A 72,089-nucleotide genomic window follows, 5' to 3' on the forward strand; every position below is an offset into this window, starting at 1 on the left:
GAGTGCGGTGGGTAAGAGTGGATACTCATTCAATCGCCATTTTATAGCCAATTTCCTTAAACGCCCCTTTTAGACCAGCTTCGTGAATGAGGCCTACTAAAGGTAAGACTGACTGTTTACTCATACATATATATATATATATATATATATATATATATATATATATATATATATGTATATATATATATATATATATATATATATATATATATATATATATATATTAGACTTTTAATCTTATATATAGTATAGGGTGTATTTTACACTTTTAAAATACTAGGTGGTTTAACTTAGTCAATTATACTTTTAGTTAAATGTAAACCAAAACTTTATAGATTTATTAAATCACTTTTAATTATACACTTTAATTAATTAATAAAACCATAAGGGTGTGATTTGAACTTTTTCAAATTTTAGGGTTTCAGAATTTAACATTTCAAAATTAAACTTTTAATCAAATTTTAAATTCCAAAACTTGAGGGAAAGTTTTGAAACATTTCAAAACATTAGGGTTTAGAATTTAAATGTTTCAAAATTAAACCTTTTAATCAAAATTTAAATTCCAAAACTTGAGAGCAAATTTTGAACCTTTTCAAAACATAAGGGATCAAATAACAAATAACATGAATTAAACAATTAATTTGGTGATTATCTATATTTGACCTAATCTCTTTTTATTATTAAGATAATTACCAAATAATTTAAATAATCCATATTTATCATATAAGGAACCAATATTTAAAAGATTTAAAATTATCTATAGTTTTGGCAACGATAATCACTAATTTAAGATAAAAATCGGATTTTAACTTCAAAAAACGAATTAGGCATTAAATCCAAGTCAAAACAGCAGTTAAATCCCGAAATACCCTCTGTCTGACGCTCGAACTCGCCGAGTACGGGCCAACTCGCTGAGTCCAGATACTGACTCGCCGAGTTGAGTCGGGCAGAGGCCAAAAACTCGATTTTTTAGCAAACAAAACAGTTAAGTATCGCATACAACTGAAACCAATCAAGTCTCTGATACCACTGATGGGTTTTATGCATAAGAACAATCCTATGTGCTCATACAAACCCTAATGCTTGGATCTAGGTTTCTCTATTGTACATGCAATGAATCCAAGACTAATAAACTTAGATCTAACATATTATAAACTGAATTAGGGTTTAGAGAATTACCTTTTATTATTATATAGCAATAACAATCAATTCCTTGCTTGGATTGGCTTCAAAAGCTTAGTGCCTCAAGTGCTGCACCTCTAATGGAGTCACAAACACCATATACAACTTGGATGAAGAGGAGAAGAAAGGAGGCTGCCCAAAAACGGCTAGAAACCCTAGAGAATAAGATTTCCACGTTTTTGGGGCCTAAGGGGTCCTTTATATACTTTTGTGGGCTGCCAGGGTTTCAGTCAAAACCCTAATGGACAACTTAAACTCTAAGCAGCCCATGGAACCTTCTGGATAAGTCCATGGACGAAAATATGATGGGCTCCCATCATAATTTCATTCACCCCTTGTTCCTTTATCATTCCTTAGCCCAATAATTCAATTATCCAATAATTGCAGTCCAACCCCCCAAATTTATTTAATCTCTTTTAGCCACAAAATTAATTCTTAATTAATTCTTGACTAATATTAATTAAACAATATGATTTCTCCTTTAATATATTATTCTCATAATATATTAATAAATCATATTTAAACCTTTCTCTCTTTAATTCATCCTACATATTGCTATGGTGAAGGCAGCCCAAAAGGACCATGCTCATAATCGGGTCAAGTACATACCATAATAGTTATGGACTTAGACACTAATCCAACACCAACGTCCAACGGCTCATTTTTATGAATCCTCTCCACTAGAAACACTTAAAGGCACATATATTAGGATCTGAAGTTCAACAACTCATAAAGCTTCAAGCTTTGGGACAAAAAACCCTAAAATGGACCCAAAACAAAAACTAGCACAACAATAAGCAAGTTTCAAACTTGATACCTCTGGAAGATGCACCAACAAGAGAAGAACATAGATCCAAAAGCTAGATGCTCAAGCTATTCTCTTTCAAAGCTCCTTCTTCTTCAAAAGCCAAACATAACAAGTCATCACCCTACTAGATCCACATGAGAAAGCCACCAGGATTCAAACTTTATGCTTTCTGGAGCTAGATCAACCTGATTAGGGCTTGGATCCACAAGCTCCAAGCCAAGCAATGTTTCCTCAAGGAACTCCTTCTTCTACAATATGCACCAAAAACTCACTAAATCACCAAAATGCTCAAGAATCACTCAAATGGAGGCTTAGGGTCGATTTATAGGGTTTAGAGGGATGGAGGATGAAGATATTAGGGTTAGGTTATGAGATAAGGAGCTTAAATAGGGTCCAAGACCCTAAAATAGGGTTTAGGTCTGATCAGCGTAAGCCCAACGTACATATGGTACGCCCAACATACTCCGAAGAACATTCGCGACCACCCCTGGTCAGTACGGCCAGTGTACTCCAAATTATGCCCATCGTACTTCCTTCTTCACTAGTACGCCCAACGTACACTTTGTGTACGCCCAGCGTACTCGACTAAGCCTGAAACCACAAAACTTCTGAAGGCCATAACTTCTTCGTTATAAATCCATTTCCGATGATCCTTATATCCACGAAAAGGTAACGAGAAGCCCTACATTTCTATCATCTTTATTCTTCCTAAAGCGCCCTCAAACTTAAGTCCAAAATTCATGAAAAGCCTGAACTAACGCCTTTAGCAATACATTTGGGCTCAAAAGCACAAACCGAACTCTTTTATTACACAACCTACCTTACCCACATCCTAAAAGGGCCTAAACCTTTCTCTTTCAAAGCCTCAAAACCTTCTCATATTCGGATTAAGGACCACTGGCCTTAAATCACAAAACTATCTAGAACATGATGTTACAGTTGAGTCAACTAACTTGAATTTCTCCCATTTTGTAGATGTCAAAATCTAAAACTATGGTCTTCCCGAATCCTTTGGAAAAAGCTTTCCACATGAAGATAATGTTCCGCGATTGGATCGTGGAAATGGAAATCATGCTTCAATTCCTCCACCTCCTCCAATAGTTCTCCCTGACCCACGTGTTCAAAGACTTGAAAAGTTTAAGGTCACTCAAGCCCTATTGGCAAGAAAACATGAAAAAGGAAAGTCTATATGTGCTCATGTCTTAGATATGAAGGTGCATATTGACAAGTTGGGGATGTTGGGTGTCGATGTCCCAAGGAAGTTGGTTGTTAACTTGGTTCTTCAATCACTTCATGAATCATATAGTGAGCTCATTAAAGATTACTATATGATGGACCACGACGTGACCCTCATTGATCTTACCTATTTGCTTATTGCTGCTGAATCAACAATGATTTGGCACACTGGTAAAGCAAATTTGACTGGTAGATCAACCTCACAAACTTCCATGGACATTGAAAATGGAAACATTGAAAGTCTAGAAAACTCTTCTCTTCCCAATGGAAAGGGTTTGGCCATGGTCGAACCGTTTGACCAAATAGTAAAGAGAAAGGTTGAATATGAGATTATCCCATGTGTTGTTCCAAAAGAGTCCAATTGTTGTTACTGCCAAGAGAAGGGGCATTGGATGTGAAGCTGTTGTATCTACCTGAAGGATCGTGAAGATGGGAGAGTCAAGATGTATGAATCTGCTTTAGGTAAATCCACTATCTAACTCTATTAAGTTCCTATTTGCAGATTCTTAATTCATGATGTGATAAGATTACATTTTGATGTTTTGTAGGATCGAAGAAAAGAAAGGAAGCTTAAAGGAAAGGTATGATGAGTCTGATCGTGAAGAGATGGATTTCGATTGCATGGTTCAATGATCAGAATTGTGAGATGCTATTTAAGAGTTATGATAGATTGCTTAGGAACATTCTAGTAACATAGTTTTCATTTGTAATTGTGTTTGTAAGGACAAGTTTTTTTCGCGTTTTTATAAATAAAATAAATTTTGATTTTTGTCTTTTATATATATATATATATATATATATATATATATATATATATATATATATATATATATATATGTGTGTGTGTGTGTGTGTGTGTGTGTGTATATATATATATCCTTGCAATGACTTTTGGTGAAAATTGATGTTTGTATGTTTCTATTGTTAGAAATGATGAAAATGGATGTGATTCTTAGTTATGTTATTTATGGTAGTGTCGAAAATATACCAATTAGGGAATGATTCTCATCACCCAAGTTTCAGTCGGACAGAAACTTGGAATCGTGCGACTTGTGCTGTGTGATGAATGAGAACCTTCGTAATTGGGAAATTGAGACTAATTCCTTGTTCACACAAGTATGTGAGTCAAGTGAAGGACTAGGGGATCTAGTATACATTGTTGTGCACTAGGTCAAGTCCGCCACAAAGAACGATAAGAATATTCTTCATGATTTGCTAAAGGTTTAGTAAATATGGTTATGCTTACTAGAATAAGTGTAATTCTGAATCATTGAAAAGGTCTCAATGTAAAGCAGAATGAAAATGAAAAATCAATTAGGCAGAAAGATAAAAGTTTCTCCAATCTGAAAACAAGGGAGAGTACTTAATTATCGTGTTTTATGATTAACCTAGTGATTATGAAACCGTGTCACAATTGATCCTCTAAGGACACCTTAGTGCATTTATATGGCTAAGAAGAGGAATCGACAATTGTTAAATCAATTAAGGAGAATCATACTTCGTTCCAAAATCAAGTCTTAGAGTCGTACTCCAAGATTGCGTATTGAGTGACATGTCGTAAGTAGATTTATACACATCATCAAATGTTGAGCAAAATTTTTTCTTACTCCTGCACGTTTGAAATTGGTAAGTTGTGATGTCTTGGATAAGACAAAGACCAACTAAGACCAATCGTGTGTTGTGAATTTGTCTTGATAGGAACCCGCACTAAATCTTGAATATTTGTTTGTCAAAGAATGTCTATTGACAAGAGAATCTTATATGTCAAGAGGTCAGTAGGAGTCTTAATGATCTTGAAAAGTTTCAAGAACAAATCAAGAATAAACCTAGTTGTTCATTACTAGCACACGACTTGAGGTTTATAACGTATCGTGTTAACATATTCTTGTTTCTATGTCATTCCAGTATAGTTGACTATGCATGTGAGTTTTAAGAGTTCTCAATTGATTGCATAAAGCAAAGCACCTTGATTGGTGAAAGTTCATTGATCTGTATGGGTGAGCAACTTGACTACTTGGAAGACATGGTAGGCCCTTGTGCTGCCAGGTGGCAAGAAATAAAGATTGAACAAGTTCAGCCCATATGAGTTTGGATTTGTCACAAACCTTGTATTATGATTATGGTTATGAAAAATTCATGTGGATAGGAACACATACACCATAAAATCTAAGTGTGATAAGGTTTCTCTCCTTCATGAAAATTATTGTTAGGAAACGCTTTCCCTAGGAAGATTTTAAGGATATAGTGATTGTGAAAATTGCATTCTCAAATCCGGTCATGATTATGGCATCCCTCTTCATGGTTTGAATTGTGAGATTTAGCAATTAGTCGGAACATTTGGAACTTATTGATATAAGTTCTGAAATAGTTTAGACACACATATGAGCTTTCTAATAAAATGTGTATGAGCTTAGATAAAGTCTTATCGAAGCATCACGTATCAGAAATTTGAACTTTGGTAAGAAAGTCAATAAGTATTGATTTCTAGAAGTCCAATTGTTTTTTGAATACATGTCAAAGCTAGTGAGAGCATAAGTGTTATGCAGGTAAAGATATAACTATCATGTTAGTAGGAGCATGATTATTATGTTGCAAGTTAGCAATATTAATTATAGAAAACAAAAGTTTCAATTTGCAAAGTTGGGGAATTTGAAAAGTCATTTTGCTATAATTAAAGGAGAGGAACTTATACTTCATTTCAAATCTAAAAGCTTAGATCGAGAAATTTTAATCAAATTTACTCAAAGGACATATATGAATGTTATGTTGAAAATATTCAACATAAGGGAATTCTATATATAGCAATATTGCAGCAGGAGACTGGTAAAGTATCATGTCTTTATGTAAGACGTTATGTATGGTATCCCATACGCTTCGGGTATAGGATTGATTGCATATGCTATAACATTCGACCGTTCTGCCTATTCCAAATGCCTAGGGCATTAAGAGGGAAAAGGGAATCGGAACCGGATATGACTAAAGTAAGTTAACAACTGTCAGTGACGATCTACGGTTCGCCAAAGATTGGTCACTTATGGGCAGTTGGAAGTATAGTATTAGATGGACCATATTGACATTATTATGAATAAAAATGATTCGATTTAGAATGTGTTGACATATGCCAAATATGGAAATGTTTCCATAATGGGAGTTACATATTAAAAATTTATGTAGATTAGAAACTTTTATGCAAGAAGGACGTTCAAAGGAATGTACTTTGAATGTGAGACTTCATATATGTGGAGTTGTCTTGAAACAACCTCCAATAAAGCACTTTGTAATTTCATTGGCAAAGTCTTTGTGACTTTGGTGCTATGTCATTATAAAAGGATCATTGCATAAAATGTTAGAATCTAACACATAGCAAGAATTTGGTATTCTTACACTTGTGATAAGGATTGAGAATTGTGAAATAAGCATCATTGGAAATGTGTTCAATTGATCTATTTCACAAAGTAAGGACCATAGGTAAACATAGTGTGCATGCTTGGAGCATAGGATGACTATTGTTTCAATTCAAGTATTAATTTGATTACACGAAACATTATACAATGAATAATGTGTAATCAATATGGTGATTAAATAAAAGGTTTTTATTTATACTTACAAGTTTTGAGGCCATATTGGATTCGATTATTCGTGTGTTTCACTTCGCATGTTTTGACTTCTAGAATAACTAGGTTATTCAAACATCTACAATCAATCATACTTTGGAAGTAGGTAATAAGGTAAGAGTGTCATGAATCCAACTGTAGATTTTCTAAAGCGTTTAGACATAGCAAAAGTTTGTTGCAGTGTTCATGAGTGCTCCTGAAATAAGATTTGAGTATTGGATTAAACCCACGCTCACATGAATCACTTCATGGATTTTATCACGAGTGATTGTGAGATGATAATTTCTTATATTCTTGAAATGGATACATATAGTTGTAGTTTACAAGTCGGTTTTACATTGATGATATGTAAACGCACCAGTAACTTGGTGTTATAAAACGTATCGTTGTGTGTGATTTGATGAGTAAATAGAGAAAGCATATGATTCAAAGTATATCCGTTCCTTTTACCCAATGTGGGATAAAAGCGATATATGTAGGCCCCTTGATGATTTAGTGATGACACCCTAAGCGCTTGGCCAAGCCTGGACTAAGTTGATGTGTACAACTGAAGTCTATTGTCAGTCGTCTTAAATCGGAAATCAGAAAACAACTATTGGACAGAGATTGATAATAATCCATGTGTCATGTCCATACGATATCTATTGTCAGTCATCTTAAATTGGAAATTAGGAAACAACTATTGGACAGAGATTGATAATAATCCATGTCTCATGTTTATATGATATCTTGTAGAATGGAGGAATATTTGATCACTTATCTAAGGACACATCACTGACTAGGTTAGAGTTCGACAACGGCTTTTGGTAGCTAAAATCTTCTAGTCAATTTTTGAATTTATACTTGCAAATATAGTTATTAGACCTATCCAAGTGGGAGACTGTTGGATTAGGTGTCTAAGCCCATAACTATAATTGGTATGTACTTGAATTGATAGTAGCAATGTCCTTTTGGGTTGCCTTCAAACCTCGCAATTGAATAGGAAAACCGTTGGAGAGAGAAGAATGATTTATTAATTTATTACTTGGTTAATAAATTAATTTGAAATCAAGATAAATAATTTATTAATGTATTATGGATATAATATATTAATTAGAAATCATCTTGTTTAATTAATATTTAATCAGAAATTAATTTGGAATTAATTTTAGGATTAAAGGATCTAACTGAAACTGCAGGGACTAAAGGTGACAATGTTCAAAAGTTGAGCATTGGGAATTCTAGAACCTCCATTAGAGGTGGGGAACGAAATCAGAGTGTCCTAGGGTTTCTTGGGCTCTAAGGGTGCCTTGGAATCCTTAGGGAGGAAGTTAAGGGATTAGGGTTATCTAAGATACACGTACCTTATCCTAAACCTTCCTTATCACCTATATAGAAACCACTATTGGGTTGGATTTCGTCCCATGTACTCCAAGAAAGGCTTAGAGCTGAATTTTCACTTTTTTTCTCTCTCTCCATATTAATCCTTTGTTGCTAGGTGTAACGCCCGGGTTTCAGGACTAAGCATTTTAGATGATGTAATAGTCTAAGTCAACTATTTTAACTCTTTTTGAACTAATAAAGATGAAATATTTGAATACTATGAGAATTATGTGTATTTGTGTGCTTATAACTTTAATTATAAAGGTATAATTAAGAAAGAATAAAAATAAGCGTCAAAATTAAAGTGTCAGATAAGCCTGATATCTTTAGATAAAGTTTTAGTGGTCGAAACAAGGATTTCGGGGAAATAAATAACGCCGAAATCCGAGTTATAACGAAGAAGTTATGACTCGTTGAAGTTTCGCGACGGAACCGACACGAAACCGGGAAGCGTAAATAGTGAATTTACGGTAGAGCGATTTTTAGCATTCGCGATCTAAATGAAAGTCGTAGAATACGTTAAACCGAGAGTGTCCATAAAAAAAGAACGCCCAAATCTGACTTCGTATGAGGAAGTTATGATTTTTCGAAGTTTCGGCTTAGTGGTGTACAGCCCGAAGTTCGAATATTAGATCGAGTGGTTTTTAGTCGACACAACCTAAATAAGAATCGAAGATCTCGTTAATAGTAGCGTAACGATAAAAAGACAGATGAAAACAGACGTTGAATGAAGAAATTATGAGATTTTAACGGACCAATCATGTCCCGGTCTGTTAATAATATAACTTTTAAAATAAACTCAAAATTAGCCGACGGAGTCTAAATGAAAGTTGTAGAGTATGTTCCCGCCTACGTGTGGATATAAAGAACATAAAAAATGGAGCTCGTATGAGGAAGATACGAATTTTTCAAGTTAGAACTCGGGTTTGCGAAACTGTGATGACGTGGCAACATCTGGACCATCCATCGCTAATCAGGCCTCGCTTCGGATCACGCCACGTAGCCTCACAATTACGCCCCGCGTACGCGGCCGAGTACGCCCAGTGTACTTCGGTTCTTATCCATCCGATGTGCGAGCCAGCTGGTGTGAAGCTGGCAACCTTATCCGAAGGAACGCCCAGCGTAGGGCTCGGTACGCCCAACGTATGTCCAAACTTCGCCCCTATAAATACCATGTGAAGTTGCTCGGACTTCTCACACATTTTCACAACTCTTTCTCTCTCTCTCTCTACTTTCTCTCACTACCCCTCTAACCCCCCTAAAGCCTAGGTGAACCCCTGGCACCCGAAGGAAGCCCCGAGGCTCCCGGAGTCCCGAGAAAAAGGGTCTTTCGGTTTAGAAACGCTGCTCTGAGCAAAGTCCCGTTTTCTATAAAACCCGCTGTAAGTGAGCTACGCCTACGCTATTTTTAATATAGCTTCTAATTAATTATAGTAACGTTATTAGGAACTTATAATAAGTACTTGGGATATTATTATGGGTTATATAAGTATTGTTTAACGCTTATATAATAGTAATAATAGCTATACTATTAATTAGTCTCGGTGAATGATAGACTAAACCCTAGTGGTAATGATACTAGGTTTTGACGAAGGAAATTGTTTCAAGAGTAACGAAGCGATGTCTAAGTTCGGAATCACCACCTTGACAGGTGAGTGCATAGTTACTTTCATCTTACATATAGATAGGAATTATTATATATAAATTACATGCTAAGTGTGCATATTATCTGAATACTTGCTGTCTATGCTGAATGAATGATTTTATACATGTTTTAAATGATTTAAATTGTATATGTATTTTATATCTACAAAAATGTTGGGCATACCCTAGGCTAAGGCATCACGACTCAGGCAACTCTAGCCCTAATTTCTGAAGTACCTAGCCTATCTCTAGCATGAAGCTCTAATATCTCATAAGTATCTCATAATATGAACAAGTAATGGTATTTGGGGAAATGACCGTTCGGGCTCTGGCTGATTGTACACACTGCTCCGTCTCGTTTTCTCGTTAAAACTCTTACTCGTTTTAGAAAAATCATTTATTTTTAAATTTTTTTCTCAAATCCTCAGTTTGAGTCCGGACATACCCAAGAATACATCCGAATTCCTCAAACCAAGGCTCTGATACCAACTTGTAACGCTGTAAATTTCCGAACAAAATTTTCGTTTTTTAATCACATAAAACTCATAATCATATTTTCTCAAAAACCACAATATATCAAATATCAAAAACATTGATCAACAAAACAACTGATAATATCCCAAAATCCTCAACATAGTCTCGAACAAGTGTGTACAATTAAGTCGGTGCCTTCCCGCGATCCTGAGAAGTACATGAAACACATATCACACAACATGGTAAGCACGAAGCTTAGTGAGTTCCCCAAAGTACCACACACTATAATTAGCCTCTCATGGCTATATCTCGATAAGGACCCTCCGGTCATGTGTCTCGGTGAAGACCTCCAGTCTCACAACTCGGGTTGGACCCTCTGGTCCTAACCAATAAAGCACATGATAATATACAACATAAATCGTAGAGGCAAATGCATGATATCACATACTCAATATAAGCACATAAGACCCTTCGGTCGCACAGTATTACCACTCAAGTAAGTATAGTGAGAAGGCTCACCTCGTAAGTAAAGCAAGTATGTATCGTACTCGAACCACCGCTCTACCCTCCGCCTAACATACATCGTAATTAACTCTAATTAATAAAAGACCCCCAAAGATGTTATGCTAAACCCACTACTAATTCTCAAAAGGATAAAAGACTGTTTTACCCTTCCATGGCCTCTAAAGTCCACAGTTTAACCAAACCCTAAAAGTAAACAAAAGCCCACAACAAACGCATACATTAGGCGTACTACTTTACCATGCATGCATCGGGAAACTTTGTCGCTACGTTGCGCGTATCTAGGAGTACGCTTAGCATACGTCCCAGACTCACTTTTCCTACTCTCTTGGTCTTAATACGTTAAGACCATTGCTATAATCTCAGATATGGACTCTCTAAAGGCTAATACTCAATAAAGTTTGTGACTTTAAGCCTTTGCATGGCTGAGAAAGTATAAACCCCATAAACTCTCACTCCTTACTCACAAAAGTTCTCATATATCATGCATGGGGAGATCTTGACGTCCAAGATCCTATTTTTATGATTCCACTCCACTAGAGACACTTAAAGGGACAAGTATTAGGCCCTGGAGTTCAACAAACTCATAAAGCTTCAAGCTTTGGGACATAAACCCTAAAATGAACCACAATATGCACAATTCAAAACAATAAGAAAGCTTTGAGCTTGATAGCTCCAAATGATGCAGCAACTACAGGGAAACTCAGATCCAAAGCTTGGACTCCAACTCTATTCTCTTCAAAGCTCCTTCTTCACTTAAAGAATCCCACAAAGAACACTCAAAAGCTTCAAATGGCCACTCAAACTAAGAAAATCAAAATTAGGGTTTTGAGGGGAGTTGATGATTCTAAATGGTGGCCAAAAATGAGGCCATCATGTTCCTTAAATAGGGATACACCCCACATTTAGGGTTTTCACTATGAGCCTAATACGCCCAGCATACTAGGTGGCTTTCATTGCCAAAACACACACATGAGTACGCTGAGCGTACACATGCGTACGCCCCACGTACTCAGGTACCACCTTTTCTCAAATAAAGGGCCAAACTAGACAACTACAATAAATTAAGGGCTATTGAGATATACCTGGTCTCGGGATGTTACATTTATTTTTATATCCATTGACTTATAGTCCCCCAAAATCGAGATATCCAAGTTGAAATTTTTTAGTTTTTCGGTTTTTTTCATTATGTCAAAACAGGCATATCTTATTCGTTTAAAGTCAGATTGACATAATGTTTTTCCAACTTGTTGTTTACAGTTTGTATATGATTTTAGACTATAACATCGTTATTTTTGGTTTAATATCCTATGCATTATAGTCCCCCAAACTAGGGATATCAAAGCTGAAAATTTTCAACTTTTCAGTTATTTGTTTTTATACTTTGTATTCTATAAAAATGTTAAAACATGAATATCTCATTTGTTTAAAGTCGGATTAACATATAATTTTTTCCATAGTTTAGTTTAGAGTTTATACATAATTTTAGACTATAATTTTGTCAATTTTAAGTTTATATTCAATGACTTACAGTTCTCTAAAGTCGAGATATCAAAGCTGAACGTTTTTAGTTTTCTAGCTTTTTTGTATTCTTTGAAAAATTTTAAACATGCATATCTAATTCATTTGAAGTCGGATTGACATGCAGTTTTTCTCAAATTGTAGTTTAGAGTTTGTACATGAGTTCAGATTATAATTTTGTCATTTTTGGTTTAATATTCAATGAATTACAGTCCCTCGAAGTCGGGATATCAAAGTTGAAAATTTTCAACTTTTAAACTATTTGTTTTTCTACTTTGTATTCTGTGAAAATGTTAAAACATACATATCTCGTTCATTTAAAGTCAGATTGACATACGGGTTTTTCCATTGTGTAGTATAGAGTTTTTACATGATTTTAGACTATAATTTTGTCAATTTGGGTTCATATTCAACGACTTACAGTCCCCCGAAGTCGAAACATAAATATCAAAATTTTTAAAGTTCAACCCATCAAGTATGTATCACTTTAAATTTCAAACCAAAATTTTCATTTTTAAATTACCCAGAATATTATTCATAAACCAAGTCATCAGAAAAACATAAGTGTCAAATACAAATCATCATCACAAAATATCAGCGTTCCACACAAATACCCGGTAACAAATCTCCCAACGTGTGTGTACAATCAGACATTCGCCTTCCCACGATCCTCAGAAGTACCCGAAACACATATAATCAACAATTGTAAGAACGGAGCTTAGTGAGTTCCCCAATATATCGCATACATCACAACATAAATAAACAACTATGAGTTATCAGCAACCCTAGGGACTATCAACAGTCCCAATGGCCAAACAACACGCCTTGTGGGTTATCAGCAACCCTAGAGACCATTTGTAGTCTCAGTCACACATAAATAACATAAGACAGTAATCACATTTAGACCCGGTTGGTCATCACAAATACAACTATTCTACCATACAGGTAATAATAAGTGAGGAGACTCACCTGATACTTACAACAGATAAATCTCACACCCAAACTACCGGAACTAGACTCCTCCTAATAACACAACAATTAACCCTAATTAATAATTAAGGTCCATAACGCAACTCACAAGTCTAAATCCCACAACTAATCCCCTTGGGGGGGAAATACCATTTTTCCCCTTTCATGGTCCAAAACCCTAAATCTTAACTAAAAGTCAAAAGTTAGTAAAAGTCAACTACCCAACATGTATATTGGGCATACACTCCTCCTACACGCGGCGTACTCGAAGAACCAGGCGTGTCGACGTTAGGCCGGGCTACGCTGGGCGTAGCCATAAGTACGTTGGGCGTACGTCGTCTGATCCCAAAAACCACTCCAAAATGTCTTAATTGTTAAGACATGCCATCCAAACATAGATCTGACCTCCATAAAGCTTCATAATCCTTAAAGTCCATAAATTTAAGCCTTTGCATGGCTAAAAAGAGCTTAAACCTTAAAATCCTAACTTAATCCATATTCAACACCACCAAACTCTTGCTTGGCTGAAAAGGGACCATCAAGCAACCATTTTTATGAATCTAAGCACTCTAATACATCTAAAAGGACATCCAAAATACTCTGGAGTAACCCATACTCACAAAGGTCCAAGCTTTGGGACAAAAAGCTCATAAAAACTCATCTATGGAGATCTAAAAAGAAGCACATCAAGATATAAACTTTATACCTTCAAAAGATGCACAAAGTGAGGTAGTTTCTAGAACCATAGGCTTCTAAGCAACACTACCTTCTTCAATGGTCTTCTTCTTCTTCAATGAGAGAGCACCAAAATCACTAACAATCTTCGAAATCTTCTCACACAAGGCTTAGGTTTGACATTAGGGTTTTGAAGGAGTGGTGGCTGATTATGGGAGGTCCAAGGGTGAGTTAATGTCTTTAAATAGGGGGTGAAACCCAAAAATTTAGGGTTTAGAGATTGAGCTAGTTCGCCCCGCGTACCACATGTACGCCCAACATACTGGCGTGGCTTCCGCGTTCCATGTCTCTCATAGGTACGTTGCGCGTACCTCACATGTACGCCTAGCGTACGAGTTGAAGTGCAAGTGTTTTAACAACAAGGGACCAATAATACAAACTTTAAGTGCTAAAATGGAAATACCTGAAAATCGGATGTTACAAAGTAGCAAGTAATTACAAAAAAATTCCGGTTTTTTCGAGTTTTCCGTTTCTAAACCCACTTTACCTAGTTCCACTCTACCCACTTTGATGTTTCCGGGTTTTTCGGTTTTAGACTCATTTTACCCAGTACCGTACCCGGAACCAAACCAGAACTGGTTCCTATATATCGGTCCGATTTCCGGTCCTACAAAATCTCATTAATCGGTTCCAGGTTTTTCAAGTCCGAGTCCACCCGGGCCGGGTTTGGATCCACTTTCATCCATATGTTGAACCATTTTCTTAAGAGTGAATTTGGTAGTATTTTGTGAAAATGTTGAGTAAAATAAAAAAAAAATGGTTTTTATACCCTCCCAACCGTACCGGCCTTTGGCCCATGATATTTTGGCAGCTCATGACATTTTTTCATAGTCAAGGCTAGGTTTTTGCAGTCACACAAAGCAAAATGACGTTGTTTTGCCACAAAAAGAAAATCTCAGTAAGTCAGATTTTTACAGATAGTTGACTGTAAAAATAATGATTATTTAGATCGTTTTTCATTGTTATAGCTATTTTATAATAATTTATAAAAATAATATATACTATTACTATCATTTACAAAAATAAAATAAATAACGATCATATTTACTAGGCCGCCCTTGCGCATGTGACTATCTCCAACTTGTTATCCATTCCTAGTCAATCAAATATAAACCCCACCAATTACCAAATACCACTATTTCCAATTCTTCATATCTTCCTTTTGTCTTAAAAATATGGTTGGGAGAAAAACGAGACAAAAGGATGGGCCCATAAAACTTAACCAATGCAAACCCACCTCACTTATGACAAAAAAAAACAAGGTCTTTTGTTAGTTTTGTACATGTTCACACCTCATTGAATCCCATGACCAACATGACTGCACTTTCGAACAAAATCTAAAGTGTTTATAAATAATGGGTATGGATTCCAAGGTCACATCACATTCTTGTGAACATAAAGAACTGAATTTCAAACTTATTTATGACAGCTGTGTTAACTTTACAAGTTTACTAGCTAATTTGGAAGATACAAGTGTGTGTTGTTATGACCAATACATCTATCAATGGACAATGGTCCCACTTTAGTCTCAAAGCAATCCTAGTCAAGATTTGAAATCTCTCTCTCTCTCTCTCTCTCTCTCTCTCTCTCTCTCTCTCTCTCTCTCTCTCTCTCTCTCTCTCTCTCTCTCTCTCTCCCAAATATTATATATATAGACACACATAACAACCCTTTTAGCTACAATAAGATTGTTCATTTCTCAAAATCTTGAAGTAGAAAATGGAGGGTAAAGGGAAGAGTGGAGAGAAGAAAGAGAAAAACATGATTCCACCAAGAAGGGGTCAAATTAAAGAGAAGATTTTTGAAGAATTGGGAGAGAAGATTCTCAACATGACATTTGGTGGGGGAGGAGATGCAAAAAAGAATCAAGTCTTTCCATCTTCAAAAGATTATATTTTTGACCCTCCAACAAAGAGATGAAGGTAAGTAATTAACATTATATATATGTTTGTTATTTTGATTATGTAACAAGAAACGAAACTTCATTGAAAGTTGAGATGATACGCATAAACATGGAATGAGAAGATGAATGATTATTTTCCTGTTTTATCTTTTTTATTTCATAAGGATTTTCAACTGATATATTCATGCTTATTTGTATTTTTGTAGCATGGATCGATGGTGGAATCATTGAACAAGCTCTTGCAAATAATGGCTTTGGAGAGAGATGGATGTAATCTAATTGATGTATGTGTTGCATTGAGAAGTTTAAGATAAGATAGAAGTTCATATGTATTGATTATAATGTTAAAATAATTAATTTAATTTTGTTAATGGTTTGGATTTTTTTTTTCCATTTTAGAAAATACCATTTGCATTTGATATTTTCGGTTTCCTTGCGCCAGAAGCTGTGGAGCTACTCAATAGAGTCAAACGGGTCATGCATTGTAATGTTATGACTCCAAGATCTATAAATGTTGTTTTTAAAAAAATTAGTTTTGTCATCCAAAAAAAAGATTGCGTCACAGCTTGTTGCTCGTTTACCCATTACGTCTATGTAATTTTCAAGTAAAATAGTACATGTTGAAAAATTTATATTACAAGGTTATAGTCCGATCACAAGGTCCTTTCATCATGATAAAATTATATAAAAGGATTTTCAAAAGCTCCGTTTGCACTTTACATCATTTTCTTTATTTATAGACATGGGGATTGGGGAAGTTGAATGTGGGGACCTTGAGGGCAAATGTGTCATTAGGTTCAAATAACCAAATTCTTTATCATTGTTGGAATGGTGACCATTGACATCCTAAAAATATAATTATTCTCATCGATGACTAGATTGGTCATAATCAAGAGTGAACCTCTTTATAAGTTCTTTCTTTTTAACTGGATAATCTAATTAGAGCTGGAAAGATTAATTAAATCCGAACCCAACTCAAAATTAGTAGGTTGGATTGAGATTTTGAACTCATTTTGGATAAATGGGTCAATATGTCTAACCTATTTAATTAAATAGGTTGGGTTGGGTAAATATTGTCAACCCGTTTTCGACTCACCAATCCATTTAATTTTAATATATATTTACTTTAATAATTATTTAAATATACTACGTATTAATTTAAGTATTAATTTATAAATTACAATTTTGTATTATTATTAATGTTTTAAAAATGTAATCCTAAAACTTTATTTATTTTATTTGTTTATTTTTTTTTTTGCATCGACAACACTATTCATTCTTCAAATTAATTTCAAAATTACACATCTTTAATGTTATTTGAACAATTTCTTTGTTTCTATGAATCGGGATTATGTTTTTATTATACTTTCAACTTTAGTTAATTTATCTATTTTTTTAGAGTAAATTACACGAATGGTCCCTATGGTTTAGGGTAATTTGCGCTTTTGGTCCCTAACTTATTTTTTTAACTCGGAAGGTCCCTACTATTTGTTTTTGTTATGCGTTTGGTCCTTGTCTTACCTAAAACGACTATTTTTCCCTTGATTTTTTTAATTTATTTAAATAAACACACCTCCAACCCCACCCCCTCACCTTATCTTACATACCTCACCATTTTCTCTATTTAAATAATAGTATTTTTAGGTAAGACAGTGACCAAGCATGTAACAAAAATAAATAGTAGGGACCAAGCGCGTAACAAAAACAAACAGTAGAGACATTCCGAGTTAAAAAAATAAATTAGGGACCAAACGCATAAATTACCCTAAACCATAGGGACCATTCGTGTAATTTACTTTTTTATTTTATTTTAAATAAGTTAACCCATGTTCAACTCATTTATTTAATAGGTTGGATTGAGACTTACATAAACGGGCTTACCTGGTGACAACCTATTTATCTGAAATGTTGGGTTGGATTGAAAATATCTACCTATTTAAGTAAAAAGGTTGGGTTGGGTTGAAATCTTCAACCCAATTAATAAATGAGTTGAACCCGAACCCAACCCAGGCCGACCCATTGCCAGCTCTAAATTTAATTTATTCATAAATATACACATATTTTCATTTATATCCACGACAGAACTTGAACCTTCGACCTTAAAAAGGAAAAGCAACACCTAATACTGATAGAATAAAATCTCTTTGGTCTTTTTCACCACTAATTGATGTCAATATTCTTTCAAATACGTATGGATTCATAATAATACATATTTTCACACATAATTATAAATATATACTTATAACCATAAGGGTCTGGATCCGGTATGAATCTTAAAAAACGGTATTAATAGTACAATTCTCAACTACCCATTTTGTTAAGGGTAAGAACGTCAAACGTTGTCTTTGTATGTGATGCAATCACGTGCAACGCATGTCCGTTAAACGTAATATGATATCGAGAATATAATCACGTGCGACGAATGTTCATGAAACGTTATTTAAGTGAGCCTTTTATTATTTTTTTTTTCATTTTTTAGATAAAACTAAACTTGAATTTTAGCTTTTTATGTTTTTTTAATTATTTTTTTTTATTTTTTGATTAATATTGATTTTTTAAATGTTTTTAATACATCTTTTAAGTTTTTTTTTGTATTTTTTTTTTAACTTTTGATTTTTTATTGAACTTTAGGTTGATTCAAGTTTTTGAAGTTTAACGATCATAAAGGTTTTGAATCATAAGAAGTTAAGCATTATAATATTTTTGGATCATAGCATTTTAATCTTATCATTTTGGATCATATCATTTTTTAATCATATGACTTTGGATCAAAATATATTTAACAAAATGAAATTTTTGCCAATAACAAATTTTGGATTATCATATTTTTTAAATCATTTAATTTTGAATCATAAAAGCCACGATTACATACCACAACATATTTGGATCATAGTAATTTTATATTATAGCAAATTAAGGATCACAAAACATGTTAAATTATAACTTTTTTGAATAATAAATATTTTACATCATCATATTTTTCATAATATCATTTTCAATATTATTTTTAGCAACGTATAATCTTTTCACGTAAAACTTGACAAATTTTCATGGATGGTCCTTAAGTGTTTCCATTTGTCCATAAAATAGTCTCTAAGAAACGTTGTTTGCATTAATGGTCCCTACAGAGTAAATCTTGCACACAAATGGTTATTACCGTGGATATCCGCTAGATGGATCCATTAAATTGATTTTTTTATGGAAGGACCATTTTTGCCATTTTATAAAACTTAGATAAGGACTATTTGTGAAATTTTACATAATGGTCATTTACGAAATTTTAAATAAATCTATTAAATCTTGTATTAATTACCATAAATCAAATAAAAGAGTAAAACAATAAAACATAGCAATATAATATTTATATAAATAAAAAATTTTAACTTATAAATTTTAATCATCATGCAAATATATTTTATTAATATATAAATAATTTTTGTTATCTAGACCTTATATGTAGCATTCAAACTAAAATACTTCATTAAATATTGTCGTTTTCTATTTGTTATCTAAAAAAATTGAAATATAAAAACAACATTTTATTACTTTTTAATTTTTACATGATGTAACTTTTAAGATTTATCTTTATTTATTTTATACAAATATATTTATTTTTATAAAAAAATATGATGTGTTATTATAAAAAAATGTTATTAAATATGTTATTATAGAAATAATAGCATGTTGCTTTTTTATTTAAAAAAGATATGTAAACAGTTTTGAGATATAGATAAAAATATATTTCGATTGTGATTTCATAATATAAGTACGGTAAATTTTATATTGGTTCGATATACAATTTTGGTATTTAATTTTAAAAAAATATCAAGTTTTGAATATATTCCTTAATAAGACATATACTTTTCAACGCAAAATTAAAAAACATCCGTTAGTTAATAATTAGCTACGCTGTTGCAAATGCTAAGATAGTTAACCATATGAATAATACGACATTAATTATGTGTAATTTTTTATTGATATAAATATTACATTTTCTATGTTTTTTTGTCTTTTTATTTTATTGATGGTGGTTAATACAAGATTTAATAGATGTATGTAAAACTGCACAAATCATCATTGTGTAAAATTTCACAAATGGTCATTTAAAAAGTTTCACAAAATGACAGAAATTGACCTTATCCAGAATTATTTCTACTTAACGGCTTAATCTAACGGATATCCATGGTTAGGATCATTTGTATGCAAAGTATGCTACGTGTGGACCATCCATGCAAAAAAAAGGTTTTATTGGGATTATTTTATGGACAAATGATAACCTGAAGGATCAACTGTGAAATTTTGTCTGAAAACTTGGATTCCTTTATACGTAGGTACCCTTAACAACAACAACAACAACAATATATATATATATATATATATATATATATATATATATATATATATATATATATATATATATATATATATATATAATCGCGAGTAATTATCAATACTAATTTTAGAAAACAAATAGTTTTGTTTTTAGATAACGAATCTGTTTGTAACGAATTTTAATACTTGCTCTTATGAACCGTCTAGCATCATGAATATGATTATTATTTAAAATTGTATCTTGATTAGTAGGTTTATAAGAATCTTTAAGATTTTGCTCAGAGTTATTTATAGATTCTTGGATTTGCTGTATTTTTAAAAGAATATTTCTATTAGCAATACAATTCATCAAGATTTTGTTAGACATAATTAAATGATTTAAGCATGAATTTGATTAATTTGATTATTAAAAACGAGCACTATTTTAACAAAAATTTCAAATCTTGTAGAATTAATAGTTAGAATAACTCGAAATGAAATTATCATAAAGAAATAAAAACAATACAACGATAAAATATTTTAAATAGTACCTTCTTGAATTAACTTGAATTACAATCAGTACATACTTCTGGAGAAAGAATTATTTGAAAATCTAAAGACTTTGAACATCTACTAGTAGAAAGAGAGACTCTTGGAGATTTTTTAGACATGGGATGAACATTTTTTAGAGAATGAATTTTTTCTTGTGTCTTCAACTAAAGGATAGTCTCTATTTATAATCATCTTGGAGTCTTCAAAGTCTTGAAATCATCTAGTGATATTTTTGCCGTAAGAACCCATGGCCAATCAATAGAAATAATTACTTGTAAGTGGTTGTTCTTGAAAGTGGTTGTCATTCATCTTTTGAAACAATTGTCGTTTGTAATCAATGACCATCTTCTTTTGATAAAGCAAGCCATTATAGAGCATCTTCTAAAGTTTTTTGTCTTCACATCATCATTGATTATAGATTTGATAATAATTTTGATAATAATTGTTTATACATAAATACATGAATACATACATAGTATATATGCATTTGTATTTGAAAAACGAAATTTTGATAATAGAAGAAACGAAATATCCTACATTTAAGGTATTACATCAAATTTATGGATAATGATTTCTTATTCTTCATAAGGATCATCAAAAGGGTCTTGAGCGTCTTCAAATAAATCATTATTTATAGATTTTGGAGAATCGTCAGAAACTGATGGAGTTTGGCGAATTTCTTGAAGTAATTTTTGAAGTTCTTCAAGGGAAGAGGTAGCAGCATCTTTAATTCTTGCAATTAGATCCACATCACTTTTGGGAAGACTGTTGATAAAAGTGGCTTCAACTTCTGGTTTTTAAATATATATTTCTTGATAATGTTTAATTACTTCTTGTTCACTGGCTTGAGAAATCTTCATTTTATCTCACCATTTTGAGCGAAATTGGCAATTAAGCCAGGGAGGAGAGGAATCCTTTGCTTCTTGATAATGAAAAGTCCAAGACATTATCCATGGAACTTTAAATATCATGGTGAATTGTAACATGTATTCAAATTTTGGAATTTGTTGAATAAACAAATCTTTAAATTTGAGATATCCAGCGTAAATTTCTTTTGGTAAACAATTTGGAAGAATTCTCATATATTTGTACCAATTGATAAACCATCTTGGATATTCACAATTGAAGTTCAAATCAAAGAAGATAAACCATGAGTGTGAATAATTCCGAATAAAGAATGTCTTAGTCCAGGCGTCTTGATAATCATAGTAAGAAAATCTGGGATAAGCAGGATAACTTATAAGAGGTTTTTCAGAGTGAAGGTTTGGAACCCAACTTTCTGGAGAAATGATTTTGATAATATGAGCTTTGCTAAAATCAATGTTTCCCTCTTTTGAATTAGAACGATGAACAAAATTGACTGAACCAGATTCTTGCAGAATAGCTTGATAATATTCTCGGGTTTTATATGAATCAACATAAAAGGTTTTCCCTTCTCCAAAGAGATGATTTGTGAGAATATGAAAACCTTGGTGTAACTTATGGATTTGAAAATCTTCAAGAATTTGAACTCTTAGGAAATTTGGATTAAGAACATAAGGAGTTTTTGTAGAAGGGCTAGGAGTAACAGATTTTTGAGTTTGAGGAGTGATTGGTCTTGCAAAAGGGCTTATTGTGTCGGTTGAAGTAACTTTTGGAGTAACAAGTTTTGACTGAAGGATATTAGAATAAAGTTGTGAATTCTTAGAAGTAGGAGTTAAAGGAGAAAAACGATTTTGATTTTGAAATGGAACTAGCTTTTGAGAGACTGGAACAAGATTTTGAGAGACTGGCTTCTTGTCATCATGTTTGGAAGAGGACGACGAACTCATTTTCCGTGCAAAAATTCTTGAGAAAGAAAGTCAGGAAGCGAATTATTTTCTCCCTTTATAAATTCTATTTCGAAATCAAAGTTACCTAAGAGGGCTTGCCAACGAGCAAAAATTTGCTTGAAAATAATATTTTTTATATCTTTTTCTAAAATAGTTTTTGCAGATTGACAATCTATTCTTAATAAAAAAACTTTTCATAAATAAATCATCTTCAAATTTCTTAATACATAAAACAATGCTTAAAAATTCCTTTTTGACAGTTGAATAATTTTTTTGTGTATCATTCCATGCACCAGAGTAATATCGAACCAATTGCTCTTCAGTTGAGTTAACAAAATTTTGTTTTAAAATTCCTCCGAATCCAATATCACTAGCATCGGTTTCAACTATGATTTTGGCATCGGGATGAGGTAAAACATGGCAAAGTAGAGACCTTTTGTTTTATATATTTAATTATATCTGTATGTTCTTGAGTCCATCGTTCAGGATTGTCTTTTAATCGATTATAAAGTGGTTTACATATGATCCCTAAATCTTTGAAAAAATCATGGATATAATTTAAGCATCCTAAAAATCTTTGAAGTTGCTTTTTATCTTTAATTTCATCAGAAAATTTAGTAGAAAATTGCAAGCTTCTTGTAATAGGTCTAATAGTGTTTTTGACAATATCATGTCCTAAAAAACGATTTTCATTTTTAAATAAATGCATTTTTGCTGCAGAGACAGCTAAACCATTTTGATAAATTAAATCATGAAATTGATTTAAATGTTTAAAATGTTGATCAATTGATTTTGAAAAAATTAGGACCTCGTCAATATAAGCAATAGCAAAACTACTTATAGGAGTTATGATATCATTCATAATATTTTGGAATTCAGAAGGAGCATTTTTTAATCCAAAAGGTATTACATTCCATTCAAAATGCCCAAAGGGAACATTAAAACCAATTTTTTATTTATCTTCCTCATGAAGTTGTATTTGCCAAAATCCTGATTTCATATCAAACTTTGAAAATATTTTTGAATCATAAAGATTTTTTAGCAAATTTCGTTTATTAGGAATAGGATAACGAATCCATTCTAAAATTTTGTTTAAAGGTTTATAATTGATAACTAATCTTGGTGATCCTCTTTCTAATTCTGCGGCATTCATGACATAAAATGCTGAACAAGACCACGGTGATTTAGAAGGTCGTATGAGTTTTTTATTTATTAAATCCTGAATTTCATTTTTACAATGACTTTCTAATTCATTATTCATGTGAATAGCTCTAGATTTTGAAGGAATATCATTTTCATTAAAAATTTTATATATGGTAGTTTTACAATATGTTGCTTTCTATTCCAAAAGGCATTCGGAATATTAAAACAAACATTTTTTTTTCAAATTTTAATTTTAAACCTGTTATTTTATTTTGAATATTATTATCATTTAATTGATTATTTATTCGAACATTATTTATTTCGTTAATAAGATATTTGGCTTGTTGCGTTTTATAGTTAAGGACATTAATCGTTGAATATAGAGATTCACAAAATTTAAATATAATTTCCTTTCCAAAAACATTGGTTCTTATACCATCGTCATGAACCATAAAAGGATATAGTTTTGTAATGAAAGGTGTTCCTAGAATTAAAGGAGAAGAGAGATCTTTTACTAAAATTAGGTGAGTTTTATAACAGTAATCTTGGTCATTACAAATATGAACATCGGAAACTTTATAATTTACAATTAATTTTGTACCTCCGGCACTAGTAAGTCTAGATGTAGTTTTTTCATAAAATTGTGTAGGAAAAATTCATTCTTGAATACAATTCATATCAGCACCACTATCAATTAAAGCAGTTAGGTTGATTTTAAAATTATCCTTGACTAAAGTAATTTGAGTGTTCTATTTTTGAGAAATTGATTATTTATAAGTTTACCAATAGTTACATTTTTAATTTTATTTTCTTCTTTGTTATTAATTTCTATATTTTTGTTTTTAAAAGTAGAAGGTTTTTCCTTTTCTAAAATTAAAATTTTATTTTTTATTTCTTGTTTTACTATTTTTAATTCTTCTTGAAGTTCTTGCATAGAAATTGGTTTTGCTTCAGTAAATCTTTCGTATATATTTTTTAAATTAAAATTTTCATTATTAGCAGGAGTTATGTTATTAGTTTTATTAAGCATCTGTTTTATTAGCAATTCTTGCATATTTTTATCTTTTATAGAATCAAGAGAGTTTAAAAGATCTTTATCATCTTGTGAAAGAGCATTAATAGAACTACTAGTAATTACATTGATTAAATTATTACAGTGACATTTACCAATACACTCGCAAATATCAGAATCTTCTGAACTTGAAGTAGTATTTTTGAGAATATTTAAATCATTAGTTTGAAAATCAGAAATACTTTCATCGGAATCTGAATCAGTATTTAAAATAATTTTTCTTATTTGTTCTTTCAAATCTTCAGAGACATTTAACTCATTTATTTTTGTCTTAGCATAACAATTACTAGTTGTATGACCATTACGCCCATATTTATGACAAATAATAATATCTTTTGATTTTCTTTTAGATTTTTTATAATTTAGTCTATAAGGTTTTTTAGATTTCGAAGCGTAATCTTTGCCCTTTTTATAATTTTCTGGAAGATTATATTTCTTTTTCCTGAAATATTTTGAAGATCTTTTCTTAAATACTTTAGATTTTGATGTAGACGGGACCATTCAAGGGCTGATAACCATATTGTTGGCAAAAAATTCTCAATTCATTTTTACTGTTAATTCTATCTTTTTTGAGTTTTTCTTTAAACCTAAGATCAGCACAAACTGCTAATCCCTCTTTATTAATATAGTTTATTAAATCTCCATAAGTTAAATTTTGATAAGGGATGGTATTATTAAAATTTTCTCTTAATTTTTGTCTAACTCTTTCTGCAAAGAGTTTTGGAAGGCCAGCAATAAAACGTTCTTTCCAATAAGACTCTTTACAATCAGGTCTTGAAAAAACTTTAACAAGATAATTATCTTTATACCATCTAAAATCAGTAAGTTTTCTGCAATGTAAATTCATTAAAATTTCTGAAGTTTTTTTCTTGAAAAGTAGTAGGATCTCCTATAAAGTTTTTGATAATAGCAAAAATTAAAGTGTTAACCATATCATCTTCAAACGTTTGTATTTGATGATTATTTTCGTGTTTTATAATAGTTTTCTTAGCAGATAAAATATAATCTTTTTCTTCTTGTGAAATATAGAAATCTCACCAGCCTTTAAGACTGCCAGTAAAACCAGAAGTAATAATATTAACAATTTGGAGTTGAGTATTATTATGAGCTTTATAAGCATTAACAGCCATAGTCATTTCTTGTACAATATTCATAATTTGATGTTCAGAATGGCCATCAATATTCCATTCATAAACAGAATTACCATCATATTGAGAACGATCAAATTGAAAATTTCGTTCTTTAAGTTGAACATCTGGAAGAGAGGGTCTATTCCAATAATTTCTTATGGCTGGTTTTGGATTTTTTTTCGAAAGTGCTTTGCTTTGATTGATGAATTTTATTAAGATTTGAAAAGTTATTAGTGAGTTGATTAATATCATCATTTGTATCAAATTGTTGAGCAAGAGTTTCAAAATTTGTTTCACTATTTTCAGATTCTTCATTCGTAAGAGTATTAATATTATTAGTGTTTGAGATATGAAGTTTTGAAAGTCTTTTTTCTAATTCGTTAATTAAATATGTACTTCCTAGATTAAAATTATCATCGATTTGGCAAGGAACAAAACTTAAATTACTAGTGTTTGCCATATCTTGCTTGTTAACGTTTTTATCTTTGAAAATTTTCTCTTCAATTTTAACTAAATGCTCGGTAATACTAGATAAGGTTTCATTTACATAATTATTTTGGTAAATAATTTTTTGAAGACCCTTTTCAGTAGTTAATTGATTTGGGGCTTGAACTAAAGGAGTTGCAATAAACATATCGTTAATAATAATTTCTCCTTTCGGTGGAAAATTAGCAATAATTTATTTATTAGAAATAATATCTTTATATTTTTTCTATAAAATGGGAGTGATAGAATCATTTTTAAATGGGTAATTTATTTTATTTTTAGGGGCATAAATTAATTCAAACCATTGAAAAAAAGGAGAATGAATTTTATTTGATAAAACATAATATTCCCAAAGGCCTAAATGGAGAAATCTTAAGCAGTATGAAAAATTTTCTTCGTGCCAAACTCTTTTTTATTGTTATAATCTTTATAATACTCAATATCTTTTAAGTAATCAAAATCAACTTGATATTCTAAATTCGAGAAATTCATTTTAACAGGTTGTTTTTGTTAGGATTGAAGAAATATGCTTTATCGATTCTAAATTATGACTTCTTGATTTTTCGTATTTTTTTTCCTATCTTTAGCCTAGAAATTTTTTCTATTTGTTTATTATATTTATTAGTATACGGAGGTATTTTGTATAAATTATAATTTTCATGAGTTCTAGTTTCTTCTAAATGTTGAATGGTTTTGCATATATTAGAATTTATCTTCCAATGCCTTTTTAACATATTAGCCCAAAGCTTATTATTTTGTGAACAATTAATTTGTATTTTAGAACTCAGAATTGTTGTTTAAAATTTTGAAGTTCATCAATAAAATCTGATTTAGTAGGACTCAGAAGACTATTTTCACTAGTTTGGGAATAGAATTAGTATAGTCAACAGTTTTTGGTTTTAAAGATCTCGACTTTAATAACGAAGATTTTGAAGAGCCTGTTTCTGGGATAAAAGAAGTTGATAATCTGGATGATGAAATATTTAAGGAAGAAAATTTTATATCTACAGAACCATCATTATATTCAATAATATTTGAGATTTGTTTTGAAGAGTCTAATGGTTTTGGATCAATAACATTTTGTAAGTTCCAATTACATGATTGAGTTATATCAGACAATTTTAATCTTTTTGGTGTGTGAACTTTGGTATGGTTAGTATTTGCTTCAAAAATAATTGTTTCATTTCTAGGACTTGATAAACGTGTTTTTGGTTCAAGTGTAGTTGTCATAGTTTTGTAACAAACACGATAAATTATTGCTAAAGGCTTTGTATCATCTTTAAATTCTAAATTTTTTGTTTCTATAGTTAAAACCAAAGTATCTAAAATATTTTTATCAAATAATCCTACTGAGAAATTTAGATAACAATTGAAATAAATAGGTATGTTAGCAATATTTGTTTCAGCCATAGCTAAAATAGAATTTTGAAAATCTTTATGTCTCTTGTCTCTTAAAATAAGGAGAACAGGGGCATCTATTCCAATTCTAAATAGAGGCTTGATAGCAATTTGGACTAAACCGACATGTAAAAATTTATATTTCGTTCTATGCTCTAGAATAGATCGTGATGATAACAAATGTAAATTTTGTTGGTTTTGACCAATAGACAAAGTTTGTTCTGTCATTTTAATAGAATAATCTTGAAAATAATCAAAAGTTCCTATTCTATATAATGTATTAATATTAGTTTTAGGTATTGTCCAATTATTCAAACTTTGTTCTATGTTATTAACGATTTCTTCAATAGAATTTATTTGATTATCATCATTATCTTGTTCATTGTTGATATTTTTACCAGGAATATATTTTTTGGATAGTATGCCTGAAAATTTACTCATATTTAATTAATTTTGCTTTAAAATTCTATAAGAAAACTTACTTGTTTTAATAATGGTGAGCAGATGGAAATCGTCCCGACGATGATTGTGGTCCGGCACTGCGACTTACGTCCTTATCTGCGCGTTTTACGCTAATCCAACCAATCACTAGTCTTGTCTCTGAATCATGCTTATTAAAACTTATAAATTTCTTATAGGATACTAAACCAAAATTAAATAAATTTGAAATAAATATATCATGCATAACCACCTCAAAAACTTTTCTTGGCTCTGATACCATTAATCGCGAGTAATTATCAATAGTAATTTTAGAAAACAAATACTTTTGTTTTTAGATAACGTATCTGTTTGTAACGAATTTTAATACTTGCTCTTATGAACTGTCTAGCATCATGAATATGATTATTGTTTAAAATTGTACCTTGATTAGTAGGTTTATAAGAATCTTTAAGATTTTGCTCAGAGTTATTTATAGATTCTTGGATTTGCTGTATTTTTAAAAGAATATTTCTATTAGGAATACAATTCATCAAGATTTTGTTAGACATAATTAAATGATTTAAGCATGAATTTGATTAATTTGATTATTAAAAACGAGCACTATTTTATATATATATATATATATATATATATATATATATATATATATATATATATATATATATATATATATATATATATATATATATATTTGTGTTTGTTTTTACAAACTCACTAAAATAGTAAAATAAACAACTTATTCATTTGATTTTTGAATTTGAAGCAAAGAAACTTTGAGTTATAGTTTATAAAAACTAATATTTTCTTAAAATCAAAATATGAACACTTAAAAAACTTATTTTTAAATTTTTTTTTCTTATAAACTTACTTGTATAGTGAGTAGAAACATCCTTTAAATTTTTATGATTTGCTAAGAACTTGGTTTTTATAAAAATTAAAAATAAAAAAATATTTTTTTTCAAATGTTGATGACTATACTTATTTTGTAGAATTGAATTTTAAATTTTGTTTTTTCAAGTTTTTTTACAAAGAAATAAAAATCACAGCCAAAAAACTAACTGAATTCGCTAGTCTATTGGCGGGTGACAATTGATGCATAGAGAATGCGCCACATGTCGTCGCGAGAGTTCTCTTTTACCATCTTGACCCTCCACCTTTACATACTACACCCTCAAATTTTTTACTTTTATATTATAAGATAAATGTAGATAAATCTTAAAACTTACATCATGTAAAAATTAAAAATTAATAAAATGATGTTCTTATACTTCAAATTTTTTAGATAAAAATAGAAAGCGAAAATATTTAAGGATATATTGTAGTTTGAATATTTTAGATAAAATTTAGACAACAAAATATATTTCCGCGATGAGAGTTCTCTTTTACCATCTTACTTTTATAATTTAAAATGATATGATTCAAACATGATATGATTATAAAAAAATTTATTATATAACAAGGATTTTACAAATTTCAAGTAATGAAACTATCATGATCAAAAATTATATGATATGATTTAAAATATTAGAATACAAAAATAATATAATTCAAAATATTATGATTAAAAATTTAATTATAAATTTTAAGTAACGATTATAAATCAATAAAATAGTTATTACAACCGAAAATTTGAAAATATGAAAATATATCTTTTATGATGACAAATGTTCTCTCTCTATCTCATGAAACTAAGCTCCTCTGTACAACGAGTCGCGAGTTAGACAATGAGTCACACCTAATTCACAATCATATTACGAGTCGCCTCTTTTAAGGTTCAAAATGACTCAATTGGTACGAGTTGATAAATAACTCGCACGAGTTTGACAACTATGCAAATAATCCGAGGTGTTTCCGAGCTTATACACCTTTTATTATTGTTTATTAAAAGTTAATACAAATTTAAAATATCAAAAAACTTTAAAATGTGAACTTAATTGTCTATTAATCATATGATTAACAATCAGTGTGTAATACTATGGCTTATACCGCTACCTGATGATTTATTGGTATTCCTGTGTTATCGATTATGACCTTTTCTGAAAGAGTAAATTGCTGAAATCGTCCCTATGGTTTGGTCAAAATTGCACGTTTGGTTCCAAACTTTTTTTTGCACTCGGATCGTCCCTATGGTTTGATTTTATTGCGTTTTTCGTCCCTATAGTTTAGTCAAAATTGCACGTTTCGTCCCTAACTTTATGTATGTAAGAGACGAAAAACGCAACAAAATCAAACCACATGGACGATCCGAGTGCAAAAAAAATTAGGGACCAAACGTGTAATTTTGACCAAACCATAAGGACCATTTCAGTAATTTACTCTTTCTGAAATGATGTATATAGTCAATGTGAGTTCATTATATAAATGAAATCAATGTTTTACTTAAGGTCCATTTAATAAATCCAATTATGTTAACCTGAAAAGTTAATTTCATTATCCTACATAACATTTACCAAATGTTGTGAGACTCATAAATTTGATGGTATTGAATTGTTGTTTTCTTCTCATCATCGACAGATCCCATAATGGGATTAAAAAGATACAAAGTTCCTAAACTATAGGAAAAGAAAACGGATAAAGCTAATCTAATCTATCTAGCTCAACATGATAAAAGTTATCAAGAAACTTAAATTTTAAACATAAATTAAATATTATCTAATACTCCCCCTCAAGATGGAGCATGTAAATTAATGATGCCCATCTTGCCAAGTAGGTAGAGAAGATGTTGAGCTCCAAGTCCTTTAGTTAAAATGTCGGCCACTTGTTGTCTGCTGTCGATCTTCATAGGGATGATTTCTTTTGAAAGAACTCTTTCTCGAACAAAAAAACAATCCATCTCCACGTGTTTGGTGCGTTCATGAAACACTGGATTATTTGCTATATGCCTAGCCGCCTGGTTATCACAAAACAAAGGAGTCGAGTCTTGTATGTTGACTTGAAGATCTTGAAGTAACCAACGAAGCCAAAGAATTTCACTCACAGTAGATGCCATGGCACGATATTCAGCCTCAGCCGATGAGCGAGAAACAACAGATTGCTTCTTAGTCTTCCACGAAACCGGTGCACCTCCAAACATTATGAAGTACCCAGTCCTCGAACGCCTAGTATAAGGACATCCCAACCAATCTGAATCACAAAAGGCTGTTAGACTGAGATCCCGCTTTTAGGCAAGAGGACACCTTGCCCCGCTGTTCCCTTTAAGTAACGCAAGACCCTTGTTAAAGCATCCAAGTGGTTTTGCCTTGGATCTGAAACAAACTGACTGAGGACATTAACTGAATAGGTAACATCTGGACGAGTAGCCTGAAGATATAGTAATCTTCCAACAAGACGTCTATACTGAGTAGCATCCACTGGGTTTTCCTTTTCTCCTTTATCAAGCTTCAAATTTTGCTCAATGGGGAAAGAGCTTGGCTTGCATCCTAATATCCCACTGTCTTTAAGAATATCTAAGACATACTTTCTTTGACTTAAAACTAACCCATCTTTCATTCGTGCCACTTCAATTCCAAGAAAGTATTTCAACTCTCCTAGATCTTTTATAGTAAAAGCGTCATGCAACAAGTCTTTTGTTCGTTGAATTTGTTGTAGATCATTCCCCACAAGGATAACATCATCAACATACACCAACAGAGCTAAATAAACACCATTTTTATTCCATAAGAACAAGGAGTGATCCGCTTTGGATTGCATAAAGTCAAGGCTAAGAAGAAACTTGGTAAGCTTATGGTACCAATTTCTTGAAGCCTGTTTGAGCCCATAAATAGACTTTTTAAGGCGACAGACCCGATCATCACCTTTAACTGAAAATCCCTCAGGAATCTTCATGTACACTTCTTCCTCCAAATCGCCGTGCAAAAAGGCATTGTTGACATCTAACTGGTGAATGAACCAGTTCTTCTTGACTGTCACTGCTAAAAGTGTACGAACGGTGACAAGCTTCGCCACTGGAGCAAACGTATCATGATAGTCAACACCCTCCATTTGAGTAAAACCTTTCTCCACAAGTCTAGCTTTATACCTTTCCACAGTGCCATCAGGTTTGAATTTTATTTTATAGATCCATTTCGAATCTATGGCTCGTTTTCCTTCTGGCAACATCGTTATCTCCCATGTGTCATTTTGTTCAAGAGCCGTTACTTCATTTTTCATTGCAACACGCCATTTCTCATCCTTTGAAGCCTGACTAAAAGATGTTGGCTCACTATGTGAAGTAATGGCCACTAAAAAAGCTTTGTGATTGTGAGTAAAATTATTATAAGACACGAAATTGGAAATAAGGTGTACCGTAGAAGTTTCTTGATTGGAATCGGGTGCATCGTGACTGACGGAAGGGGGTAGCTTTACTTGAAAATCTTTAAATTTGGCAAGCTGAAATTTTGTGCGAGTGCTCCGAGTTCGATTTCCTGAATTTTGTGGTTCAACGAGGTCATCAAAATAAGGTTGATGGATTGGCTGTTCAGTCGGACTCGTGACAGGCTGAAACATTGGGCCATCATTATTCACTGGACCATAATCATTGTCCACATCGGTTTGAGATCGACTCCCAAAAACGGCGCTTGGGCTCTCGGTATTAATTGAATCACTAGCGGAAGTCTGATCACTTTGGGCTAAAAATTCAGTGGGCTCATTAATTGTTTCAGCGGACCCACCATCAAATATTTGGGTTTCATGATCGTGGGTCATGTCATCAAAAACCTTAGATGGAATTTCATCCAACTCGTCATTTTCTACAATTATTTCTTTAAATGGGAATATATTTTCACAAAATATAACATCTCGGCTAATGACTATTTTCTTTTCTTCTATATCAAAAATTTTGTAACCTTTTGTTCCCGAGGGGTAGCCTAAGAAAATACCCGGTTTCCCTCTTTCTTCAAATTTATCACCTTTAGTGTTCATGTTTTTGTGATAAGTCAAACATCCAAAAAATTTCATGTGATCATATTTTGGTTTCTCGTTCCAAATTAATTCATAGGGAGTTTTGTTGTCTATTACCTTTGATGGGAGCCGACTGATTATGTAGGCTGCTGTCAAAATGCATTCTCCACAAAATCTTTTTGGTATGCTTGCTTGAAAACGGATAGCTCTAGCTGTTTCAAGCAGATGACGATGTTTTCTCTCAACAACGCCATTTTGTTGAAGCGTGTGAGGGCATGAGGTCTCCAATAAAATCCCTTCTTTACTATAAAAATCGCGCATTAAATTTGAAGTAAATTCTCCGCCATTATCGCATCTAATTTTCTTAATGTTTTTCTCAAATTGATTCTTAACCATTTTATGAAAATCAATAAGACATTTACTTGCTTCGTTTTTGTGTTTTATGAGAAAAACCCATACTGCTCTACTATGATCATCAACAATTGTGAGAAAATAATTTGCCTTTGTGTAAGACGGTACACGATAACCACCCCATATGTCACAGTGTATAAGATCAAATGCAAATTTACTTTTATTATTACTAACGGGAAATGGGTTTCTAATAAGTTTGGCTCTGGCACACGAATCACAAGTCTTATTGCAAAATTCAATTGAACTACTTTTAAGAAAATCAACATTTGAAAGCTTTCCCTTCGAGGCATGGCCTAACCTTTTGTGCCAAGTTCTTGTAGTTGTCGACATAGCTCGTCTATCTTTATTTGACCTCATCCGGTAAAGCCCCCCTTCCCGTCTACCCGCTCCAATCAAGTTCTTCTTGTAGAGGGCCTGCATGACACAAAAGTCGGGAAAAAGGTTATAGCACACTGTAGGTCTTTTGTCATGCGACTTACCGAAAGTAAGTTGCATTTGAAATCCGGTACACAAAGAACTCCATCTAATTTTACTCCCCCTGGGAGTATACTTTCACCTTTGCCTTTGAGAGGAATAGAATCACCATTGGGTATGACCACTGGTGATTCAAAAGGAGTGTTGGTTTTATTTTTAAGAAGACTAGGAATATAAGCTATATGCTCAGTACAACCTGAATCGATGACCCAGTCCTCTTCATTACTTGATTTACCTGCCATGTTCGGACTTCGTACCGGAGTTTCTTTTTCGTCGTTTGCAAAATGGCGCACAAACATTTGATATTGGTCTTTTGTTAAATCTGGGATTGGGTTAGAGTCTGTATCTGCAAATGCAACCGTGGACTTCCCTTTTTCAGTCTTCTTGTTGGGCCACCAGTCTGGGTGGCCCACCAGTTTAAAACAACCATCGCGTTTATGCCCTGAGCGATTACAATGAGTACAGTAATCGTTCTCCTTCTTCTCTTTCTGGATCTTCCAATTGTTCTTCTGATTGAAAGTCGGATTTTTCCCTTGACTGGTCTTGAATGCTGCAGCCTCCGGCGCCGATCTGCTTTCACCGGAAATAAATCTCTGTCTCGCGTCCTCTGCAACCAGGTGGTACACCGCTCCCAAGGATGGAATCGGTTTGGTCGCTAGAATCTGGGTTCTAATTACGTTGAAATCAGAGTCGAGCCCCATTAGAAATTGATAAAGGCGCTCCTTTTCTTGGTACTCTAGCATCCTTTTCCCGTTTTCGCAGGTACAATTCTTGCAGGTGCACACCGGAAGTGGCAAGATCGACGACGCCTCATCCCATAAGGACCTCAGATTGGTGTAGTAAGTTGAGACAGTCGTTCCGTTTTGTCGAGCAACGGATATTTTTTGTCTCAATTCGTACGCCCTTGGTGAGCTTTCTTTGCCAAATCTCTCGTGCAAATCCTTCCACATCTGTGAGGCAGTCATAGAATATTTGACACTATCCCGTATCGTTTTCTCCATTGCGGTGGCGAGCCAGCCTTTCACCATGGCATCGCACCGCATCCACGGCATGTATTCGGGAGTCCCCTTTTCTGGTTTTGCAAGAGTTCCATCAACAAACTCTATTTTGTTCTTTGCAAACAGGAAATTTTGCATCTCTTGTGCCCAATCGGCATAATTGGAATCTGTGAGGATGTCGTTGACATGTAGTTGTTTTGGTACGTCAGATGGATGCAGATAATAGGGAGAATTGTGATCGATGGTGTTGCTGGAGCTTCCTCCTTCTGTCTTCTTTTCGCCTGACATCGATTAAGATACAGGTGATGTTGTTTTGCTGTTTTGTTGTGTTTTAGAATTTCTTGAACCGCTCTGATACCATCATAAATTTGATGGTATTGAATTGTTGTTTTCTTCTCATCATCGACAAATCCCATAATGGGATTAAAAAGATACAAAGTTCCTAAACTATAGGAAAAGAAAACGGATAAAGCTAATCTAATCTATCTAGCTCAACATGATAAAAGTTATCAAGAAACTTAAATTTTAAACATAAATTAAATATTATCTAATAGCAACTGTTCTATTTGTCCCGTTAGAAAAACATCTATGGCATGTGTTGAAAAGTGTTTACATTGTGCTTGAGTGGCCTTTATACACTCCTTTTCCAACACACTTTCAGTTCGTTAGAAAGAAATCTCTCATTTCCAGTTAAATTGTGATGTGCTTGACAAGCCTTCATTACACTCCTTCCTCAACACACTTTCAGTTCATTTGAAAGAAATCTCTACACCTACTACTCCTAAATTTACAACTTTAGTCTCAACCTTTGACTAGACCTGACAATCCGTGTCTGCATATCATGTATTCGTGTCAGACACGAATTTACACGACACGAATTTGTTAAACATGAACATGACACGAATTATAAAACGTGTTTGGGGTATCAAACACGAACATGACACGTAAAAAAATCGTGACACTTGACACGACACGAACAAACACGTTTTTTTATCCGTTTTTCACGTAAACACAAAAACACACGAATAAACACATTTTTAATGGCTTTTTTTAAGCTAAGGCTATAAACTAATTATTGACCTTTACGCAAATGGTCCCTAATATATTATAAATATAAAATTTAACCCTAAAGTATATATGTGTGTATATACGTGTTTGTACGTGTCACGTGTCAACACGAATTTATATCGTGTCTTATACGTGTCTAAACATGTAAATTCATGTTTGACACGTGTAAGACACGAAATACGAATTTAAAATACATGTAAGATACGAATAAACATGAAACACAAATTTCTAAAACACATACACGGGAAACTCGTATCATGTTCGTGTCGTGTATCAAATTATCAGGTCTACCTTTGACTGAAGGATAACGCTAGGCTGTAAGCCCTTTGGTCTCCGAACCCTTAATCATTTCTAGGGTTTAAAAAAATGTTTGTTTGTCGAGAGTAAGCAAATATCTTGAAAGCTACTTCACATGATCTGTTAATACAAAATATAAGTAACTTGAACTTGCTATAAGACTTTAACTTATGCCATGCATTTTATTTGCAAGTTGGTAATCTAATTCATGTATAGAAAATACGGGTTATCATCAATATAGAGTACATTGTTGATTCTGTTTTTGCCACACATTATAACATAGCCCAAATGTTATATCATACATTTTATTGTTTAAACTCCTGCTCATTTAACACAAAAAACGTGAAATAGAATGTCATAGTGTAAACATTCAAAACATTGTCTTCATTGACACTAAGTTTGGTCCAAATATTTAATGTTGGTGGATAAAACAAAACCTATTAAACTACATAATTCAGATTAAAAAAAAAAAAAAAAAAAAAAAAAAAAAAAAAAAAAAAAACAATACATGAAAACCCAATTCAAAACTTGCATTCTACAATATGATGAAACAATATTACCTCTCTCTCACTCTTCAAGTTACATGGTAAGCAATCTCATTTCACTGGCTCTCTGATTTGGATAGATGTTCTTGACAAGCTTGCTTCAAGCTCATTCAACTCATCCATATCCAGATCATCATCATCATCATCCTCATCATCATCATCATCATGAATCTGGGAATTGCCTTCTTCAGAAACAGCAGCAACACTTGTTGATGTACTTGGTCCACCTGTTGATGAGTTATCTTGTGCCTGAAATCAAATGGAGAACCCAAAAATTAAGCCTTTGTGGTAGGACTTTTAATATGCATATAACAACTACATTTTTTTTATCATTAAAACAACTAATTTTTATATATATACCTTCTGAGTGGTATTATCAGGTTCTTCTTCTCTGTGGTACTTCTCATATGCCTCAGCATCATCCACAAACAAACTAGCATCAGAAAGAAACAGCTCTCGCCCACTGCAAAACCAACAACAAAATGATTATTTTCAAGAAATCTTTTTAAAAAAGTCAAAATGTATTCATTAAGAAAAAACAAACAAACCTCATTCGATCATTCTTAGCCCTCTCTGCTCTTTGAGCAGCCAATCCAGCTTCTTTTTCATCCATCTTCATCTTCTTCCAATCCATAAACAGATCAGTAGTCATTGGAGTTGTTGTTTTCACTTTTGCACGCTGAGGGAATAAGATAAATCAGGTGAAGGGTATAACTGTAAACAAAGAAAAACAACTGCTTTGGTGAAAAAGATGGAATCTTTACCTGATCTTCAATCTCATCCTCAATAGCTAGCTTGTTAGCTTCTTCTTCTAAAAGAGCCTTCATTTGGGACTTCAAGATGTATCCAGGAGGGAGTGCATGTCTGTAGTGACACTCTTTATTACCATTTGGACAAACCCAAAACCAACCATATTGCTTTCTCTCCACTGCATCAAGAAAGTGTTTGCAAACCTGTTCCAAATGTGTATTAAATCAACATATATTCAATGGCAATATAGATTTATGGAAAATGTTTAACAACTTAAAGAAGCATACAATGTCAGTTGGTTTATTCTGGTTGTACTCTTTTCCTTTTGATTCAATAACTTTTTCCAACATCTCTTGATCCCATTCCTCCATTGTGTCTAAGATTCCACAAGAACAAGTTAGTTATACTCCATATCAATTATCAAATCACAATAGGAAGAGAAGGAAAAGAATAAGCAATCAAATAGTTGAAAACAACAACCTTCATCGCGCTTATCACTGAAGATATCAATCTTCTCACCCTTCCTTTGTATATTCAGATCATGAGAGAACTTGCATTTGAAACCTTTTGCACATTGACCAGCTTTGAAAAACTCACACAATATAGACTTTGGATCCACACCTGATGAAGAGCACAATTAATGAGATGAAAAACTATATTAGCAAATATAACTTTAACTGAAGAACATGTTTCCCATATGCTTCCGATATGTATCGCCCATAGTAGAATCCAGATAGGTTAATATCAAGCCGAATCATATATTTACAGAGCAATACGGAAAGATTCAGGTTTCTCAAGATAAAATCCAATAAAATGAAAATCAATACAAGACCTACCAGGAGGTACTTTAGGTTGAACAACAGCAATCTTAAACAAATCATTCAATTCCTTCTCTCTAGCTTTCTCTTCATCCTTCTTTTTCTGTTAATCAAAAAACTCAAACTTACTACAAGAACCACTGAAATGAAACAGCTTACTAAGATTACGAAACCCTATCGATAGATACCTTAGCAGCGAGTTTGGACGGATCGGGTTTGGGTACAGCATTCAGCTGAAGTGCCTGCACATATTTTTGAACATTTTTGCTCTTGTTCTTGTTCTTAAGCCCAAATGTCTTGTCTTCTACTACTTTCTGCTTCTTTGCTACCTCCGCTTTCGATTGTTTCGGAGGCATCCTCCAAACTGAATTCAAATTCAAACCTTGTGTATCTTAATTCAGAGTTGGTAATCGAGCCAAGTAGATCGACAGATAATCGGTTGATCGAAAGATTGAATATCCGATGAATAGATTTACTGATTAGGGTTTTGTGAGTTGCCTCCTAGCAGAAGAAGTATAACAGGATTGGACACCTCTGCCGAAAGGCTTGTTTTAAGTTCCAAGGGTTAACGATGTCAACAACATCAAAGGATATAATTGTCGTTTCACTTATTTACATGCCAATTTTTTTTTTTTTTTTTTTTTTTTGGTAAAGTTCGGATATTTTAAAATAAATAATAAATTTATTTTAAAAAACAATACGAAGAAAAGACACAGTCTCACAATATATATATATATATATATATATATATATATATATATATATATATATATATATATATATATATATATAAAATACAACCTAAATATTGAACAACCAAAATATAAGGTTTATATCAAAAGGGTAAGATGGTAAATTTAGATACTCTATTGTTAGACTTAACTGTAATATTGGATGGAAAAGTTTTAGTGACCTAATTGTAAATGGAAGAAAGTATAGTGGCCCATTTTAGAAGATTAGTTCATAGTCGCTACTCACTATCGGGAACGCAGAGCCAACAGTTTCTGCAACACTGTCTTCGTTGAAGTTCGAATACAATATGAAACTCCGTACCATTTCTAGGGTTGTACAGGGAAGAAACAGATATTCATCAACTCAATTTTACATTTATCGTGTTTCAGCTCAGTTTCATTCAATACCTAAAAGGTTCGTCGATTAATCCATAGCAATTCGTTTTGTATAGTTATTATTTCTGTAATCTGTGATTTTTATGTTATAATTAATTCTATTTTGATTGTGACAGACATTCTTTTGGCATTGCATTTGATATTGATGGTGTTATACTTCGTGGACGTACTCCAATTGGAGATTCTCCTAAAGCTTTGAGGAGATTATACGATGATTCTGGTAATATTTTAGTTTGTATGGTATATATTGTTCTCAGATGCTTTTTGAGGTCTTCGATTTTCCTCAATACTTGCGGATTTCAAGGCAATGTATATTCCACATTAATTAAATACCTTTAAACTCTTTTCTCTTCCATAAATGTTCAGAAAATTCATCATATGGTTCTCTCTACCATTTGACCAGATGCTTTTGAGGTCTTAGTGGTTTTCATACATTCTCTCTACCCTTTGCCTGATGATCCAGAATGATCGTGACTTACTGATCAGTATTTGCCTCGACCTAAACTTGGATAGTCATCTCACTTCCTCTCACTGCAGGTTGTCTGAAGATCCCATATCTGTTTCTGACAAATGGTAAGTACATTGGAGGACTTGATCCTTGTTTAGTGGAATAGTTTTGTTTACTCATCCTATTCTCATATGACTAAAGCAACTGTCCCATTCATATGTAACAGGAGGAGGCATCCCTGAATCTAGAAGAGCCTCTGAGTTGAGCCAACTCCTTGGAGTGAATATCGACCCTATTCAGGTAATACCAAATATATACAATACTATTATGATATCATCATAATCAACTTCATCCATTCTGCTAATTAGTTAATTGTTACACCATGACATGAATGTCCAACTTATGCAGGTATTACAGGGTCACACACCTTTCAAAAACTTGCTGAAGAGGTACATCTATGATTTATATCATGTCCTACATGAAATTTGTATTCTGGTTTGATGATGTTAATAAAGTGTTGTAACATTATATTTCTTTTAGGTTTGAAAATGAATTAATTGTTGCCACTGGAAAAGGGGAGCCTGCAGTGGTGATGTCTGAATACGGTTTCAAGTAAGTGCTATTAATCACCATGGAATGTAATATTCCATATTCATCATTCACAAAACTTATTGTCTTAGTTTTTTAGTTTCAATTAATTTACAGAAAAGCCATCTCATTAGAAGAATATGCATCTCACTTCAATAACATTGATCCTCTATCACCTTACAAAACCTGGACCACAAAACAACCAGGCGATGAGCAAAAAAACTCCAGTGAATCAGTCCAAAGTTTTGATGTCACTTCTGAAAGAGTTAAAGCAGCTTTTGTTGTTAGTGACCCTGTTGACTGGAGTAGAGATATTCAGGTAGCTGTTGTTTTATTTTAAACAAAAATTAATCTTTTTGCTTTCGAATTTATTCTTGTAACATAATTTTTGTAGGTTCTTTGTGACATATTGAGATCGGGTGGTTTGCCTGGAGAGAAGTGTGAGCATCAACCACCTATGTATTTTGCAGCTGATGATCTTGAATATCAGGTCATTTATTTATAAAATATTATTTTTTAAGATTAATTGGAATAATGCACTGAACATGTTAAAGGTGAGAACAGGCTGTATTTCCTTGTGAACGTCTTGGCATGGGGGCTTTTAGGATTGCTCTAGAAAGCATCTTTAACAGGTATTAAATAAATAATAATCAATAAAATAAAATTAATGTTTATTGTAATGTCTTTTCACTTAGATCAAGATTTATGTTTGTATGAACATTGATGTAGGATTCACCACAAGCCATTGGAGTATACCTCATTTGGAAAACCAAATCCAGAAGTGTTCAAGAATGCAGAGTCCATATTGAAGCAACTTCTTAATGAAGATCACAAAGACATAATAAATAATTCACACCATTTTGAAACCCTGTACATGATTGGGGACAATCCTTCGGTTGATGTCAAGGGCGCAAGACAGGTTTGTTTTTATTATTTTTGATTTTTTATTAAATTAAATTGTAGTTTTATATAAAAAATTCATTTTCCCTTTTTATATATTTCAGGCGGGACATCCATGGTTTTCTATTTTGACAAGGACAGGTGTTTTTAAAGGAAAAGAGAACCACACGGATTATCCTGCTGATAAGGTAAGTCAGAGTTGAGATGATTTATGATCTTTTTTCTTTCAAAATTTATTTAAATTTTGATGATGAAAAGTATTTATTGATGCTTAAAACATGAAGTAATTTAATTAATTGCGTATTGCAGGTTGTTGATACTGTAGAAGAGGCTGTGGAATATATATTGCACAAAGAGGCTATATAATGCTTAGCAAAAACACATTTTTTTTATCCATGAGCTCCTCTACAGAAAGAAGGCTCTAGGATTTTGACGAATTTAAATTTCAAAATGAAAGTATCTCATGTTTTTTCTATTAAAAAATCTTTTTCTAATTGCTTTAATTCAATGTCACTCTATTACCTTCAAGTAGGGTACTTGTTGGGTATACCATTGTTGATGAGATGCCTGTAGCTATACAAAATCAATTATTATAAAATAACAAAGAAACTTGCTTTAACTCATGTCAACTAGTTTTCCATATATTTTCTTGTAAAAGAACATGGAAACAAATTTTCAAAAAGAAGTTTTAATTTTAGTTTCTTTTAGTTCAATGTCAACTAGTTTGCAGATATAGTTAATGTCTTTGGATCCATTTGACACACAAACAACTATCAAATCAAGGTCTAAAACACATGCATAGCGTAGGAGACCATACCATATTTGAAGCAGTGTAGGGTGTGCGTTTGGTTGTGGAAAAATTTCCAAGAAAAATGAAAATTTAAAAAACACGTGTGGTTCGTTCAATTTTCCAAAATTTTCTAAGAAAATGAAAATTTTCAGTTTTCCAAATTGTATATAAATTAGAAAAGTGATTTTTACAATTTTCTAAAGTTTTTCAAATTTTTAAGATGAAAAATGAAACTCCATCGGTTCAACCAATCGCGTTTTCTAAAATGAAAACTCTAACTTCATTTTCTATAAACATTTTCTAACAGTTTTATACAACCAAACACATATTTAGTCCTTTGGTCCCCTAAACAAACACATTAAAATAAAGAAGTAAAACATTGCATAATGAAATACTATATAAAGCTTTGATTGAAAGGATAAGTTGTGAAGCATGCAAATATGTTTCTAGTGTCTTGCATCATCATTAAACCTACATATAAGAATCCAAGTCATAGAGAGTACATATCTCATCTTCTGCATTATTATTGTAAAGTGCTATAAGAAACAAGAAACAAATAAAATTGAAAAACAAATAAAAGAGCGATGCATACCACATGATATAACTAATAACTCCATGTCATAAAAGTCTATATATACAAATAACCACAACTTTCTTGAAAATGGCATTCGTTAAGCTTCTTCTATCACACCTTTAAATATGCATATGGGAATTTTGCAAAGTGGGATGATAGACTTACAAATTACCAAAAAGCCCTTACAAGATATATACATATATTGTATTCTTCTAGCTATGTTTAACCACATCCATCTACATAGTTGCTTCACACGGAAGGAGGTACCCACAATTGTTGACTATCCCTAAAGCTCCACGCCTTTATCCAATAACAAAAAGTGTCAAATGTAGAAAATGTGAAATAACCCAGTATCTATATGCAACATGTCACGGGATGGGCGGTGAGGTGTGGACATCTAAGATACGAAGTAATATTCTCATCTATTGCATCGAGTATGATATGTTTGGTAAGCATTTGGCATTATCTCTTGTTCTTTCATTTCAAATCATTTTGCTTTATCATGCATGTCAATTCAATTTTTTTAATTAATTGATTGTTAAACTACTTGTAGATATGACTAGAATGATTATGGGTGCACACCATGATTAGGCAAATGCCCTTTTTTGTGGGGATGTCTTTCGTGCTTTAACCGAAAAGTTGGATGCACTCAACCGGAGGAAAAATAATATATCTTCGACTACCATCGGAACAAGTATGTATATTCTCAATAATTTTAATTTGGTTGGTTTCTAAATCTATTTGGTTTTTTATTATTTCAGTTTTAAAGGTATTGAATATTAGGGGACCAATTGTAGTAGAGTACGAGACTACCAATAATTTTGATCGGGCAAGTGTTGATTCTTTACTTCTAGGGCCCGAGAGCTACCTGCATACAAATGCTTTACAAATGCTTTTTTGAAGCAGCAAGGAAAAAGAACACTCAATTTCTTATTAAGATTATCCGGATATATCCAGATTTATTAACAATAACTAATGCAGATGGACACTCGATATTCCATATTGCAGTAATGCACCACCAATTGGACTGTATAATATGTTGGAGTATGAAGTGGGCCTAAGAGATCTAGATCATTCGAGGTGGACAACAATTGCAATACGATATCCCACTTGGTTGGAATTATATCAAGAAAATCTGAACTCGAAAGCAGCTCCGGATCATACTTACTGCTCCAAAAAGAATGCCTTTGGTTCGGGGTATTTTAACTTTATATATGCTCAAAGAATTTCTATACAGCTACATCAGTGTTGCACAATATAAATATAATGATCTATGAATTTTGACATAATGCATATATAAAGTATAGAAGATGTTGAAACCCAATGTAAGGGTAGATGTTAGGAACAATGAATGGTAATACAGCTAATGAATTATTTTTTGAAAACACTAAAGAATTCGATTCAAGAGATCTTGGATGGATGAAACAAATGATGGTTTCTAGCGCACTTATTATTATTACTTTATTTGCAGTCGTGTTAACCCCTACAAGGTGGGTATAGCTAGGAAAATGGATTGCTAATCTTTATAAAGCAATGCTTCTTCTTGGATTTCTTGTTAAGTTCTTCATTTTTTTTTACGTTTCTTTCGATAATCAGATCTAGTTCATGTATGCATGTACTGCCTAAGAAGATTATAATCATTCTTATCACATTTTTCTTTCGATAATCAAATCTAGTTCATGTATGCATGTATTGTCCTTTATCGTAAAGATTTAACAAAGGTTCCTTGTGACATATATAAACCCATGTCAGAAACCCATAACAGAGCTTTATGATAAAGGACAATGCAGTAAGTAGCATAAGCATAAGCAACCCTCAGGTACATAATTGACAACAAAATTACGATAAGACTGACTATAATCTTCCTTAGGCAGTACATACATTCGAGAACGAGATGTAATTATTGATAGAAACATCAAAAAAAATCTCAACAAGAAAATGTCATTGGTTAATAGGAATAATAAGAATACGTCATGCTTCGTAAAGATTGAAATCTATTTTCCTAATTATACTCAGCCGGAGGAGTTAATACAGATGCCAATAAAATAGTAACAATAAACGTGATAACAACCATTATTTGTTTTATCCGTTTTATCCACTCAAAACCTATTGAAACTAACTCTTTGGTGTTCTCAAGGAATAACTCATTAGTTGTTTTACTATTCATTGTTTTTAACACCCACCACCCCTTTAGACCGGGTATCAACATCTTCTCTACTTCCTACATGCATTATGTCAAAATTTATAGATTATTATATTTATATTGTACAATATGATGTAGTCGTATAAAAATTCTTTGGGCATACATAAAATTAAACATACTCGGAACTAGAGACATTGTTTTTGGAGCGGTAAGCATGATCAGGAAGTGTTTTCGAGTTCGGCTCTCCTTAAACTAATTCCAACCAAGTGGAGTATCATATTGACATTGTTATCCACATCAAATGATCCAAACCTCTTAGACCCCACATATAGTACAAGTTATTGATTATTTCTTGTACTCAAACATTATTTTTTGTATTCTTCTAAAGGTATCAAAGTCGAGAAATAATAGTTGGACGTTGAAGACCTTGTAGAGTTGCAAATCGGCGAGACGTTAAACATGAAAATTTCGCAATCGATATTTGGGATTCAAGCGATATTGAAACCGATAGATGCAACACAATGATAAATGCTTGTGATAAAGAGTACAGGAACCCAACTCAAATTTGGCTTTCCATGAAACCATATAAGGAGGTCAGACATGTACCAACAACAAGGATGATGATATTTATCTTTTAAAGGGATGTAATAGAAGTTTGACTGAGCATGAAGCAACGATCTATGAAGATAAAGGATAAATATGACATCGGTCCCATTTATGACACTTACTATGAATATGATATTGATATGGAGGGTGAAACCTATGTTGACATAATTGATTTGGTCGTATAAATTAGGAGGACATCTTGAAAAACATGATGTGAAGGATAAATCCAAATACATTGATATAAAGGCGAATAGGTTTGGCATGCATAGTTTTATCGAGTCAAAAGAAAGGCTTAACAACCATTTGAGAGAAGATACTTTTAGAAATTAAGTGTATATATAGTCTTTTTAATAAATACAAAATGAATGGTCAAATGATGGATTTCATTCGCAGCAACATACAATACCTAGATAATAAAGAAAGAGAAAACCAATTGTATGCCAAACGGTTCCAAAAAATAGGAAAGAAAAGAAAACTTTAAAATGTGATCATCAATATTTAGATATTTTCCAAAAGGGTCCTACTAATTGGACCCCAGATTTTCTTAGTGGACCTCTCATTAATGATTTTTTATGTATAAATTTCCGTGTATTTATAATATCAATAGCTTTTATGATTACTAAAAGCTATTTTTTTTAAACTCATACCTATCATTTAATTACTATTAACTTTTTATTTATTATATATTTTATTCTTTTATAATCAAATAATAATACAACGTGTGAACGTTTTTTTTTATATATTTTAATATTTTCTATATTTTAATATTTTTATAAACCAAGAAATAAAAATAAAATGATATTAAATATTTAAATGAAAACTAAGTATTATTAATAGAAAATGTACTGACGGTACATATATCTATAGCGACCATTGTTTCAAGTATGTACATAAGCATATACCAATCTAAAATAAAAATCTACACACACCAAAAATCTCATTCTTCCCTTTTATTTAAAAACAGAAAAAATAATTAAATTTTTTTATTTGAAATATTTTATTTTATATATTTGAAAAAAATAAATATATTTTTATTTTAATACTTTTTTATAAAAATGTTATTTTTTTCTATAAACAAGTATTTATATTGAGCCCTTTTATTATGTAATGGTTAATTTTATTTAAAGTAAAATATAAAATAATCATGAGGGGTCCTTTTAAAAATATAAAAAGTTAGAGTAATTAATAGGGTCCAGCTTTTGTAATGATTAGTTTATTTTAGGAAAAAAAAATTAAAGTAATTATTAAGGGGTCTTTAAGAATATAAAAAGGGTCCAAATAGTTGGACCCTTTCCAAAATAATAAGTTAAAGTTTGTGAGTTTTCAAAAAAGTTTGTAACATTAAAATTTCATAAATTGCATCATTAAGTGATCAAAGTCATATATTTTGAGTGGAAGGAAATGGTTGAGGTTTTGAGCAAAAGGGATACAAAGAATAATGATTTTTTAGAAGGACTTAGACCACAGGGAGTGGTGCAGCCTGGACCGTACTCCCTCTGCCACATAAGCCTTCAACACCGCCTCCTGGGTGCACCCTAGGGTGCATTGCAGCTTTGAGAGGGTGCGATCTATGGACAATTTTGATTGGCTGCTCACATTTGACCATTAACGGTCCAAAATCTGATTTTTTTTTTTTTTTTATATATTTTTCTCTTTTAAACTTTAACACCTATTTAAATCATTCAACCCTTCTCATTTTTTATACTTATCTACTACATTACCTTTAAAAAAAAGAAAAAAAATGTCTTAATCCGATTCTTCTGAAGAGTTTGATGTTATGTTCGATGTTTTTGTCGCTGCTGCTACATCTGCGGAACAAATGTATGAAGCGGCATGCAGTAGGGCATCTGCCGTGCTGAACAGAGAACACGAAGATATATTTTTAGAGATCATGAAGATGCAAACCAACGTCTGATACACGACTACTTTCAAGAAAATTCCACTTTTCAAGGATACTACTTTAGAAGGCGCTTAAGAATGTTCAAATCATTGTACGAACATATAGTTGAAAATGTAACGAGGGAGTGTGATTTTTTCTAACAACATCCCGATGCTAGAGGTACACCCGGTTTCACCCCTTTACAAAAATGTACAGGTGCACTTTGTCAGTTAGCATATGGCACCCCTCCTGATACGTTGGACGAGAGTTTTAGGATGTCAGCTAGGACCGCACGAGATAGTCTACACTATTTTTGCAAAACTATTATTTAGTTTTATGGTCCAAAATATTTACGTAAGCCTACACGTAATGACATCATGAAATTGCAATCTCATCATGCTAGCGTACATGACTTTCCTGGAATGTTAGGAAGCTTATATTGTCTACATTGGACATGAGAAATTTGTCCGGCCTCACACCATGGTCAATTTACCCGAGGTGATCATGGGCATCCAACGGTCATACTCGAAGCGGTGGCATCACAGGATCAGTGGATTTAACATGCTTTTTTTGGTTCTCCTAGATCCTTCAACGACATTAACGTTCTTAATCGCTCACCTATATTTAACAACATATACGACGAATATGCACCGGATTCTTCTTTCCAATTGCATGGAACACCATATAAATATGGTTATTATCTAGTTGTTGGGATCTATCCTGAGTATGAAGTTTTTGTTAAATCGTTTACATGTCCGAATGATGCTCGTCGGAAAAAATTCAAGAAAGTTCATGAAAGAGCTAGGAAGGATGTCGAGCGGGCTTTTGGAGCTCTCAAAAAGCGTTAGTTTATATTGAGAAAACCAACAATTTTTTCAGCGAGGAAAGAATGCAGGAAGTCATGTATGCATGTATAATACTGCATAATATGATTATCGAAAATGAAGGAAGAGCGATATGTGAGTATGATGAAGAGGAAACCATTCGCGCGACACAAGGAATAGAAATTGGGGGCGATGAGTACATTGAAAAGAGAGAAGAGGTTCGTTGCAATGAAACATATCACAATCTTCATATGGATTTGGTGGAACACATTTACAGGATGCAACACATGGACCTCAATTTGAATCCGTTGGACCCGGAAGACGAGTCCTCAGATGACAACTTCATGTAGTGCGTTTAATTTAAATCATTTAATGTATGTTTTTTTGAGTTTGTAGGTTTAAAATTTCTAGTGTTTTTTTATTTTTTATTTTTTAAAGTTTTTAGGATTTCTATTTGGGCAATGGAAGGTAATGTTATTTTTATTTTGAAGTAATGAAATGAATGGTTTTTATTAAAATTATAGTTTTTATTTGATTAGCAAAAAAAACCCTAAGTGCGGCACCACTCCTTGGGTGTGGTATGAGACCACACTTTTGCGGTAATGGGTATGGTGGCGCCTATGTGTCACTGCGGTTTCATGAAGGAGCGCTGCACCACTCCCTCCAGCCTTACATTTTTCCATGATATATACATATATATATATATATATATATATATATATATATATATATATATATATATATATATATGGAATGTTGGCGAGATGTTTGCCAAGGCCACACCCCAACCTTAGTACCAAATATGATCAAATTTCGAACAATGTTGGACATCTCATAAAAAATTAAAATAACTAACATGACAAACAAGTCCCTAATGAAAAGTGAGTTTTTTTGATAAACTACTTTTCAGCCTTATTGATCCGAGTTATAACGAAGAAGTTATGACCAATCGAAGATCCGCGATAAAACTGACACGACACCGAATGACGTAAAAAGTGAGTTTTTTTGATAAACTACTTTTCAGCCTTATTGATCTAAATGAAAGTCGTAATATTCGTTAAACCGAGAAATTCGATAAAAAGAACGCCAAAATCTGACTTCGTATGAGGAAGTTATGATTTTTCTAAGTTTCGGATTAGCAGTAGACATCTAAAAACTCGAATTTTAGATCGAGCGATATTTGGCCGATACATTCTAAACGAGAATCGAAGGTCTCCTCATTTCTAGTAAAAAGGTAAAAAGTCTGACGAAAACGGATGTCGGATGAAGAAGTTATGAATTTTTAACGGAATTTCATGTCCCGGTCTATTAAAAATAATAATATTAAAAATAAAGTCAAAATTAGCCGACGAAGTCTAAACGAAAGTTGTAGAGTGTAATTTTAGCTACGCGTGCATATAAAGACGTCAAAAACGAACTCGTATGCGAAAGTTATGGATTTTAGAAGTTCGGGGCTCAATTTCCGAGAAATCTCGCATGAATAGTACCGGCCACGTCACCTCGCACGAAGCAGCAATGTCATCCGAGTCGTGGCGCGTCCGAAGAGCGACGCGTGTCCGAGCCTTGCTTCTCCACCGCCGCCCCCTCTCGCATGCGAGCCACGTGCTTCGTTCCTCCTGAAGCCACGTCCGAGCCTCGCAGCAGTCTCATGGCCCTCGCACTTCCTGCCGCGTGTCCGAAGCTCGCATGAGCCACGTCTCCCCTTCGGATCCGAGCTTCGTATCTACGACGTGGAGCTTCCTCAGCCATGCAATCCTCGGTCTCGCACCCTATAAAAGGGAGACCTGCGAGACTTGCCAACTAACTTTGAATTTTTGACACTTTTCACCCCTTTTTCCATATTTTCTTCATTTTGACTTTCCCCGAAGCCCCGGTATCAATTTTAGCACCCGAAACACGTCCCAAAGCTCCCGAGAAGCCCGAAAATTTTATCTTTTCGGTTTTGAAGCCCTACCTTCGCAGAGCCCGGTTTTCAATTAAGTTCCCGGTTTTCAACATAGAAAGTCATATTTAAAGCCGAAATGCTGTCCAAATTACTATTTTAACCCCCGGTTAATTTAAGGTGAGTTCAATATATAGGAACAATTGTATGTTATGTGTTATATGTGTTATGTGCTTTTTAGTGTTATTATTCTGAGTTATTTTCCCGTGTTATTTTTATTCGCTATTTTTAATAGCAAAGTTATACCTTTGACCATGTGATCAATGCAAGGACTTAGATTCACGGTGGAACTGGTATGTAGCCTCTAGCCATGTAGAACATGTCTCGTAAGAGAATGACTTCTATTCTATGGCATTGGCAGAAGGTTAGATAGGAATTGTATGTGGCCTCTGACCATGTAGAGCATGACTCCGTAAGAGAATGAACTCTATTCTATGGTATTGGCAAATGGTTAGATAGGGCTATAAGCCTGAAACCTACCAAAATGTTAATCATAAATTATATGTCTTCTGTGCCATTTGGGCCAAAACTTTATTGATGCATATCAAGTATTGAAATCATTATGTCTCATTGATCGTAAATCTTTGAATCAAATCTTGAGTTGATATTGAAAGCCTGACATATGATACACATATGCTATTATTGTTCTTGTTCCTTTTTGCTTCTGTCATATTTGTATATATAAGGCATAAGATTATATTGTATCTATTTATTGAATTCACTAAGCGTTATCGCTTATCCCTCTCAATGTTTAACAATTGCAGGTGATGAGTATCCAAAATAGTTTTATACTGCTGAAAGATTTAGAATAATTATTAATATTTCTCTGTATTTTAATGTTCATGTATGTATATGAATAGTAGATTCCTGGGTAGACATGAAATGTAATAAAACTTAGTCGGTTTGTATCCAGTCTTTTGTAATCACTTTATCAATATAAAACATTGTTTTATAAATATGCATGTAGCATGTTTTGAGGAAGTAACTTAAGAAATTTTTTTTGAAATAGTATGAAAGTTTGGGTCTTTCATAAATACGAAAGTTGGGATCTTTCAAGTGATGATCTCGAACTCAAGTCTAAAACTCTATTTCTTGACTTAAGGCAAAAAGGGCTCCTTTACGCCTCCCTTAATGGGCCTCCCTCCCCCTAAGGCCCAAATCCATAAAATGCCCTAAAAGGCATCCAAGCCCAACTATAAGGCCTCTAAGGCCCAATATGGCCCAAGAACCCCCAACATGGCCTAAAGCCCAAAAATGACCTGGTACAATTAGTTGGACCTAAGGCCCAACTTAAACAAGTCCATGTATATGCCCAACATATGCTGAAGCCTCTGCGATCTAGATTTCAAGCCAGTATACCTGATGTATTCCTAGCGTACGCCCAACATACTCAGCTAGGGTCAAGAACCACCAATCTTCCGAAGGCCATAACTTCTTCATTCCAAGTCTGATTTCGTCATTCTTTAGACCCTCGGTATGGCTGTCTGATGCCTAAATTAGCTCCCGTGGATTTAAAGATTGATGAAATCGAACTTAGAATGAAGAAGTTATGGCCTTTGGAAGATTAGCGGTTCTTGACCCTAGCCGAGTACGCTAGGAGTACACCGGGCGTACTGGCTTGACATCCAAATCGTAGAGGCTTCAACATATGTTAGGCGTATGCATGGACTTGTTTAAGTTTGGCCTCAGGCCCACCTAATTGTAGCAAGTCATTTTTTTGGCTTAAGGCCATGTCGGGGGTTCTTGGACCATATTGGGCCTTAAAGGTCTTATAGTTGGGCTTGGATGCCTTTTGGGGCTTTTTATGAGTTTGGGCCTTAGGGGGAGAGAGGCCCATTAAGGCAGGGGTGAAGGAACCCTTTTTGCCTTCAATCAAGAATTAAGGTTTTGGACTTGAGTTCGAGATCATCACTTTAGAAGAAGAAGACCGGTCATAGGAAAAGAAGAAGTCATTCGTTCATGAAGAAACCCTAAATCGAGTTTTAAAGGAGGAATATATCATTGATTGTTTTGTCAATAATTATTATGTCATGTCATAATAGTTAAACCAAGTCATCATTTAACATGTAAGAGCCAGTTACCAGTGGGTAATATTTGAACAAAACATATAGTTTGTTGGTGTTTTTTGTACAAAATGTTTACTTGGATGGTGTTTTTTGAACATACCAAACTTGGATGGCGTGTTTTGAACGATTTTGAAACATAGTTACCTCTTTGAGTCATTTCCTCTTGTTTTTTTTCCTTACTTAGTTTTTACCGGTAATAGCCGGTTACCACATGGCCAAATTTGAACAAAGAATATACTTCGTTGGTGTTTTTTGTACAAATGCTTTACTTGGATGGTGTTTTTTGAACACATGAAACTTGAATGTTATTTTTTGAACAATTTTGAAACATAGTTACCCATATAAGTCATTTTCCCTATTGTATTAGTTTGCCACCAATGATGGTTGGATCATGCAAACACATATTAGTGGTCATAACAAAAACATACATGCATTTCATAAAATCGATGACTTGTTGGTTTCTTTTATACCATTCCAAGTTGTGATAAGCTGTGATAAGCATTGCAACATATCATCATTAGCTAAGTAAGAAAATGCGTTTCATACGAAAAGATGCATACATTGTAAAAAGAATATGTATAGGAAAGTGTTAAACAACATAATGTATTCTCTTGCAATTTTGGTCTATATCTATGGTTATTATAATATTGTGGTTCCTTGTTGCAAATTAATGACTATATTACCCTTCTAATAAAAAAAGAAAAAAAACAAAAACTACCATGTACAAAAAAAAAACAATGTATCTCGATTTATTTGCTTATATGACAGTTCATTTTTACTGTTCATATTATAGTACTTAAATTTCAACCTTTTTTTCTAGCTAAGATTGCTTTGAAATTAACAAAAAAATTACAAAATTTTGGTTCATATGGTAGAAAAAATATTACATAAATGGTCTCTGTGCAGAAAAGATTACATTAATGGTCCATATGCAGAAATAGATTACATAAACATAAATAGTCTATGTGGCTGAAAAAGGTTACAGAAATGGTCCATGTGGCTGAGAAATGTTATAGAAATGGTCCATGTGGCTGAGAAATGTTATAGAAATGGTCAATGTGGCTAAAAGGATTACATAAATGGTCCATGTGGCTGAAAAAGGTTATAGAAATGGTCCATGTGGCTAAAAAGATTACAAAAAAGGTCCCTATGAAAAAAAAACGATTGCGGCTATTTAGAAAGAAAAAAAAAGAAACATTACATAAATATTACTTGTAATGTTTTACTTTCATTTGTCGTTCTTATTAGAGCAGTCTACCTTGAAAATCTACCACATTTTGAAATGGAGTTTGAATAACAAAGTTGTCCTCCTGTATCTTGGAAAAGAATGGTCGAATTTCAAATCATTATCAAAGAAAATTAAATCAAAGCCTCTCAATTAATAGTCACCTCACCTATCATGAAACTAGAGATGCTACTAAGGAAAATTAAGGGCAAAATCATAGACGAGAAGAATGGTGGAGAACACAAGAAAAGAGGAAAATGTTTTTAAGTTAACTATTATTATTATTATTATTATTATTATTATTATTATTATTATTATTATTATTATATAAAACAATTTTTGTATAATGTTTTTGATTAAATTATTAAATATCATATCATATATGTAAATTTGTTTGGAAATAATCAATATAAAATCTTACTTCTTGAGAATCTTTCCATTTTAACGCAATGTTTGTTTTGTCTAGGGGTGCAAACAAGCCAAACTATTCGTTAGCTACTAGGGATCGGATCGTTAAAAACTCGACTCGAAACCGATTTTAAATGAGCCTGAGCCGAGCTCGAGCTCAAGCCTATGTTACTAAGCTCAATTAGGCTTGCAAACCTAAACGAGCCTTTCTATAAAATAATTTATTACTACTTATATATATATATTAAAATAAAAACATATTTAGGGATTCAGAATTTAGGGTATTAGTAAAACGAGCTTCTTAACGAGCTCGAGCTGAGCTTAATCTTATTTAGGCACGTCAGACAAAAAACAAAACCGAGCCCGAGACCGAGTCGAGCTTGTATAATTATTTACAAGGTTAAGTCGAACTCAGTATAAGAAGCTCGAATCGAGTCGAGCTCGAGCCTCAAATAACTTAAACAAGCCCAAGCCGAGACTGACCATGCTCAGGCTCGGGCTCGGCTCGGCTCGTTTGCACCCCTAAGTACAACACATTGTACAAGTCTAATTGGCGTTGCATCACATCAACATGCAATATCTTGTTTCTATTTACATTATTCTTTGTTACTACTTCTCAATAGATCTGGATAGTCTCTACAAGAAATTAAGTGTTCCCGCTCATTGTTGCTTTCATTTGTATGCAAATAAATCATCAAACCCCGAAGTAGTGAATCAACACTTGCCCGATCGAAATTATTGATAGCTCCTATAACGCTTACGAGTATACACAAAGTTTTCTTAGCCTCATCCTCTATTGTAATTTGTCCCATGATATTCAATACTTTTAAAACTGAAATAAAAAAAATTAGATTTAAAATCAACCTAAATCAAAATTAATGGAATATACTTTTTCTGATGTAGTGGAAATTATATTATTTTTCTTCCACTTGAGTGCATCCCGCTTTCCGACCAAAGTGTAGAGGACATCCCCACAAAAACGATGAGACATTGATATGCATCCATATGTTATGTTCTCACATCGGCTGAAAGTACTATAAGTTGGTGGCTTATAAGTCTATGTGTCTTGATGAAGCAAGGAATCGAGTAAGAAATTAATCAGAGTTTCAAATGATCAAAAAGAAGTATGCGAGATTTGAACACCGATGTAAATATGATTTCTGGTTCAGCTCTATTACGCTTCTTAAGTTTTTACTGAGTACAAAATACAAGATCTGTTAAAGTCATCGTAACTAACTCTAGTAAACACTCCTATTTATAGGAGAGAAAAGTGTACAAAAAATATTCTAAGGACTAAGCGTTAAGCTTCGAATACAATACCTTAGAAAAATACATTACATAAGGAACGAAGAATAGAACATACGAAGACACGAAATACTTTGACTAATTACAAAATTCACCCTTACAATCTCCCCCTTTGGAATCAAAGTCGAAGTCTTCAATTGGTAAGAATTTGAATAGAGTAAAGCATGACCCTTCGAATCTTCGTATACCAGTTAATAATTTTCTTCAGTTCCTTCTTATCACCTTCGTTATTCTTCTTGAAATGATTCATACGAACAACTAAGTTCGTATATTGCAAAGTTGAATATCTTTCCACCTCAGCAGCTTGAAACAAAAATTTCTTCGACCTTCCTGACTTATCTTTCCCAGAAAAGACTAACCCAAAGGGTTTCAAGCAGATTTCTCCATCAACATATCTTTTAAGTTCTGCTTGAGTCTTTGTAGGATTCATGGGAGCTCTTATTTCCAAACCCTTTGCAGTAGCCAACTCCACATCAGTCATTGCAAGACATTCGTAATAATTTTCAATAAAGATTTTGATGTGAGTCACTCCAATCTTAAACTCATCTAGCTTAGTATTTTGCAAATACGAAAATGGCCTTTCCTTCAGAATTAATGCAACTTGTATAAGATCATACAAGTTCATCAATGGAAAGTCAGCCATAGTGAATTCACATACTTTTCCATCTGCCCTCACCACCACATACTTAATATTTTGGACTGTGTCTTCGAAGATCACATCCTTCTGTATGCTAATCACCTTTTTGATCTTCGTTAACGACCACACTTCTTCAGCTGGCTTAGCAAGAACAACATGAAATCTAATCTTCAAGTGTGTCCCTTCATCTTTTTCTTTAAATTTGCTCTCAGCCTTGAATTGTGGCATAATGAACATCATTTCGTTTATGAGGAAATCCAACTGGCTTGATTCTGTGTTTGTAACAATGTAGCTTTGTTTGGGCTTTTTCTCAAACGCGTACATGTGATTAAAAGCAACTTTGGCTTCAATCGTTTCATAGTTATAGTGCTTCGTAAGATCACCCTTGTTCAAACCAGGAGGGTAACTTGCTCTTTGAGTCATGATACTTTGTATCATTCTCATTTTCTCAACCTCCACTTCTGCTTCTACCTTCTTCTCCTCCTTAGACTTCTCAATCAGTATTTCTTTTCCCTTTGACTTCGCACCAGATTCATCAACATTTTCTTTCTGTTTGGAACCACTCCCTCCAAAATTAGTAGTTTTACCAATCACAATTCCTTTTGGTTTTGTGAATGGCATAGTGGTCACAACGGTTGAAGTGATTGGACCAGCTGTTGCAATGACTGGTTTTGATAATGGAATATTCGTTGAAAACACTTTCCCCACCACCTTCGAATCTCCTCCTGTCTTCGATCCTGCCATGATTTTTTCTCCCCCTTGCCCCTCTGTGCTAGCAGGTGGGGCATATGTAGTTGGAAGAAGACTGGAGATGCGGGATAAAGGAGCCAGTTGTTGGACAAGTAATTCTTCGAACTTGGAAAATTTCTGGATCAAATCTTCCGAAGATAGTATGGACGAAGCAGGCTTGGAAGATAGACGTTTGAGCTCTTTTAGAAGTTCGAATACTTCCATGAAATTTTTATTTTCAGTTGTTGAAAACTGAGTAATCCGAGGACTCAGGCTTTCATAGAGCTTGACAAACTTTGTAACAGCTTCGCAGATAATATCCACCTTCTTGTTGATGGATTCAAATTCAGTACGAACAACCGAAATTTCCTTCTCCGTATCTTCACGTAATTCCTGAATTTTGAAATTTACGTCTTCTCGTACCTTCTTAACATCTTGAACGAAGAGCACATGTCTTTCTTTTGCCACCATCTTCAAATCTTGTAAGTTTGATGAAAAATCAGACTTCTGTGACTTTACCCGTGACTCATTGTTTATATCAGAAAGATCAATCTTTTCCATTAATCAGGACTCGGAAGCTTGAATCATTCCAGAAACTTTGGTTGTCAGCCTCCCTTCAAGCAATGACAACATGCCATCAACTTCCAGACTTGACACATCATGACCTCCCCCAATGTCAGCTTGATATTGAATAATAGAATTGAGCTTTGTATTCAAAATCTTAAACTGTTTCATCATCATTAGCATATGATCCGTGAAATCAGTTTCCTCTTCATCAAACTCCAGGTTTTCAAAGGTTCCCCCAAAACCTTCTGATTCATTTTCAGTTTCCAAGAATGAATCTTTCAGTGGAGAGGTAGTGGTAGGTGGATCAGTTGATTGTGAAGAACAAAGAGTTATGAATGGATGTGAAATAATGTGAGTAAATGTGGGAGAATCAGTGGTAGATGTTGTAGGAATAATAAGGGTAGTCTGAGAAGGCAAAGAAATGAGAGATTCGGAAGCCACATGCGAAGTGTTACCTTTAGCTGCATTATTCGAAGTATCCTCACCCATGATGACATTTGTATCCATATCAGATATGTTTATAGGGATGTCTGAAGTTCGAGCCTCCACAATAACTGTCTTGGCAATCGAAACTTCGGGTGGTTGAGTCACTGAAGTATCAGCTTTAGAAGATTCGTTGATAAGAACTGTTTCTGGAGTCGTTGGAATAACTTCTATCTCATCAGTTGTAAAATCAGAAGAGAGAACCAACTTATGCTTCTTCTTCTTAGAAATATACTTAGTCATGTCAACAACCATTCTCTTCTTTGATGATGGAGAAGCAGGGGCAGGAATTTCCCGAAAATCACCCCTTGATGAGATACTTGTGTTTTACGAACAACATTCGTACTTGATGATCTTTGCTTGCTCTTCGACTTCATCTTAATTCGTCTGAATACACCAGTATTCGAAGGAATGACCTCGTTTTCAGTGACCTGGGTATCAGGAATAATCGGCTCTGGCTGAATTGGCTCAGGTTCAATCATAGGAACCTGCTTCGTTTTCTTTAAAGACTTGACTTTTGTATCCGAAAACCCAACATCAGCTGTCTTCGACTTCTTTGATTTATTTTCAAATATCTGTGGTAAAAGAATCCCAGTTTCCACAGAGGTATTGATGGTTGCTAAGTAAGAAACCAAGACTGTGTTCGAAGGATCAACTCTCTTTAGCATCCTGTCGGGGATACGAGCTGCAAACGGAAACTCATCCAAATCATCCGTTGCATCCTTCGGACAACTATATGTACGAAACATAGCCTTCTCCTTATTAGCTGGAAATAATATACCTTCTTCATTATAGAAATGTTGCAAAATCAAGCACCAGTACCTAGCACACGAAATGCCATGAACAACATTTGTGTTCTTGATACTCTTTTGAAATTCCTTCCACAGTTGAGTCGAATAGTCCACCTAGAGATCATAATACAACCCTGCTACCATGGCGTATACCTTCATTCTTCCCTTATCAAGTCCTACCGTTCTACCAGTCAAACAACAGAGAAAAATCCCAAAAAGAAAATTCCATACACATGGAAGTCCCGACTTCTTAAAATCACTGATTTTAGTTAGCTGAGGTTGATGATCCATTTCGTTGAACATGTGGACAATTTGAGGAAATGTGAAAGAAACATACAGTGGAGAATTTGGGATATCGAGAATTTTGCAGAAAAGCTTTTATGTCAATCTAACTTTTTTATCATTGATTAGGTTAAATGTAACAGCATCCAATCCTTTGGAATATGTGGAGGTTGATCCTGCTTGTGATAACCAGGAGAGAGGAACAGAAAAGGATTTAAACATTGCTTTTGATAAGATAAGGTTTTGCAGAGCAACAATCAACATTTTAAGTTCTTCAGGATATAGTGAAACATTGGATTCCACCTGATAGTTGGTACCCTGGATCTTCATGATTGGCAAAGAAGTAACATCATCCGTTGTGTGAGAAGGTTCAGCCGTAACATTTGCAACATTCGTCATTTTTAGGGTTTTGAAGTAAATGATGAACAGAGAGAATTTGATTTACAGAGAGTATTTGGAATGAAGAAAGCGTAAACGGATCATTAAACCTTGTATCCCCTTTTATATGTAACTCTTCAATTTGAAATCAAAGCAGGATATGCATTTAATGTTGGCTAACATGTCATCGAGAAAAGCGCATCATGATGATGATAAAGTAACCATGCCTCAAAAAGTAACTGTCACACCACCTTGAAAACCGAAAGTAATATAAAATGTCTCCTCAAACAGCCTGTATTTATTGACCCAATGGAACTGTAACCGTCAGAACCCTTCGGATGGAGGTTAGGCTCTTTTACTTTTGGGTTTCGAAGTAAAGTCATTTGCCAGAGTTTCGAAATCATCAGCCTGAGTTGGTATTACTCAGATGCTCAAGGATTTCGTGTGTGCATTGTGTCAAAAATTAAGATCATAAGCAAATTATTATTTTTTTTGGATTTTTGTGATGTCAATAATGAATTTGACACGAAGGCAGTTAAACCCCAGGCAAAGGTTGCTTCGTTAATTATCAAGAGAGATAATCAACAGCTTGTGTATGTTCCAATGAAATACAATCGAAAACTTGTAGATAAGTTTCGAAGGGCATCTTTTGTAAGGTTACATGGGTGGCTAAAAAAAATTTCGTTACATATCAGCCTTAACATAAGGTGAGTAATTGTAACATAAATTACTTGTGTGACAAGTGTAGCCAGTGACAAGTGTGCTTTGAAAAATATTTAAAGTAACTTTGGGATTCGAAGTAAACTCACAAAAATCATATTCATAAAAAAATTTATGCTGGATCTTGATGGGTAACAAACTTCGTGGGTTACGAAAATTTGATCAAGATCACTCATATGAAATGAAAATCTATACCTGAACCTTGAACTTGCGAACATTTGCCTCTTCATTTCCTCAAGAAAATCTACAATAAAGTACTTAAAGAAAAAATAAAATATGTTTGTTGTTTTTGATTTTTTGAAAAGAAAGAACAAAATAAAATGAAAATCTTTTTGATGTTTTTGAGTTTTCGAAAATAAAGAATAAAAAAACAAAAAAAATGCACAAAAGTTACTTGTTGCAGATCTTTGAATTTTAAAATTAGATTAAAGAAAATTCCAATCATACGAATTCGAAGCATTCGAAGAGTGACATATGAACAGTAACCTTATTCATTGATGACGTGTCTGTAAACTGTCAATCTTCTTTTTCGCATGAAATTGAATTACCATCAACCATTCCAAGTCCTTCTAAAATTCTTACAAACGATTTTACATCCAATGCTTTCGTGAAAATATCAGCCAATTGATCAGTAGTTTTCACAAAATGAACTTCAATATTACCATCTTCTACATGATCTTTTATGAAGTGATAGCGAAGAGCAATGTGTTTGGTCTTCGAATGCTGCACAGGATTATGACAAATTCTTATTGCACTTTGTGAATCACAATATAAAGGAATCTTTTTCATATTAATTGCATAATCACGTAATTGAATTTGAATCCATATTATCTATGATGTGCAAGCAGCAGCAGCAACATATTCAGCTTCGGTCGTTGAGATAGAAACACATGTCTGCTTTTTCGATTGCCAACTTACCAATTTACCATCAAGTAATTGACAACCACCACTTGTACTTTTCTTGTCCAGATTACATCCTCCCAAATCGGCATCCGAATATTCTTGAATAAAAATTCCAGTATTCAAAGGGTACCACAATCCATGCGAAGATGTTCCTTTGAGATAACGAAAGATATTCTTCACAGATGTGAGATGTGGTTCTCGAGGATTTGATTGATACCTAGCACAATTACAAACAGAAAACATGATATCAGGTCTACTTGCAGTCAAATAAAGTAAAGATCCAATCATGCTTCTGTATAAAGTTATATCAACGGCAGGTTTATCTAACGAAGGAGTGAGTTTAATGCCAGTTGCCATTGGAATGCATAATTTCGTGCTATTCACCAAGCCAAACTTTTTGAGCAGATTCTTCGTGTATTTTTCTTGATTTATGAAAATTCCTTCTCTGTTTTGATGAATGTTCAAACCAAGAAAACTATTCTTTTTCCTATCATACTCATTTCGAACTTACTCTTCATCAGATCTTCGAATTCTTTAGACAAAGCAGAGTCAGTTGAGCCAAAAATAATATCATCAACATAAATTTGAACATGCATTAGATGATTCCCAACTTTCTTACGAAATAATGTGGGGTCAACTAATCCTTGTTTAAATTTAGATTGCTTCAAAAATGAAGTAAGAGTTGCATACCAGGCTCGTGGTACTTGTTTCAAACCATAAATTGCCTTATCTAAATTATAAACATAATCTGGATGTTCTTCGCTTATAAAACCTAGAGGTTGTTCCACATACACTGTTTCTTCGATTTCTCCATTCAAAAATGCACACTTCACATCCATTTGATATACATCAAAATCTTTGTGAGCTGCATAAGCCAAAAATATACGAACTGCCTCGAGTCTTGCAACAGGGGCAAAAGTTTCTTTATAATCAATTCCTTCTTGTTGAGAATATCGCTTAACACCAAGTCTGACTTTATTTCGAATTATATTTCCATCTTTGTCGGTTTTATTTTTGAAAATCCATTTTAATCCGACAATCGAAATATCATTTGGTTTATGAATTAGCCTCCAAACCTTATTTTCTTCAAATTCAGACAATTCAGATTGCATTGCAACAACCCAATCCGAGTGTTCCATTACAATCTTAACTGTTTTTGATTCAATTTTAGAGATAAAAATGTTGAACATACAAAATTCTTGATGAACATTTAATACTTCATTCTTCGCACGAATTTGAGCTCTTGTTAAAACTCCTTCTTGTGGATTACCAATTATTTGTTCCTTTGGATGATCTTTTGCCCATTTGTCCAATGGTGGATAAGCTGGATCGAAGTCCAAAGGTGCATCTTCGTACATTTCTTCATTTTCAGATCCTGCAATTGAACCAACATCATTAATATCATTATAAGTTTCATCATTTTGATTTAACTCCCCCTCAATATGATTATTTAATTGCTCCCCCTGAACATCATCACATGCCCTTTCATTCTCCCCCTCGAAAGAATGCTCCCCCTCAAGTAGAGTGTTCGAATCCGAGTACTTCCCATCCATTGGATCATTATGCATCCTTTCGCCCATTGTTTGAGGAGATGATGTTGAATCATCATTTAGTTTTGAAACTTCAGTGACATGATTATCAGGAGCATTACATTTAGCATTTGCAGCATAATCTGAATTTCCAAAAATCAAGTCATAATCAATATCGAATGATTGTATATTTTCAGATTCAGTTTGATTTTCTTGAAATATTGGATGATTGTCAAATTGTTTATCAAATTGTTTAATATAATAAGCATCAAAAGTAAGATTTAATGTTTCTTCCACTTTTCGAGTTCATTTGTTTTGCACACGATAAACAACAAGATTATGCGAATATCCAAGGAAAATCCCTTCATCAGCTTTTGCTTGAAATTTTGAAAGACTATCCTTAAGATTCATAATAAAGCACCTGCATTCGAAAACATGGAAAAATTTGACATTAGGTTTTCTATTATTGATGATTTCATAAGAAGTAATATTAAAACGTCGATGGATGAGAGATCTATTTTGAGTAAAGCATGCAGTTGAAATTGCTTCAGCCCAAAGATATTATGGAAGATTTGCATAGGCCAACATTGTTCTTGCAGCTTCGCATAGAGATCGATTTCTTCGCTCAATGACACCATTTTGTTGTGGTGTATATGGAGATGAGATATTATGCGAAATGCCTTTATCCACCAAAAATGAATCAAGAACATTGTTCTTAAACTCATTTCCATGATCACTCTTTATCCTTCGAACCGTCTTTTTCAGCATTTTTTCCATTTGCTTGATAAAGTTAATCATTATTTGGACAAGTTCTGATTTAAGCCTGAGAAAATAAACCCACGTAAATCTTGAAAAATCATCAACAATAACTATGATATACCGTTTATGATTTAGTGTTGAAATTTTCGAAGGACCACATAAATCAATATGTAAAAGCTCCAGTGGTTCAAGAATCTTCGAATCAATTGTGATTGGATGACCTTGTTTATGTTGCTTGCCAACTTCACAAGCTGCACATAAAGAACCATTATCAAATTTAAGTACAGGTAATCCTCTTACCAAATCTTGAACAACAAGTTTATTGATGTTTCGAGAATCAAGATGTGAAAGTCTTCGATGCCATAACCAGCTCAGATGTGATGTTGCTTTCGAAAGAAGACAAACAACAGGTTTTCCTATAATCAGATTGATATCCAATGTAAACATGTCACCCTTCCGCTTTGATTTAAGCAAAACTTCTTTAGTGTCGACTGATAGATCCCTGTTGAATCTATCGTATACCCCAGGCATTCTAACAGATTCATAGGAACAAAACCACTCAATAATACCAGTAAATTAAAGATAGTTTTCCATTCATTCGAGAGGAATGGTCTCTCCAAGAAGAACAAAGTTCTTTACAGATTAATTCTCAGCTACCTCACTCATACTCCTAATTACTATTTATACTACTACTAAAGAAAAGGACAAAAAGGAATAACATCTTAGCGAGGTGATATCCCCACTACTTTGAATCACCACTAACTCTAACCTGCAAAATAACTAAATAAAAGACCGAACTACCCCTAGACCAAAAAAACTATAATCAAGTAGATCAACTAGAAGCACTCTAGGATTACTTGGGGCTTATCAATACCGGCGTCCCAAACTTTCACCTTGTCCTCAAGGTGAACATCCAAAACCCTTAGTTTCATCTTCTTGAATTCTTCCCACGTTGCTTCTGCTTCCCGCAACCTTGGCCACTGCACCATCCATCCATTTCATTCGTGTTGCTATCTTTTTTAACTTTCATCCCTTTAAGGTGGATAAAAATGGTCAATATCACCAAAATTCTAACATACAACCTTGTTATCTTTGCTTCCTCAGTATTGCCCTGATTTGTAGTTATCACATCCACTTGCTCGACCTCAGTTAGCACATCAATATTTTCTTTATCAGTATCACCCTTCTCAACAAAAAATTGAACCCATTCCTTCCCAGGCAATCTGTTCTTTTCACCGTATGCATAATAGATTCCAGAAACAACATGCATAGCACCCACAACTTCTGGGCTTTTTCCCGTCCTATCTAAGCTAATTATGTCTCCAACAGTTTCTGGTTTCTTCCCCATCCAGATGACAGCAGACCTTGAAACATTCTTCCATTTACTAGGAATCTCAAGTTTTTCTTTCTCTCTTTCTTTATCAATCCTAGTCAAAATCTCAGCCAACTTCACAACCAAACAATGCAACATCAGAGCATATGCAATTCCAATCTGACCCACAGGGTTCATGATAATCACATAAGAAGTAAAATTTTCAGCACCCATTGCATGAACTTTCTTGGAATTCGAAGCAACATAACCTCCTTTTAGATACTTTACCTCCCTACTCTTGGCACTAAATCTTTCATTATCACCTGGTAAAGCTTTTAGAAATGCCTCTTGACAAGGAGATTTTTCATTAAAGATGCGGTTCTGATGTCGAAGCATTTTGTCGAACGGTTGGAGTGCCTGGTCCACCATTCCTTTCTGGAGGTACAACATCACAATCCTAGATAAGTAGTCTTCGGCAGCAAGCTTGATGGGGTCTTCTTTTCGTATTTCAGAAGTTGAATTGGAACTGTACATCGACAGGGATGATGATGAATTGTGTGTGTGTTGCATTTGATTCAACGAAAACTCCATACTCATATCTAGATTTAAGATTATAGGAAACAACGATGCAGGTGGTGCTAAAGTAGGAGTTACGAACGTAAGAGTTGGCACCAAGTTCGCCGACTGTGGGATTGAATGCGTACTCATTGATTCAATCTCACATGGGCTGCTGAAGGTCTCTTTATCCTTAGATGATTTACTAACAATTGGGCTTAAGTTAGAGTGTTTACCTTTCATCACGTCCATTGTCTGATTAGGTGAGCCCCTTACTTTAAATTCGGCCCAAATTTCTTTTTGAAGCCCACCTTTGTGTTGACCTAGATGTTCCGTTTCACAGACGTCGCTTAATGGAGCCGCTATCTCCCATTGACGCTGTGAGTATTCCGTTTGCTTCCTGATTTGAGAAAACACACAACATCGCCTGGTGGCTCCCGTTTCTAAATGGTTTTCTGCTACCAGAATTTTGCCATTTGGATTCGTCCCTACCAGAGTCTCCATGTTCAACATCTGGTTCGATCCTTCCTGGTCCAGAGCTGATTTTCTCATTACTCCTCCTTCTGATTGAAATATCACCGGTGATGGTGGTGGTGAAGGTGAATGTGGCGGCGACGGGGGAGGGCAAGGTGGCAGCTGTGACAACATAGGTGGTTGTGGTGCCTTCTTTGGTTTTGATTCCGACTCAGGAACTTTTCCACCTAAGTTCTTCATCTCATTCTATTTTCTGCTCTCATACCCTAGAGATGGCGGAGACGACAGCAGGGTTGGTTGTTTCGGCGGCAGCGCTGCTGGTGGAAACTGCGACGGTGGCTCGGATTCTAATTCCAACTCAGAAAATCTGGATGATACTTCATCTTCCTCCTCGTGGGCTGTCATTCCTCTGCTAGTTGCTTCAAATTCCAACATTGATGACGATGGTGTGGTCTTGCATTCTGATTCTGAATCATAAACTTTGACGGATGCTTCCTCCTCCTCATGGTCTACTTTCTCCTTCTCCTTCAAGCTTGAGTAATAAATCTGTCTCCACCTAGCCTTCTCAGCCTCCATTCCTTCCTCTGAGTAGTAATTTTTTTTTTCATTTTTGCTATTTTAGCTTCTGTCTCTTCTTCTCTCTTTATCTGGTTCTGACGATGCATCTCCATCAGCTTCACAATCTCTAGCAGATCTGTTTTGATTATCCTCATTGCTGTTATTTCCTCCCCAGCATCAACGGCGCTGATACCATTTGATAGATCCCTGTTGAATCTATCATATACCCCAGGCATTCTAACAGATTCACAGGAACAAAACCACTCAATAATACCAGTAAATTAAAGATAGATTTCCATTCATTCGAGAGGAATGGTCTCTCCAAGAAGAACAAAGTTCTTTACAGAAGTTCTTTACAGATTAATTCTCAGCTATCTCACTCATACTCCTAATTACTATTTATACTACTACTAAAGAAAAGGACAAAAAGGAATAACATCTTAGCGAGGTGATATCCCCACTACTTTGAATCACCACTAACTCTAACCTGCAAAATAACTAAATAAAAGACCGAACTACCCCTAGACCAAAAAAACTATAATCAAGCAGATCAACTAGAAGCACTCTAGGATTACTTGGGGCTTATCATCGACATTCGAAATAATACTTCCCACTTCGTTAAAAAGTACTTGATTGCCAGTGCCCACAACAAGTTGAGAAACACTTATCAAGTTATGTTGTAAACCGTCAACATACGCAACTCGATTCACTGTGAATTTACCATTCGTAATTTTTCCATATCCTTTTACTTCACACTTCTGATTGTTTCCAAATTTAACAACTCATGCATTCTTCAAGCTTCGAAAATCACTAAGATTCTCTTTCTTCCCAGTCATGTGACGAGAACAACCATTGTCAATGTACCATTTATTATCGTATTGTTCGTCACATAGTACCTGCAATCATTGAAAGAATTTAGGTACCCAAGGCTTTTTGGGTCCTTGGAAATTAGATGTCAACAAAGAATTAAATGAAGAATGTTTGACCCAATCACAAAATTTAGTCTTGAGACTATCAATAATTTCTACATCATCATTTGGAGGAATTGAAACATAAGGTTGTGTTGATTTCGAATGTTCACTGATTTTACCCTTCGTATTCTGAGAATGTGACGGAACTGTCTTCGGTTTTGTGACAGGTCTCCAAGCTTTGATTGAGATATTCGAATCTTTTGATGATGAACTTCCATTCGAAGAATTATTGACATACTTTTCATAAGCCTCTTTGATTTGTTCTTCTGAGAATTTGCTAGACTGATAAACTTTACCACGACCTTCGAGCCAGTGATCTATATTTTTCCTTGAAGTGATGCCTTTTTCATGTGAAGCCTTTAATGTTTGTTTCTTTGTATGATTAGGAAAATTTGGCTTTTGAGGAACAAAATCAACTTTTGGTTTATTAAGAAAAGAATTAGGGTAAGAAGTATTCACAATGGTTTTAAAATGTTGTCTTTGAAAAAATATCTTTGGAGGATTAGATTTTTCTGAAAATTTGTTTGAAACATTAGGTTTTGACTCATTCGAAATCTATTGAGAGGTTTTGACTTTGTAAACAAATTTTGGTGATTTTGAGTTGGACCCTCTTTTGTTTATTTGATTTAAAATCTTCTTTTTGTCTGAAAAACGTTTTGAACTTATATATTGAACTGGGTTTGATTTTTCATGTTTCAATTTTTGATATTCAATTGTTTTCCAAAAGATTTTCTTTCTTGCTTGTCTTTTTGAAATGTTATTTTCTTTTGAAAGTTTGACAATTTGCTCCTTGAGTTCATTAGAATTAAGTTTTGATCCTTGTTTAATTTCCTCAACCAAAGGCTTGATAACTTCATTTTCAACTTTAGATTTTTCAACCCATTTTCTCTTTGGTTTTTGTCTTTGAAAAACATACGAATTCTTGGTTAGGTTGTTTTCAGTGGTGCTCTGATTTGCAAAGAACCCTTCTTCCGATGATTTTATGTTATCTTGTTCCACCATTTTCTTGAATTTCGGTTTGATGTTTTCAACGTTTCCAGTTGTTACAAAGACTTGGTTCGGAAAAACAACATCATCAGAACATTTGAAGATTGGATAAACCATAGTATTCGTTTCTAAGAAATGAACCCCTTTCTCAGTTAGAACTTTTTCGAACTGTTGTGTGTCTCCATACACTTGATCAACAACTATACGAGGAATTTCTTCTTCCTTTAAAACTTCCTTTTTCTTTGTTTGTTTCTCTTCTTTTTCACCATCACTATCATCGGTTTGACTATCTTTTACTTCTATAAAGTTCACATCACAAACTTTCGAAGTTGATGGTTGATCAGTGTTAATTTCAACCAACAAATCCTTAACTTTTTCTTTTTCTTTGAATGATGATGTAACATTTATAATAGTCAACTGAGAACAATCAACATCCTCAAGATCACTGATTTCACTAATATTATCAGAATTATCCTCAATATCAACAAAATTAGATTGACAATCAGATGCAGAACTCTCAGTCTTTTTCAAGATGTTAACTTGTTCTTACTTAGTCAAAGTTTCATTTACAATGTTAACCAATTCATTTGAATCAAGATATTCATCTACTTTAACTATTCCATATTTATATCTATCATCAGGAACTTTGTTAAAATCAGCAATTTATTTTTCACAGTCATACGAAATATTATCTACTGTAGCTCTTTCGTAAGCTAAAAAAGGCAGTAATTTTCTATATTGTTCTTTGCTGATTTCGCATGAATGATGTAGTTTAGTCAATTTTCCATACAATCTTTTAGCCGAATTATAATAAATGTTCCTCTGGGCTAACAACAGTTTAGAATCACTCGACAAGTTATTTCTATCAACCATGATATTAGTTATTTGAAGTTCTAAACAATCTATTCTAGCAATTTTCGAATCTAGTTTCTTCTGTGTCTCTAACAACTGATCAGACAGCTTCTTAGCCTCATTGCTAGCAGATATGACTATTGAATCGAAATATGTAACAGTTTCATCAAAGGAGATTAATTTAGAATTATAAGCATGTACTGGAATATTAAAAGATTCAAGAATGTTACGTACCTTTGTAGTCATTGGAGATTTGTCAATAGCTTTTGATACGAAGCATCTCCCATGAACTTCGTATGCATCTTCATATGATTCTTCCTCCAACTTCGCATACATTGCTCCGTTGGTCGGATGTCTCATTTCTTCATCATCTGACCCAGATGACCAAATTTGATAAATTCCATCTTCATCTTGTTCACCATGAGCAACCAATGAGAGATTCTTTGCCTTTGCACGTACCTCCTCCAATAGTACGCTTCATCCTTCATCTTATTCTTCTTCTCATCTCTTTTCCTTAACATGCAATCATTAGCTAAATGATTGGCCCCATTGCAATAGTGACAATCAATTCCAGCATCTCCTTTCAGTTTCTTCTCAGTTTTTCCATCAACAAACTTCGTATCTTTCTTTTCTTCCTTCTTCTTCTCATCCCTAACACTTTTTGTCACATTATTTCCTTTACTTTCAGAAGACTTTGACTTCGGATTGAACGGCTTTTTAAATCATTTTTTCACACGATTGTTAGAATAAAAAGCAATTGCCTCATCATCTGAATTCATGATGAATCCTTCGTCTTCATCAGAAACATCTTTCTCAGCTTCTCTTTCGGAAATCTTTGAAACCAAGGCTAGTGAACCTCCCAAACTTAACTTTAAGTCTTCTGCAATTTCATTAACCTCACTTTCATGTGAATTCAGCTGATTGTACAAGTCATTCAAAGTTGACGTATCAAAGCTCTGTTGATTTTTAACCATCATGCTTACACTACGCCATTCCTTTCGAAGACCCATAACAAATATGAGATTGAATTCCTTGGCTGATCTGGTGATTCCATATCGATTGCATTGATAAATTAGTTCATTAAGACGATCGTAGTGAGATTCGATTGTTTCACTATCTTTCTGTCTGAAATTCTTAAGTTCCACCAAACATTGTTTTACTAAATTAACTTTTGTCTTTTCACTCCCCTGAAATTTCTCCTTGAGATTGTTCCAAATCTCCTTTGTTGTTGTACAACTCCTTATGTAGTTGTAAAAAACAGGAGGCAAAGCTCCTCTTAGCTCTCTCATGCATCTTTTCTCCAATTTTTAAGACGATCAGATTGATTCTCTACCTCGGAATTTCCAGACGATGCACCAATTGGTTGAACATTTGATGGTGGATTGCGATCACCAGAAATACAGTTCCACAGCTCTTCATCCAAACCATTAAGATAATCTTGCATAAGATCAGCCCATTGATCGTAATACTCAGGAATTAGCATAGGAATTTTGGTGGATGAACCTAAAAGATGAGAGAATGAAGTCATGGAATTAAGATTGAAAGACACCATTGATGTACGGAAGAAAACCTTGAGAATTTTTGAAGAAACTTTAAGAATTTGACAACAAACTATATGATTCAAATCAGAATTACTAGTAGAACACTCGATTCAATGATTCAGATGCAGAATCGAATTACAGACTTAGATCTAATGAATTTTTCACTTTCAAAAATTGTGGAATTTCTTAAATCAAAAAGTTGATTTAAAAACTTTTGAAAAGATGAAAATCAGATCAGATATATGATTCCTGCTCTGATAGCAATTGATGAAGCAAGGAATCGAGAATGAAATTAATCAGAGTTTCAAATAATCAAAAAGAAGTATGCGAGATTTGAACACCGATGTAAATATGATTTCTGGTTCAGCTCTATTATGCTTCTCAAGTTTTTACTGAGTACAAAATACAAGACCTGTTAAAGTCATCGTAACTAACTCTAGTAAACACTCTTATTTATAGGAGAGAAAAGCGTACAAAAAATATTCGAAGGACTAAGCGTTAAGCTTCGAATACAATGCCTTAGAAAAATACATTACATAAGGAACGAAGAATAGAACATACGAAGACACTAAATACTTCGACTAATTACAAAATTCACCCTTACATGTCCCTTCCTCCTACAAGCTACAAGCTGGCTTAAAAATTAACTTGGCATGCATGCCAAAGCAAAATGAAAGAACAAGAGATCCAAATTAAATTTAATGCCAAATATTTATCAAACATATCATTCTCGATGCAACTATAAGTTGTTGGCTTATAAGTCTAGGTGTACCCTCCTCCTACAAGTTGGCTTAAAAATTAATTTGGTATGCATGACAAAGCAAAATGAAAGAATAAGAGATCCAAATAAAATTTAATGCCAAATAGTTATCAAACATATCATTCTCGATGCAGCGGTTAAGAATATTACTTCAGATCTTGGATGTCCACACCACACCGCCCATCCCGTTAGATGTTGAATAAAGATACCGGGTCATTTCACGATTTTCACACTTGGCACTTTCTGTTATCGGGTAAAAGGTGGAGCTTTGGAGATATTCAGAAGTTGTGGGCACCTTTCTAGCATTAACCAGGTAATTTCTCTACTTTTGTGTGAAGCATCTATATAGACGGTTGTCTCACCATTTGTGTTTACAAGTCTGAAGTGGTCATCTGTCATAGGGTGTGCTAAGTTGCTCACAAAGTACTCAATGTCTTTGTAGACAACATAAGAAGTTGTAACCATTAAATGTGCCTCTAGACTGGTCGTAATAGCCACCCCTACTGCCTTTGGGTTTTGTCTAAGAATAGACCCAACAAGTCTTCAATCACCGAGGGCACACACTTTGTATAATGGAACAACAATAGCATAGGAACAAGAGATCCAAATTAAATTTAATGCCAAATAGTTATCACACAAGATATCCAAATTAAATTTAATGTCAAATAGTTACCAAACATATCATTCTCGATGCAACGGATGAGAATATTTTTTCAGATCTTAGATGTCCACACCACACCGCCCATCCCGTTAGATGTTGCATAAAGATACCGAGTCATTTCACAATTTTCACACTTGGAACTTCTTGTTAGTGGACAAAGGGGGGAGCTTTGGAGATAGTCAGCAGTTGAGGGCACTTCTCTAGCATTAACCGAACAATTTCTTTACTTTTGTGTGAAACATCTATTTAGAGGGTTGTCTCT

General features: G+C 33.6%; 2 protein-coding genes and 1 long non-coding RNA gene across 3 annotated transcripts; 2 read left to right on the top strand and 1 right to left on the bottom strand.

Annotated features, from left to right (window-relative positions):
- Nucleotides 1–15,476: 15,476 nt before the first annotated feature.
- Nucleotides 15,477–16,341, top strand: LOC111888968 (uncharacterized). Its single transcript, XR_002849377.3, has 2 exons — nucleotides 15,477–15,989; nucleotides 16,177–16,341. It is a non-coding gene; the product is annotated as an uncharacterized LOC111888968 (long non-coding RNA).
- Nucleotides 16,342–36,949: 20,608 nt separating this feature from the next.
- Nucleotides 36,950–39,135, bottom strand: LOC111888964 (zinc finger CCCH domain-containing protein 11). Its single transcript, XM_023885096.3, has 8 exons — nucleotides 38,742–39,135; nucleotides 38,572–38,656; nucleotides 38,216–38,356; nucleotides 38,023–38,111; nucleotides 37,750–37,938; nucleotides 37,534–37,664; nucleotides 37,346–37,448; nucleotides 36,950–37,234 (listed from the first exon to the last, which is right to left on the bottom strand). Exons 1-8 carry the CDS (start codon nucleotides 38,907–38,909, stop codon nucleotides 37,037–37,039), a joined length of 1,104 nt encoding a protein of 367 aa, XP_023740864.1. The 5' UTR covers nucleotides 38,910–39,135; the 3' UTR covers nucleotides 36,950–37,036.
- A 203-nt stretch (nucleotides 39,136–39,338) lies between these two features.
- LOC111888980 (uncharacterized protein YKR070W) lies at nucleotides 39,339–42,239 on the top strand. Its single transcript, XM_023885111.3, has 12 exons — nucleotides 39,339–39,699; nucleotides 39,797–39,900; nucleotides 40,218–40,253; nucleotides 40,355–40,428; nucleotides 40,537–40,577; nucleotides 40,669–40,740; nucleotides 40,834–41,035; nucleotides 41,111–41,206; nucleotides 41,281–41,348; nucleotides 41,446–41,635; nucleotides 41,721–41,804; nucleotides 41,926–42,239. The coding sequence occupies exons 1-12, from the start codon at nucleotides 39,593–39,595 to the stop codon at nucleotides 41,980–41,982; spliced, it is 1,131 nt and encodes a 376-aa protein (XP_023740879.1). The 5' UTR covers nucleotides 39,339–39,592; the 3' UTR covers nucleotides 41,983–42,239.
- The last annotated feature ends 29,850 nt before the right edge of the window (nucleotides 42,240–72,089 follow it).

Source organism: Lactuca sativa, chromosome 8 (genome assembly GCF_002870075.4).
Source record: "Lactuca sativa cultivar Salinas chromosome 8, Lsat_Salinas_v11, whole genome shotgun sequence".
NCBI classification, from domain to species: domain Eukaryota; kingdom Viridiplantae; phylum Streptophyta; class Magnoliopsida; order Asterales; family Asteraceae; genus Lactuca; species Lactuca sativa.

Bases quoted from the DNA above. Each gene is read 5' to 3' on its own strand.
- LOC111888964 (XM_023885096.3), bottom strand. From the start codon at position 38,909: ATGCCTCCGAAACAATCGAAAGCGGAGGTAGCAAAGAAGCAGAAAGTA. The intron at 37,939-38,022 runs GTATGCTTCTTT...CATTTGGAACAG, and splicing joins AGAATAAACCAACTGACATT to GTTTGCAAACACTTTCTTGA. The intron at 37,235-37,345 runs GTATATATATAA...ATTTGATTTCAG, and splicing joins CTGATAATACCACTCAGAAG to GCACAAGATAACTCATCAAC.
- LOC111888980 (XM_023885111.3), top strand. From the start codon at position 39,593: ATGAAACTCCGTACCATTTCTAGGGTTGTACAGGGAAGAAACAGATAT. The intron at 40,429-40,536 runs GTAATACCAAAT...CAACTTATGCAG, and splicing joins TGAATATCGACCCTATTCAG to GTATTACAGGGTCACACACC. The intron at 40,741-40,833 runs GTAAGTGCTATT...ATTAATTTACAG, and splicing joins ATGTCTGAATACGGTTTCAA to AAAAGCCATCTCATTAGAAG.